This window comes from Lissotriton helveticus, chromosome 1_2 (assembly GCF_964261635.1).
Source record: "Lissotriton helveticus chromosome 1_2, aLisHel1.1, whole genome shotgun sequence".
Classification (NCBI taxonomy): Eukaryota; Metazoa; Chordata; class Amphibia; order Caudata; family Salamandridae; genus Lissotriton; species Lissotriton helveticus.
The window spans coordinates 404,828,576-404,898,025 of NC_136058.1; the positions used below are offsets into that span (position 1 = coordinate 404,828,576).

General features: G+C 54.8%; 1 protein-coding gene across 1 annotated transcript; it reads left to right on the forward strand.

Moving 5' to 3' along the window:
* Positions 1-446: 446 nt before the first annotated feature.
* On the forward strand, positions 447-27,737 carry LOC144807970 (uncharacterized). Its single transcript, XM_078673556.1, has 2 exons — positions 447-579; positions 24,661-27,737. The coding sequence occupies exon 2, from the start codon at positions 25,367-25,369 to the stop codon at positions 26,273-26,275; it is 909 nt and encodes a 302-aa protein (XP_078529682.1). The 5' UTR covers positions 447-579; positions 24,661-25,366; the 3' UTR covers positions 26,276-27,737.
* Positions 27,738-69,450: the final 41,713 nt, after the last annotated feature.

The following is a 69,450-nucleotide window of genomic DNA, read 5'->3' on the forward strand; positions in this document are numbered from 1 at the left end:
GATATATTAACTGAAATACGGACTATCACTTCCAGGTGTCACCTTTCTGTAAATACTCTTCAGTCCTTTACATCAGTGTTTGCAAGATGCTCATCTGAAGTGAAGCTATAAATACTTTTTTACAGCAGCTGCCAAGTGTGAGACCCTGTACTTGAACTGTCTGACCCTTAAAAACATTCACGTCTGTGACATCTGAAATCCCAGGTCTTTACAGGTATAAATGCTTGTTTGTGTGAAATGAATTCACTGCTGGAGCCTGGAGGTGGCGGTTCCGTCTGCAGCCACCAGAGGGCGGTCCTCACCTGCTGATGAAACCCACTGAGCTGCACATTGTATGCAAGGGAGAAGGGTTTCCTTTTCCGGGTCAGCGGCGGCAGAGACAGCACCAGCAGCGGTGGTGACATCACTTCCTCCTTCTCCTGGTGTGTCCAGCCTGCTGCAGAGGAGGAAGGAGCCTGTCTGGTGGACAGTTACCTCCATCTTCAGACCCTCACAGACCCCAGATCTGCCCCTGACCCCCCCCAGACCCCAGATCTGCCCCCCAGGAGGAGGAGAGCGCCCGGACAGGTTTCTGATCAGGTAGGAGGGCTGCTAACTCACTTGGCTGCAATTTATTAATCCATGGATCAGATCCCTTCCCCCACCCCCCCTCCTGTGAGTGAGTGATGCAGAGGAGGAGAGGCCTGTCCAGGGGTGCAGAGGAGGTGAGGCCTGTCCAAGGGTGCAGAGGAGGTTATGCCTGTCCTGAGGGGTGCAAAGGAGATGCCTGTCCAGGGGAGCAGAGGAGGTGAGGCCTGTCCAGGGGTGCAGAGGAGGAGAGGCCTGTCCAGGGGTGCAGAGGAGGCGAGGCCTGTCCAGGGGTGCAGAGGAGGTGAGGCCTGTCCAGGGGTGCAGAGGAGGTGAGGCCTGTCCATGGGGCAGAGGAGGTGAGGCCTGTCCAGGGAGGCAGAGGAGGTGAGGCCTTCCAGGGGGGTACAGAGGAGGTGAGGCTTGTCCAAAGGGTGCAAAGGAGGTGAGGCATGTCCTTTTCAGGGGGGGTTGCAAAGAAGGTGACGCCTGTCAAGAGGTGCAGAGGAGGAGAGGCCTGTCCAGGGGTGTAGAGGAGGAGAGGCCTGTCCAGAGGTGCAGAGTAGGAGAGGTCTGTCCAGGTGTGCAGGGGAGGTGAAGCCTGTCCAGGGGTGCAGAGGATGTGAGGCCTGTCCTGAGGGGTGCAGAGGAGATGCCAGTCCAGGGGGAGCAGAAGAGGTGATGCCTGTCCTGAGGGATGCAGAGGAGAGGCCTGTCCAGGGGTGCAGAGAAGGTGAGGCCTATCCCGGGGTGTGCAGAGGAGGTTAGGCCTGTCCAGGGGTGCAGAGGAGGTGAGGCATGTCCAGGGGTATAGAGGAGGTGAGGCCTGTCCAGGGGAGCAAAGGAGGTGAGGCCTGTCCAGGGGTGCAGAGGAGGAGAGGCCTGTCCAGAGGTGCAGAGTAGGAGAGGTCTGTCCAGGTGTGCAGGGGAGGTGAAGCCTGTCCAGGGGTGCAGAGGATGTGAGGCCTGTCCTGAGGGGTGCAGAGGAGATGCCAGTCCAGGGGGAGCAGAAGAGGTGATGCCTGTCCTGAGGGATGCAAAGGAGAGGCCTGTCCAGGGGTGCAGAGAAGGTGAGGCCTGTCCCGGGGTGTGCAGAGGAGGTGAGGCCTGTCCAGGGGTGCAGAGGAGGTGAGGCATGTCCAGGGGTATAGAGGAGGTGAGGCCTGTCCAGGGGAGCAAAGGAGGTGAGGTCTGTCCAGGGGTGCAGAGGAGGAGAGGCCTGTCCAGGGGTGCAGAGGAGGCGAGGCCTGTCCAGGGGTGCAGAGGAGGTGAGGCCTGTCCAGGGATGCAGAGGAGGAGAGGCCTGTCCAGGGGTGCAGAGGTAGAGAGGCCTGTCCAGAGGTGCAGAGTAGGAGAGGTCTGTCCAGGTGTGCAGGGGGGGTGAAGCCTGTCCAGGGGTGCAGAGGAGGAGAGGCCTGTCCAGAGGTGCAGAGTAGGAGAGACTTGTCCAGGAGTGCAGAGGAGGTGAGGCCCATCCAGGGGTGCAGAGGAGGAGAGGCCTGTCCAGGGGTGCAGAGGAGGTGAGACCTGTCCAGGGGAGCAGAGGAGGCGAGGCCTGTCCAGGGGTGCCGAGGAGGCGAGGCCTGTCCAGGGGTGCAGAGGAGATGAGACCTGTCCAGGGGAGCAGAGGAGGTGAGGCCTGTCCGGGTATGCAGAGGAGGAGAGGCCTGTCCAGGGGTGCAGAGGAGGTGAGGCCTGTCCAGGGGTGCGGGGAGGTGATGCCTCCCCAGGGGGAGGGAGGAGGTGAGGCCTGTCCATGGGTGCAGAGGAGGTGAGGCCTGTCCTGTCCATGGGGTTAAGAGCAAGTGAGGCCTGTCCAGGGGTGCAGAGTAGGTGAGGCCTGTCCCTGAGTGCAGAGGAGGTGATGCCTGTCCTGAGGGGTGCAGAGGAGATGCCAGTCCAGGGGGAGCAGAAGAGGTGATGCCTATCCTGAGGGATGCAGAGGAGAGGCCTGTCCAGGGGTGCAGAGAAGGTGAGGCCTGTTCCGGGGTGTGCAGAGGAGGTGAGGCTTGTCCATGGGAGCAGAGGAAGAGTGGCCTGTCCAGGGGTGCAGAGGAGGTGAGGCCTGTCCATGTGTGCAGAGGTGATGAGGCCTGCAATGCGGGTGGAGAAGAGTTGAGGCCTGTTCCATGGGGGTGCAGAGGAGGTGAGGCCTGTCCAAGGGTGCAGAGGAGGTTATGCCTGTCCTGAGGGGTGCAAAGGAGATGCCTGTCCAGGGGTATAGAGGAGGTGAGGCCTGTCCAGGGGAGCAGAGGAGGTGAGGCCTGTCCAGGGGTGCAGAGGAGGAGAGGCCTGTCCAGGGGTGCAGAGGAGGCGAGGCCTGTCCAGGGGTGCAGAGGAGGTGAGGCCTGTCCAGGGAGGCAGAGAAGGTGAGGCCTTCCAGGGGGGTACAGAGGAGGTGAGGCTTGTCTAAAGGGTGCAAAGGAGGTGAGGCATGTCCTTTTCAGGGGGGGTTGCAAAGAAGGTGACGCCTGTCAAGAGGTGCAGAGGAGGAGAGGCCTGTCCAGGGGTGCAGAGGAGGAGAGGCCTGTCCAGAGGTGCAGAGTAGGAGAGGTCTGTCCAGGTGTGCAGGGGAGGTGAAGCCTGTCCAGGGGTGCAGAGGATGTGAGGCCTGTCCTGAGGGGTGCAGAGGAGATGCCAGTCCAGGGGGAGCAGAAGAGGTGATGCCTGTCCTGAGGGATGCAGCGGAGAGGCCTGTCCAGGGGTGCAGAGAAGGTGAGGCCTGTCCAGGGGTGCAGAGGAGGTGAGGCATGTCCAGGGGTATAGAGGAGGTGAGGCCTGTCCAGGGGAGCAAAGGAGGTGAGGCCTGTCCAGGGCTGCAGAGGAGGAGAGGCCTGTCCAGGGGTGCAGAGGAGGCGAGGCCTGTCCAGGGGTGCAGAGGAGGTGAGGCCTGTCCAGGGATGCAGAGGAGGTGAGGCCTTCCAGGGGGGTACAGAGGAGGTGAGGCTTGCCCAAAGGGTGCAAAGGAGGTGAGGCATGTCCTTTTCAGGGGGGGTTGCAAAGAAGGTGACGCCTGTCAAGAGGTGCAGAGGAGGAGAGGCCTGTCCAGGGGTGCAGAGGAGGAGAGGCCTGTCCTGAGGGGTGCAGAGGAGATGCCAGTCCAGGGGGAGCAGAAGAGGTGATGCCTGTCCTGAGGGATGCAGAGGAGAGGCCTGTCCAGGGGTGCAGAGAAGGTGAGGCGTGTCCCGGGGTGTGCAGAGGAGGTGAGGCCTGTCCAGGGGTGCAGAGGAGGTGAGGCATGTCCAGGGGTATAGAGGAGGTGAGGCCTGTCCAGGGGTGCAGAGGAGGAGAGGCCTGTCCAGGGGTGCAGAGGAGGCGAGGCATGTCCAGGGGTGCAGAGGAGGTGAGGCCTGTCCAGGGATGCAGAGGAGGAGAGGCCTGTCCAGGGGTGCAGAGGAGGAGAGGCCTGTCCAGAGGTGCAGAGTAGGAGAGGTCTGTCCAGGTGTGCAGGGGGGGTGAAGCCTGTCCAGGGGTACAGAGGAGGTGAGGCCCATCCAGGGGTGCAGAGGAGGAGAGGCCTGTCCAGGGGTGCAGAGGAGGAGAGGTCTGTCTAGAGGTGCAGGGGAGGTGAAGCCTGTCCAGGGGTGCCGAGGAGGGGAGGCCTGTCCTGAGAGGTGCAGGGGAGATGCCTGTCCAGGGGGAGCAGAGGAGGCGAGGCCTGTCCGGGGTGCAGAGGAGGTAAAGCATGTCCTGTCCATGGGGTTAAGTGCAGGTGAGGCCTTTCCAGGAGTGCAGAGGAGGTAGTACCTGTCCTAAGCTGGGGGTGCAGAGGGGGTGAGGCGGGTCCGGGAGGATGCAGAGGAGTGGAGGCGTGTCGTCTGCTGGGATGAAACCTGCCCTGTAGGGGTAGGAGGTGAGGCCTGTCCTGTCTTCCGGGTATGAAGAATGTGGACCGCCTCAGCCACTGCTCTCACCGCCCAGAGATGCTCCTTTCCAGACATATCATTTTATTTTAAGAGCTCATAATTTAAGTTTTCGAAAAGTATCTGAATTACCACAGAGCCGCAGATGGCTCCTGACAAAGGCACACATCTCCTCCATGCATGGAGTTTATTTTTTAAACCACTGTCTTTAGTGAAGTAACCAAGACTACAACCCCCAGAATGCACTTACGTATCACATGAAAGTACAGGCATGAATATTCAGGGGATCACCCTATTGAAATATTTGGTACCACCCGGGGAATCGTGGCAGAGAAGAGTAGAACACTTCATGTGCAAGGACGTTCATTCTCAGCCTCCTTCTGCAGATTGTGAGTCCTGTGAGATCTGGGATAATATGAATCTCTCTCAAGGAGATTTCACACAGTTTTATCTGTTTCAGGGAGAAATATAATGAAAAACAGGGGATGCAAGTCCAGCGCCCCAGTCTCTGGTGTCATTGGATCTCTGGACTGACCCTTCCCTGGTCCTGCAAGAGAGTACAAACCAGGTGTTTAGTCTGGCCTCTCCCAGGGAGCGAGAGCTGGCTCAGTATCCTGGTCCACCAGGTCCGGCTCACGTCCTGGTCCTCACAAGGCCCTGGCTCAAGTCCTGTTCCTCACAAGGCCTCAGCTCACGTCCTAGTCCTCACCAGGCCCTGGCTCACGCCCTGGTCCTCACAAGGCCTCAGCTCACGTCCTAGTCCTCACCAGGCCCTGGCTCATGCCCTGGTCCTCACAAGGCCTCAGCTCACGTCCTAGTCCTCACCAGGCCCTGGCTCACGCCCTGGTCCTCACAAGGCCTCAGCTCACGTCCTAGTCCTCATCAGGCCCTGGCTCACGCCCTGGTCCTCACAAGGCCTCAGCTCACATCCTGGTCCTCTCAAGGCCCTGGCTCACGTCCTGGTCCTCACAAGGCCCCGGTTCATGTCCTGGTCCACCAGACCCCGGCTCACGTCCTGGTCCTCACAAGGTCCACAAGGCCCACACTCACGTCCTGGTCCAAACAAGGCCCGAGCTCACGTCCTGGTCCTCACAAGGTCCACCAGGCCCATGCTCACCTACTGGTCCTCACAAAGCCCTGGCTCACGTCCTGGTCCTCACAAGGCCCTGGCTCATGTCCTGATCCTCATAAGGCCCACGGATTACGTCCTGATCCTCACACGGCCCCGGCTCCTGTCCTGGTCCTCACAATGACCCGGCTCACGTTCTGGTCCACCAGACCCCGGATCACGTCCTGGTCTACCTGGCTCCAGCTCACGTCCTGGTCCTAAAAAAAGGCCCTGGCTCGTGCCCTGGTCCACCATGCTCCAGCTCACATCCTGTTCCACCAGGCCCCGGCTCATGTCCTGGTCCACACAAGCCCCTGGGTCACGACCTGGTCCTCACAAGGCCCTGTCTCTTGTCCTGGTCCACACAAGGCCCCGGCTCACATCCTGGTCCTCACGAGGCTCTGGCTCATGTCCTGGTCCTCACAAGGCCCCAGCTCATGTCCTGGTCTTCACAAGGCCCCAGCTCATGTCCTGGTCTACCAAGCCCCTGCTCACGTGCTGGTCTATACCAGGCCCAGGCTCACGTCCTGGTCCTCACAAGGCCCTGGCTCACGTCCTGGTCCTCACGAGGTCCTGGTTCAAGTCCTGGTCCTCACAAGGCAATGGCTCATGTCCTAGTCCTCACAAGGCACTGGGTCACGTCCTGGTCCTCACAAGGCCCTGGCTCACATCCTGGACCACACAAGGCCCCAGCTCACTTACTGGTCCTCACAAGGACCTGGCTCACATCCTGGCCCACCAGACCCCGGAACACCTGCTAGTCCATACCAGGCCAAGGCTCACATCCTGATCCTCACAAGTTACTGGCTCACGTCCTGTCCACCATGCCCTGGCACATACCCTCATCCTCCCAAGGCCCAGGCTCATGTTCTGGTCCTTACAAGGCCCCAGCCCACGTCCTGTTCCTCACAAGACCCCGGTTCACATCTTGGTCTTCACCTGGCCCTGATCACATCCTCATCTTCACTAGACTCCGGCTCACGTCCTGGTCCCTACCAGGCTCTGACACTCGTCCTGGTCCTCACAATGCCCCGGCTCACGTCCTGGCCCTCACAAGGCCCTGATGACATCCTGGTCCTCACTAGACTCCGGCTCACGTCCTGGTCCTCACCAGGCTCGGGCTCATGTCCTGGTCCTCACAAGCCCCTGACTCACGTCCTGGTCCTCAACAGGCACTGATCACATCCTCTTCCTCACTAGACTCCGACTCACGTCCAGGTACTCACCAGGCCAAGCCTGAGAGGGAGATCGATTGGTTGTTGGCCAATCTTAGGACACCCCCACGCCGCACGGCCACCAGCTGTCGCGTGTGCTCCCCGCCTGCCGCTGCTCTCAGCCTCGCTGAGCCTTCCTTCTCCTGGCCACCCCCCCCGCCGTCGCTCGTGGTTCCCGCATTTACTTGCTGTTCTGTTTTTTCAGTGTAATTGTATTGTAACCATTTTTATTCCCATTTTGCTCCTTTTACTCGTGTTATTGTTATTGTCCCCCCCTGTGCAGTGCCCCCTGCGCCCACCCGCCCCGATCCCCACTTCCCGCCGCCGGGAGTGTGGACACGCCCCCTTTCCTTCTGTACCCTCCCCGCTCCCGCCTCCCAGCTGCTCCTCCTCCCTGCACTTCTCCATAAATGGCGACCGTGCGGCACAGGTGAGTGTGACCTAATCTTAGGACACCCCCGCGCCGCACGGCCACCAGCTGTCGCGTGTGCCCCCCGCCTGCCGCTGCTCTCTGCCTCGCTGAGCCTTCCTTCTCCTGGCCACGCCCCCTGCCGTCGCTCGTGGTTCCCGCATTTCCTTGCTGTTCTGTTTTTTCAGTGTAATTGTATTGTAACCGTTTTTATTCCCATTTTGCTCCTTTTACTCGTGTTATTGTTATTGTCCCCCCCTGTGCAGTGCTCCCTGCGCCCACCCGCCCCGATCCCCACTTCCCGCCGCCGGGAGTGTGGACACGCCCCCTTTCCTTCTGTACCCTCCCCGCTCCCGCCTCCTAGCTGCTCCTCCTCCCTGCACTTGGCCATAATTGGCGACCGCGCTAATCTTAGGACACCCCCGTGCCGCACGGCCACCAGCTGTCACGTGTGCCCCCCGCCTGCCGCTGCTCTCAGCCTCGCTGAGCCTTCCTTCTCCTGGCCACGCCCCCCGCCGTCGCTCGTGGTTCCCACATTTCCTTGCTGTTCTGTTTTTTCAGTGTAATTGTATTGTAACCGTTTTTATTCCCATTTTGCTCCTTTTACTCGTGTTATTGTTATTGTTCCCCCCTGTGCAGTGCCCCCTGCGCCCACCCGCCCCGATCCCCACTTCCCGCCGCTGGGAGTGTGGACACGCCCCCTTTCCTTCTGTACCCTCCCCGCTCCTGTCTCCCAGCTGCTCCTCCTCCTCCCTGCACTTCGCCATAAATGGCGATCGTGCTCACGCGCAGCGTTGACGCGCAGCGGGCGCGCCGATTGTGCACCGAAGGCGCGCCAAAGGTAAGCCCGTCTGCGCCCGTCCGCGCCCGTCCGCGCCTGGACCACGCCCAGTGCCAGGACCCCTGGCTCCCGAAGACACCAGCCCACCCGCCGGACCTACGACGCCACCGAACTCCACGCACTCAACGCCGGTCGAATCCCGGACTGCTATCGAGCCACCCGAGACGCACCCACGGACCCTTCTGCTGCCACTCCTGCAAGTTCACCTGCATCCGGACCTACACTACACCAGCACCGACCAAGCCGAGCACCAGCAGCAACCACCTCAAGTGCATCCTGCTCAACACCCGCTCCATCCACAGACACGCCGTCGAGCTCTGGAACCTGCTCGACGCCACAGCCCCAGACGTCGCCTTCCTCACGGAAACCTGGATGAACGCCTCCTCAGCGCCCGACATCGCCATCGCCATCCCGGACGGCTACAAGATCATCCGGAGGGACCGCGTCAACCAGACAGGAGGAGGCATCGCCATCATCCACAGGAACACCATCCGCATCACGACCAACACCGACGACACCCTCGCACCTGCCGGACACCTGCACTCCCAGATCCACATCAACCCCAAGACCACCCTCAGAGGCACCCTCATCTACAGACCCCCGGGACCACGCACACAATTCAGCGAAGACTTCGCCGACTTCATCAGCCCGCACGCTATCCCCTCCGCTGACTACATCCTCCTCGGGGACCTCAACTTCCACCTGGAGAACAACAACGACTGCAACACCACCACCCTGCTGGACAACCTCGCAAACCTCGGACTCAAGCAGCTGGTGACCACCCCCACCCACTACGCCGGACACACACTCGACCCCGTGTTCTCATCCAGCAAGGACATCACCTTCAGCCACGCCACCAGACTCCACTGGACGGAACACAGCTGCGTCCACTTCAGCATCAGAAGGACCACGATCCACCACCACCAGCAACAGGTTGCACGCAGAAGCTGGAACAAGATCACAGCCGACCAGCTCGCGACTTCCCTGAGCATGAACCCTCCCACCAGCGCAACAAACCCAAGCCAGGCGGCCACCAACCTCGCGAAGTGGATCAGCAACTGCGCAGACGACCTCGCCCCGCTGAAGACCCCGCCTAGCAGACCCGGCAGCAAGAAAGCCCCATGGTTCACCGACAAACTCAAGAGCTCCAAGAAGAACTGCCGAGCCCTCGAGAAAGCCTAGCGCAGAGACCCAACACCGAACAACATGACTGCCCTCAAGCTCGCCACCCGCAAACACCACCAACTGATCCACGCCACCAAGAAAACTGCATTCAAGGAACGACTGGACAACAACGCACACAACAGCAAGGAACTCTTCAACATCGTTAAAGAGCTCTCCAACCCCAACGCTGGAAACAACAACATCACCCCTTCACAAGACCTCTGCAACTCCCTCGCCTCCTACTTCCACAACAAGATCGCAGACATACACAACAGCTTCAGCACTCAACCGACGCACGCCACGACTGAACCACCGCCCCCCACCACCACCCTCCGCGCCTGGACCCCGATCAGCACCAAAGACACCGTCCGCACGATGAACTCCATCCACTCCGGATCTCCGACCGACCCCTGCCCTCACCACGTCTTCAACAAGGCCGACGCTGTCATCGCACCCCACCTGTGGGACATCATCAACACCTCCTTCGACACCGCTACCTTCCCGGAGAGCTGGAAGCACGCCGAACTCAGCGCTCTACTAAAGAAGTAATCAGCCGACCCCACCGACCTCAAGAACTACCGCCCCATCTCGCTGCTCCCGTTTCCTGCAAAAGTCATCGAGAAGACCATCAACAAGCAGCTGGCCGCCTTCCTCGAGACAAACGGATCCCTCGACCTCTCGCAGTCTGGCTTCCGAGCCAACCACAGCACCGAGACCGCCCTGATCGCAGCCACCGATGACATCCGAGCCCTGCTCGACAACGGAGAAACAGCGGCCCTCGTCCTCCTAGACCTCTCCGCGGCCTTCAACACTGTCTGCCACCGTACCCTAGTGCAGCCCCTCAGCAACGCCGGAATCCAGGAGAAGGCTCTAGAAAGGATCATCTCGTTCCTCGCCGGAAGGACACAGAGAGTCCGCCTCCCCCCGTTCAGATCAGAAGCCACCGAAGTCATCTGTGGCGTTCCTCAAGGCTCCTCGCTCAGCCCAACCCTCTTCAACGTCTACATGAGCCCCCTCGCAGCCATCGCACGCCAACACAACCTCAACATCATCTCCTACGCCGACGACACCCAGCTGATCCACTCCCTTACCAACGACCCCGCCACCGCCAGAGCCAACCTACACGAAGGGAGGACAGACGCAGCCAAGTGGATGATGAACAGCCGCCTGAAACTGAACTCGGACAAGACGGAAGTAATCATCCTGGGATCTTCACCCTCCGCCTGGGACGACTCCTGGTGGCCCCCTGCCCTAGGCAGCGCACCCAAACCAACGGACCACGCACGCAACCTGGGCTTCATCCTGGACTCCTCCCTCTCCATGACCAGACAAGTCAACGCCGTCTCCTCGTCGTGCTTCAACATCCTACGCATGCTACGTAAGATCTTCCGGTGGATCCCCACCGAGACCAGGAAGACGGTCACCCAGGCCCTCGTCACCAGCCGTCTGGACTACGGCAACTCCCTCTACGCCGGAACCACCGCCAAACTCCAGAAGAGACTCCAGCGGATTCAGAACGCCTCAGGACGACTCATCCTAGACATCCCCCGTCGCAGCCACATCTTCGGACACCTGAGAGATCTGCACTTGCTCCCGGTCAACAAGAGAATCACCTTCCGTCTCCTCACCCACGCACACAAAGCCCTACACAACCAAGGCCCAGGATACCTAAACAGCCGCCTCAACTTCTAAGCTCCCACTCGCCAGCTTCGATCGACCAACCACGCCCTCGCCGCCGTCCCCCGCATCCGAAGAGCCACCACAGGAGGAAGGTCCTTCTCCTACCTGGCCGCCAAGACTTGGAACTCCCTCCCGACCCACCTCCGCCTGACCCAGGACCACCTTGCCTTCAGGAAGCAGCTCAAGACCTGGCTGTTCGAGCAGTAGCGGACCCTCCCCCCCCTCCCCTAGCGCCTTGAGACCCTCCGGGTGAGTAGTGCGCTATATAAATGCTTTGATTGATTGATTGACAATGCCACCTCAAACAGGAAGCAGACATATGCAAATCAGCTTTATACTTCTTCCAATAGGAGCAGTCCAGCCTGAAGAGCCAATCCAGATCCTTTCTGAACCGGAACACAATCAACCCAAGACCGGTTTCAGCCTATCTGGGCCTTGACTGTAGGATGCGGCTTCATTCCAGTGGTGCAGTGAGCACTGGACCCACATCTGGGCCTCCACTGTAGGGTGCGGCTTCATTCCAGTGGTGCAGCGAGCACAGGACCCACATCTGGGCTCTGACTGTAGGGTGCGACTTGATTCCAGCGGTGCAGTGAGCATGGGACCCACATCTGGGCACACCTGGCGTATTTATGAATAAGAAAAATGATGGGTGGAATGGTTGAGTTCATCTCTGCCACTGGTAATTACTCTGGGACACATCCAAGCCTAACCTTCTTGTTCTTGCCCTCCGTTGCACCCCAGCCTGCAGCCAATCAGAGAGTTTTAGACAACATTACTTCGAGATGTCTGCTCCAGTAGTCACAGCAGTCCTAACTCTAAGGATCGGCCTGTCTCTCTGTTCCTGATGTCACCAAACGTACTGAGGCCGCGGTGATCAAGCAGCTAACCAAATACCTTGAGTCCCACCAACTTCTGCACAAAGTCCATCCAGGGCTCCAAAAGAGCTAAAGCCACGTGGGATATTAGAGACATTATGTATGGGGGTGGGGAGGTGGGGGCTCTGATCTGATTAGATCTATCAGAAGCCTTTGACACCATCTCCCACTCAACATTACTACAGAGATTGCAGATGGTGGGTCTTAGGGGAAAGGGCCTGCTTGGCTTTAATTCTTTTTGAAAGATCTGACCCAAGCGGTGGCATCAGCTAACTTCAGATCAACCCCTAAGACAATTCCCCCTTCCCCCGGCTGGTTTTGAGCCACAATCTTTTCAATCTTTACATGGCCCACTTGGCCAGCCTGATCGAGTCATTCGATATCACCTCTACTCGATGATACACAGATCATTAGATTAAAAGAAAATACACCTGATCGAGTCATTCGATAATCGATATCACATCTACTCGATGATAAACAAATCATTAGATTAGAAGAAAATACGCCTGATGGAGCCATTCAATATCACCTCTAATCAAATGTACACAAATCATTGGTTTAGCATTAAATACAGATAAAATGCTCACTAATTTCAGGAGCTGCCGCCAGGAAGTTAATGATTGGATGAGCTCAAACTCCCTGGCGCTAAACAGTGGAAAAACCAAAATAGTGGTATTTGGCAAAAGGGTAGCGGCCGGTGTCGTTGGGAGCTCTGCCCACCCCATTCCATCAGGTCAGCAAACTGGGAGTTTGGGTGGACTTGCATCTGTTCCTAAAAGGATACATTAAAATCACCTGCTCTACAGGCTTCTGACTGCTGAAAGTTATCAGAAAAATACTTCCATTAATCCCTGCTTTATCTAGGAGGGACCTGGTACTGGTTCTGATTCTATCGAGAATGGATTCCTGCATCACTATACATAGGCATATCTGAATATCGTCTACATAGATTGTTGCTGCTATAAAGACAGCAGCTGGGCTTGTTCTGAGGTTAATAAAATCAAGGTCGATCTCCAACAAACTGGTCAAATTGCAACCGCTTCCTGTCCTGAAAAGATGTCAATATAAAGCACTTTATGTCATAAACGCTGTACAATCAGGGGATTCATTCTTATGTGTCCTTGCCTTTTGCCTGGTATCAGCTGGCCAAGTGGAGAGAACCCATCATGCTTTGCGGCGTAAAGTCTCTAAGTTTATAAAAGTCAGAATAGATGACTACTCTCTGCCTGTGGTGACTGCAGGTACCTGGAATGGAATGCCCTCCCACCTGCCCTGTGCGCCCAAGAAAACATGAGTTCTTTCAGGAAACAAATCAAAACCTTTCTGTTCATGTTCAGGGGCTGTGTGATTTTGATACTTATGTGCTTATACTAGCGCCAGGACACTTCTTTCCCGAACTAGTTATTCAGTGCTATATTAATTTGCTCTCACATCCAGTCATAAGCCATCGATCTCTGGGCAACAGATTGTTGCAGCTATAGACGCCCTAGGAGGAGAAAAGGCTCCGGGATCTGAAGGTCAGGTGTAGAGTTTTACAAAGCTTAGAAATAAATTCCTGCCTGAGGTGATGCGACTCGGCTATCCCTCCTACGAGAGAGAATTGTCTCCCCGTTACAGTTGGGATTTGTCCCACATAAACCCATAGCGGTTCATCTACGGACGGTATTCGCAGTGCTGCATCGGGAAAACACACACATGAAGGCTGATGATGCAGATAAGGGGTTTGACTCCCTGGAACAGTCTTTTATGATCGAGACGTTTAGGCGCCTTGGTATGTCAGGGAGTTTGAGATCACATAGGAAGCTGCTGGAAACACAGCCTATGGCTTGAGTTTACGTAAATGGGCTCAACTCAGACGCCATTCAGATCACCTGGGGCACTGGGCGGGGACGCCCTCTGTCATCCATTCTATATACCAGGAACGAACCCTTAGGTCCGTGAACTCCAGGAGAGGCATACCATAACCATACTTGGCTGACACCTTTTAGACACTGAAACCAAGAAGAAAACACATCTTTATAAATTGAAAGGTTTATAGTCACGGTGGCCAGGCCTGAAGGTGCGTTGAGAGTTGAGAAGGGCAGACAACGGAACTTCAGAGTTCAATTGTTCGAAATCCTTGAAGTTAGAGGTTTTCTGGACAGGTCCACTGTCCTCTGGAGATCTGATCTTTATTGAAGAGTAGAAAATAAAATATCCTCTTGGAATCAAAAGTATCACCAAATAGGTATAGCCACTATTCAATCCACTCTACTCAATCACATCTACACAAGATCCGTTAATCATACATATATACCACCAAGAAAGAAATTCCACATAATAGTTTTAATATAAAAAAAATACAACTAATATTATTTCCTTTGTACGTAAAAAGGAGATTATGTATGTGACTCCCTATAAACAGTTCTAATTTTAATCCCCCCAGTACAAAATATAATTTGGCGCACTAAAACCCTTCAGATAAAAATACATGAGGTACTGGCATCAGTGTGGGTTTAATGTGCTGAGAAGTTTGATACCAAACTTCCCAGGTTTCAGTGTAGCCATTGTGGTGTTGTGGAATTCGTAATGACAAACTCCCCGCACCATATACTCATAATGACAGCACTGTACTTACAATGCCCAAGAATGGACTTGGGCACTGTCCTGTACTCTCACCACTGGTATAGTGCACCCAGCTGGAGGGGTGGCTGATCTAGGCCAGACCAGTGTTTTGTAGGCATGGCACACAGGGATAATATTAGCATTAGATCCTTCTAGTACCTGGCCTGTGTTACTACATTGTTTGCATCAGATTCTCCTAGTGCCCGGAATGATTTATTGCACTGTTTGCATCAGATTCTCCTAATGCCTCGCCTGTGTTATTGCATTGTTTGTGTCAGATTCTCCTAGTGCCTGGCCTATGTTATTGCATTGTTTGCGTCAGATTCTCCTACCGCCTGGCCCGTGTTATTGCATTGTTTTCATTAGATCCTTCTAGTGCCTGGCCCTTGTCATTGCATTGTTTGTGTCAGATTCACCTAGTGCCTGGTCCGTGTTATTGCATTGTTTGTGTCAGATTCTCCTAGTGCCTGGCCTGTGTCATTGCATTGTTTGTGTCAGATTCTCCTAGTGCCTGGCCTATGTTATTGCATTGTTTGTGTCAGATTCTCCTAGTGCCTGGCCTGTGTCATTGCATTGTTTGTGTCAGATTCTCCTAGTGCCTGGCCTATGTTATTGCATTGTTTGTGTCAGATTCTCCTAGTGCCTGGCCCGTGTTATTGCATTGTTTGCATTAGATCCTTCCAGTGTCTTGTCTGTGTTAACAATTACGCCCTTGCTCCTACCCGCAGCATCTCTATTCCCGCTGTGACCCTGTTACCGTCAGCGGCTCACACGCGTGACTCGATTGATTCAGCCCTCTCTTCTTGCGCACATGCCCGTGCCTGGTTGTTCCACTCTCCATCACGGGCTACTCCTCCTTGAATGCTTTGCGCACGCCTACTGTTGACCATACCTACTGCTGCTCCCCCAGGCGACCACCATGCATAGTCTGATCTACTCTCCGGTCCCTGCCTGCTTCCCTTTAGCCCCAACCGCTCCAGCGCTTTTCTCCTTCTGCGCAGTCCTTCCCACCTGAACTGACCACCCACGCCAGGCGCTACCTTAACACCCTACCAGTTTTGCTCGTGCCATTCCGCCTGTTCCGCCCTATCCCCCACTCCCTTTCTCTATCCCCTTCTACAGCTCTGTTCTTCTTCCAACCCAGTCCTGAAGATGATCCCAATTAACGCGGATCGAAACGCCGTCAACCATTCAGCCTAATTATAGTCGCTACCCACAATGTGCCACATGTTACCAACAGCCTAGCTACATCCAAAACAAGCTTTTTTGAATGTATCTGTAGCCACATTGTTTTGTATAAATCACTGTATATATTCGACACTAATCACTATTGCGCCATTTACGCTGATCAATTTGTCACTCGCGTCGCCACCTTGCTCACCATATGCACCTTTCACGCACCAAGTACAATTGGGGTTGTATTACTTGTGTATCTACAGTGCTGCTACCACTGTAAATTACTTTTTTATTCCTAGATAAACACGATGCCTCGAGCACATTCTACATATGCATTGAGTCTCTTTATTTCTTTGCTGATAATGTTTTCTACATATCCTCTCTAATTGTTCTAATACTTATACCAGTTGGGATACTATATGTGTTTTGCTAAGCCCTGTGTTAATACATTATTTGAATCAGATCATTCTAGTGCCTGGCCTGTGTTATTGCATTGTGTCCATCAGATTCTCCTAACGTCTGGCCTGTGTTATTGCATTGTATGCTTCAAATGCTCCAGGTGCCTGGCCGGTGTTATTGCATTGTTTGCATCAGATTCTCCTCATACATGGCTTGTGTTATTGCATTGTTTGCATCAACTCTAGTGCCTGACCTGTGTTATTGCATTGTTTGCATAAGATTCTCCTCTTGCCTGGCCCGTGTTATTGCATTGTTTGCATCAGATTCTCCTACTGCCTGTCCTGTTTTATTGCATTGTTTGCATCAGATTCTCCTACTGCCTGTCCCGTGTTATTGCATTGTTTGCATCAACCCTAGTGCCTGGCCTGTGTTATTGCATTGTTTGCATCAGATTCTCTTAGTGCCTGGCCGGTGTAATTGCATTGTTTACATCAGAGTCTCCTAGTGCCTTGCCTATGTTATTGCATTGTTTGCCTCAGATTCGCCTAGTGCCTGGCCTGTGGTATTGCATTGTTTGCATCAGATTCTCCCAGTGCCTGGCCTGTGTTATTGTAATGTTTGCATCAGATTCTTCTAGAGCCTGACCTGTGTTATTGCCCTGTTTGCATCAGATTTTCCTAGTGCATGGCCCGTGTTATTGCATTGTTTGCATAAGATTCTCCTAGTGCCTAGCCTGTGTTATTGCATTGTTTGCAAAAGATTCTCCTAGTACCTGGCCCGTGTTATTGGATTGTTTGCATCAGATTTTCCTAGTGCCTCGCCTGTGTTATTGCATTGTTTGCATCAGATTCTTCTAGTACCTGGCCTGTGTCATTGCATTGTTTACATCAAATTCTCCTAGAGCCTGGCCCGTGTTATTGCAGTGTTTGCATTAAATCCTTCTAGTGCCTGGCCAGTGTTAATACATTATTTGCATTACATCATTCTAGTGCCTGGCCTGTGTCATTGCCTCGATTGCGTCAAAATCTCCTAGCGCCTGGCCCATGTTATTGCATTGTTTGCATTAGATCCTCCTAGTGCCTGGCCTGTGTTATTGCATTGTTTGCATCAGATTCTCCTAATGCCTCGCCTGTGTTATTGCATTGTTTGCGTCGTATTCTCCTAGTGCCTGGCCAGTGTTATTGCCTTGTTTGCATCAACCCTAGTGCCTGACCTGTGTTATTATGTCGTTTGCTTCAGATTTTATTACTACTTTGCCTGTGTTATTGCATTGTTTGCATCAGATTCTCCTAGAGCCTGGCCCATGTTATTGCATTGTGTGCATCAGATTCTTCTGGTGCCTGGCCTGTGTTATTGCATTGTTTGCATCACGTTTTTCTAGTACGTGGTCTGTGTTATTGCATTGTATGCGCTGCTTTTGTTATGTTATGTTATATTTATTTTTCTATAGCGCACGGCTACTCCAACGGAGTGTCCCGGCACTTTATAGTGGCAGCTCATAAGAACATAACAAACACAGATATATGAAAAAAACAACAGCAAGACAGCACAACTAAGGGGTAAAAAGCCAAGTTTTTAAGCCTTTCCTAAAAGACAACAGATTGGAGGTGCAGCGTAGGGCCAATGGCAGAGTGTTCCAAAGCTGGGGCGCCCTCAGACTAAAAGAGCGCCCCCCAATCCGAGCCTTCCTGATTCGGGGCACCACCGCAAGAGACAAAGAGTTGGAGCGCAATGCTCTAGTAGGACGATAAAACGCAAGCCTATGTTGGAGATATTTAGCTCCCGGACCGAAAAGCGCTTTATGGGCCAGGGTTAGTGCCTTGAAAATTATCTGCTTCCGGATAGGCAGCCAATGGAGTGACTGTAAAAGACCGGACACTCTGGCTTGCCTGCGCAGGCCAAAAATGGCATGCGCGGCGGAATTCTGCACGACCTGTAATCGCTGCACTAGATAATCCGGGAGACCCAGATAAAGCACGTTGGCATAATCCAATCTGGAGCCAATCAAAGCTTGCACCGTTATCTTCCTGTGCTCTTCAGAGAGCAGAGGAAGGAACTTCCGGAGCATCCTAAGGATGCCAAAGCAAGTGCCCGTGAGGCCAAGAATCTGAGATCTCTTCGCCAGATTGTTGTCGATCTTAACTCCCAGGTTTTTTGCCACCTGGGATGCCCGGGCTGGGGGGAACATATCTGTCGGCCACCATGCCTGCCAAGCAGGGTCCGCGGCACAGCCAAAAAACAGCACCTCTGACTTGTCAGAGTTACATTTAAGGCTGCTTCGCTGAAACCAGTTGAACACCGCCCGAGACACTCCTGAATGCTCTCTCCATCAAAGTCCTCACCTTTCCTACAAGTGAAGATAAGCTGGGTGTCATCGGCGTAAGAAACAATCTGGGCCCCATGAGACTCCGCCAGTGCCGCCAAGGGGGTCATAAAGATGTTAAAAAGAGTCGGGCTCAACACAGAACCCTGTGGAACCCCGACTCCCAGTGGCGGCATCTCAGCAGAGCCCGGGGGGACCCAGACCGTTTGTCGACGGCCAGCTAAGAAAGATGTAAACCAGCTGAACACCGTCCCCCTCAGACCGATTTTATAGAGTCTGGCGAGGAGCTCCTCATGAGGGACGGTGTCAAAAGCCGCCGACAAATCAAGCATGACAAGCATGGCTTTGCCTCCAGAATCTAGAACCTCCCTAATAGCCTCAAACACTTCTAAAAGTGCCGTCTCGGTACTCAAATTGGGCCGAAAGCCAGATTGGGAAGGGGGGAGCAGATCATTAGTCTCCAGAAAAACGGAGAGCACGCTATGAACGTGCTTTTCCGTAATTTTTGCCAGTGCTGGAAGAAGCGATATAGGCCTATAGTTAACCGGCGCCTCAGGGTCTAAACCCGGCTTTTTGAGGAGGGGGATCACCATTGCCCGCTTCCAGGCCTGCGGGACCATCCCCTCCCTTAAAGAGTGGTTCAGAAGTGGATTAATCAATGGGTTTACCACATCCGCCATCCTCGCCAGAAATTTGGCCGGGCAGGGGTCTAGCGGTGACCCTGATTTAAGATTGACTAAGAGCGCCAATGATGTAGAAAGAGAAATAGGCGGAAAGACAGACAGGGCACAATCAGGAGTTTTGGTATGTTATTCTTTGAATAGTCGTACCTTTTTTTCCAATCAAGTGCATCTGACTGCAAGGACACTGCACTCATCTTGCAGTAGCAATTGACTTCCTATTTATGTAGCAACATACATCACATGTCTGCCAGAGATGTTGTAGGGTCAGAAACAGTACATAGGTAAGTAGTTATGATGCAAAACAAACTGTTGATTTAAACGAAGAAGCTGCTGTGATAGACGGCAAAACATCCATGCTGAAACAACAGCAGTAGGACAATGGTACATGGAATGATATTGGTAGATTTATTTACACTTCTCTGCAGTGCATGTCACTTATTGTTCTTTTCTTCCACTCTCATGAGATGGTTTTACAAGGCAACTCTGAACTCACTGAGTGTGGAGCTTCCACGAATCCCAGAGACAGGCCGTTCCAAAGACGGTAACAGAGAAGATTGAGAGATCTGATTCTTCATGCTAGCAGGTGGACTGGTGATCCCTGAGGGGGTGTAGTTCGCTCGGGTGTTGTGACGGCTGTCCAGGGGATGTAATAAAATGTCAGCAATTTGTGGGGGCCCTCTTTTGGGTGAGAACCACACAGCTTCATGCAATACGGACTTAAGGGTTTGTGTCTGGTCTGGATGAGTTACATTCTGATAGCAAAATGGAGGCCCTTTTTTTTCATTCATCAAGCTTTATGCGAATTGTATAAACAAGTTCATAAAAGCGTACAATATAAAAGACAGAACAATAAAAACCATTTCATATGTTAAAAACAAGTCTATAAAAAAAGTCAGTTCGGAAACGGGTCACGAGCATGCGAATGTAGGGAGAAGGCTCTAATATTAAATATCTTTGTATCCCTTCATACTTAGTGATCAGTTGGTGTTCTACAACCATACTCTTGCCCGTTTCAAAGGGGATTGATGTTACCAAGGTTTAACATCTTCAGTAACGACAGACAGAGAAAGTCTTGAGGTTCTTGAAAAGCTTTCTGCACTTTGCTGGCGCAGGCAGGATGTTTAGTCTCTATTTGGCATTTGCCAGGGGATGTTCAGATTCAGTGGTTGAATTAAACTTTGGAACAGCACTTGTAGCAATGACTCTTGGAGTCTTGTAGTGTGTGCTGGATGCGGTAGAACTGTCTCAATGCTCTACGGAGCTCAGAAAATCCAGACTCTCCTTCATCTCAGGGCTCGAGCTCTGTGGCTTGACCAGTTAAACTCCAATAAAGAAGATGACCTAGACCAGTTCTACCTCTCCCGACATTTGAATTCATCATTGAGGAAAGAAGCCCTTGTCTGGAAAGAAGATCTATACAAGGCGCCGCTGACAGAAGTTCTGCCTGGAAGGAAGATCCGCACAAGGCGCTGCTGACAGATGTCCTGCCTGGCTGTGACCTCAAAGCAGTGAGAGACCCACAAACCACAAGATCCTTCAAGCCCAGCTAGCCACACTGGACACAATGTACACCAACTGATTTAGTTTTCAGCAAATGGTTTATTCCATCACAAATGTGACACGTATCTTGCCCGACCCATTAAAAATGCATTAAATACTGTGCCAATTATAATAAGGCAGACAGGATATCTGTCACATTTGGATTAGGCCTTGGTGTAGTTTGTAGAGTTTTACTCAGCGGAACTCCACGAAGTGCCAGAAAAACTCTGCCGTACTCTGCGGATTTCCGCAAGTGGCAGAGTTTAAGTTGCGCTGCTTGCACTGATTTTTAGTGCCAGGAGTTTGTCCCGCACTGTAAAATCAGCACTAACTGCACTACTCGTCGCGCCAGAGGGCGCTGCTGCTTCCTGCCGCTTCATTAACAAGAATGGCAGATTTCTACACGGATGTATGACATTACAACGCATGCTTTTACCACGCATGCCTTTACAACGCAGTTTTTACAACGCATGCCTTTGCAACGCATAGTGCTTTGGGGCGCTGGATAGTGAATAGTTTAATTTACTATTCCAACTCCAGTCCCCGTGGATAGTAGGGAAGGTGTTGGATAGTAAATTAAACCTATTCCCTATCCTAAAGCGCCCCCCAGCGCAATGCGTTGTAATGGTTTGCGTTGTAAAAGTTGCGTCGTAAAGGCACTGCGTGGTAAAAGTTGCGTTGTAAAGGATGTTTCCCTTCTACACTCGAGTGGTCGCGACCTGCTGCAACCTCCAGCAATGAGAACTCTTGCCAGGAGGAGGTCTAGCGCGTTATATTTTCTCACAAGCGCTCACCACCTTACAGATGGCGAAGCGCTTGAGAAAAAAAAACTCAGTTCTACATCACTTCATGGAGTTTTTTGGAACGAGCTCTGCCGGCAGAGCGGAATTCCTCACCCACCCCTGGTTTTGAGGCAATAATCTGTTGGACAAACTCCTAACTAGGCCCTATGTCTGCCATACGTGTTGTAGAAGTAGTGAGATCCATGCCATTGTGACTATCAGGCCATTATCTGACTTCTGATGAACCCCACAGAGTGAGTGTGCAGCCAAAAGGCAGTAGAGGGGCAGAAGGACAGGAAATTAGGTAAACTTGAATATGAGAAATATGGAAAGGTAGAAATGCCGCATTAACTGACACCTCCTCCCACTCTGCCAAATGCCTACCCAGTCACAAAGTGGCATCCTGGGCCCCAAACGGACAACATCAGGCCAGAAACCATGTAATGGTGGAAAAGAAGGAAAAAAGAGTAATATGCACACATCTGCTGCAGGGGTATGTCAGGTAAATTATTGGTTGTGATTAACCCTGGTCGTAGTTTGTGTAGTAGCACTACGCGTAGCTACGCGAAGTGCACTTCCCACTACCCGAGCTACACGTAGCTACGCAAACTGTGTAGTGCACTGCGAAAAATGCTCTTTGCACTGATTGCACAGTGCTGGATGCTTTCCCGCACTGTGCAATCAGTGCAAACCGCATCTTGTACAGTGCAAGCGGTCGTTTTCTGGCGCTCAAGTAGATTTCTACTCGAGCGTGAGCTTTTTCAACGCAGACTGGTAGTTTCTCATCGCAAGCGGTCGTGAGCATACGTGACCACTCGTATGTCAATAAAGATCCAGAGGAAGGGTTTTTGGTAATCAGGGAAAGATCCTATGCGATCTGCCCTATATACGCACAAATTCTAAAATTAAAGTATAATCTGTATAGTGCAGCTAGGAGAGGGGATGAGCCCTGTAACCCCCAATTGTGTGTGGGTAAAAACTCTCACTAAACACGCAAAACGGAAACCTAGGCACACATAAATAGTAAATGTACACAGTGTGTATAAGTAAGTGCTACAGTATAAAATCCATAAAACGGAAAGGAAAATGTCTTCAGAGATGTTGAGTAATGTTCAGCCTTTTAATTTTTTCTTAAGATTTAGTGATCAGTGGAAGAACCAGCCGACTCGTGTTTCGTCGCATGTGGAAATTACTTCTGCAACTTCCTCAGGGCTGAATACAGATGACGAGTATCCGGATTGTTGCTCAGCCGGTGATAATTCCAACCCGGCTGGGCAAAAACCAGTCAGGGTGAGTCTGTTTGTTTTTGACGTATCAAGTCTGCGGTAATGGTGAGAATCACGCATACATTGGGTGAATTGTGACAGTGTTTTTCAAAGGATTGGAAATCGTCACACCAGGTCACGGTGGACCAGCGTGAGGCATTTTTAGTTTGCGTAGCGGGATGCCGTAAGGGGGTTGAAAAGTCTGGAACATATAATTCCAATGTTGTAGTAGATCTCAAGGCGGGTGCGCCTAGTGAGCCCTTCCGGCGGATCACTGTGTTCCGGGTTGTGGACTGGTTTTTGCCCAGCCGGGTTGGAATTATCACCAGCTGAACGACAATCCTGATACTCGTCATCTGTATTCAGCTGACTATTTACTCAACATCTCTAAAGACATTTTCCTTTCCGTTTTATGGATTTTGTACTGTAGCACTTACTTATACATACTGTGTAAATGTACTATTTATGTGTGCCTAGATTTCCGTCTCGCCGGGATGTCATTTTTGCTCGCTCGCGGTCGCAAACTTGACGTCGAGGACCGCGAGCAAGCTAAAAATGACTGCTGCACTACACTAACTAGCGCAAACTTCGCAAACTACACGAGCGTAGCGAAGTACTTTGCCCAGGGTTAGTTGTGATGGATTCTCTATAAGTACTAAATGACTGATATCGTTGAATATTAAATTATATGAACCAACGTTTGTTTGCCTTATCTGCACGTTTATTGTAAAGGACGGGCCTTACAGTGAACCCCTCATTCTGTTTTACAAAAAGCCCTAGAAGGAGCTGCATCTTACCGAACTTTATCTACTTTAGGAAGAACTAAAGACTTGCTTTTTAAAGTTGTCTTTCAGGGCCAGAACCGTGCACTGTAAGCTGCACTAGTTTCAGGGAGATGGACAGATGTTATGGCGATAGGAAACCCCCCTCAACTCACAATAATGTTCCAATCTTCCAGGTACAAAGAAACCAGAAATGCTTGAATGAAGGGAGCTGTTGAAAGTGTCAAAGGTGACTTATGAACAGCGAGGTAAAGACAGGAGTTGGCATTTGAGATGATCTTAAGTGAATAGGAAAGGAACGAGAAGAAGTGTGTGAATGGATTTACTTTTGTTGTATACTTCGTAAAGAGTTACTGGAAATTTTGCAGCCCAGCCTGATCCAGCTCTTTTTCTAAACTCTATTGTTGTTTAAATGAAATCTTGACCATATGCGTCTATCTTAAGCTATACCTCTAGCACTTGGCTGCTCCGCGAGAGCCCTTACTTTTCTAAGTTACTCTGTGAACACTGGTAAATCACCTCCTTTTCTTACATTAATAAGATGTCACGAGATCAACAGAAATGTTTTAGTGAAATATCTGTGTATAATGTAATATTCCTAGCTAAGTTTCAAAGGCTGTAAAGAAGAAGGGGGAGATTTACTATAATGTTGCACCGTGTTTGTGTCACAAAAGTGGCACAAAACAGTGCAGAATCTTATTTTCCTAATTTACTTTCCAGCGCGAAACTTGTTTAGCGCTTGAAATATAGTATAGTAATGTGACACTGCGCATAGCACTGTTTCCATGACTTTTCGCCATAGTGGCCTGCCAAGAGTAGTGCATGGGAGTTCCCGTGCAACCACACAAGGTTTCTCATGCTAAACCCAAGTTACCAAATACAGGGTTTAGCGTGAGAAAACTGGAACCTATTAAACTAGGCGCAAGGAAAGAGAAATGCTTTCATTTTGCCTTCCTTTTCTGACTTTGCATGCGTGCCTCACTGTGCATCAGGCGTACAAAGTAGGAAAAGCTTTCACTCGTGACTAGCATAGTATTTTGTTCAGGAAGGGTATCTTTCCTGTACAAAATCTATGCTGGACTCACACACACGCACTCACCCTAGCGCTCTGGTGCTAAGGTGTGTGCATGGCACAGGGCCACTGTAATCAGTGCCGGCGCAATGGAAGGGAAGGAGAGAACTATATCTTCGAAAATATGATGCTCTCCTATTCCCTTTCTGTCGTGCATCGCAGCCTCACCAAGGGGGGGGGGGGGGCAGCACTGGATTGTGTGGAGATTTGGTAGTTCTCCCCCGAAATGTCTTTTACAACAGTTAAACCTTGTGAATTCTCATTCCATTATGTTTCAATTTAGTAATTTGAAATATTTTTACATCCAACAGAAAAAAAGCCGTGAATGTATGAAATGACCATCAATAATGAAGCGAATGCTGTAAATCTTCAATAATAGTAGAAATAATGAGCTCCAATACTGAGGACAACATCAGCGCAGTCGGCGACAGAGTAACCTGCACATAAACTGACAGATTCCGGATAAAGCATCAAGAACAGTTCAGTGATTGGAAGAGGCTGAGCTGTACACCTCCACGCCACAAGATGAAGAAATTACATTAGGAAAATTAAGACAACAACAACAACAAAAAGGTCTCCTGTATAAACAAGTGTCCAACACCATCTTTGATCATGGGATTGGTATGATGTGATTACCGCAGTGCTCTGTTTTCTAATATGATGACAAGCCATCATTCCGTGCTTTAGGTGAATTGTAAACTCTATCTGGCCAAACCACAGTCACCAGAGAAAATCACAACAGAGCGGAGCCAGACAACTGACACGGAAAAGGAAAGAGGAGTTCAGCTATCTACAATACAACGGACTGTCCCAATTTGCACCGGCCACAAGGAAGATACATCTTTACCCGCAGGCGTGCATAGCCATAATCGAATCTAAAGGCACAATCTCCTACAAAGACACCTTCTACGTATTAGGAGTGTGACAATTGCATTTTATTGTTAAAACAGAAATCAAAAATGTAAAAAACTGTACTCATATAAGGTGTGTGAGAAAAACACAAGTGCTTTATCAGCCATGTTGGCCCATCAAGAAATGCAGTCATGGGATGTAGACAAATATATACCCGACCCACAGACACTAACCAAGAAAGAAGAATCATACACATGCAGCAAGAGCGTTAGTTTGACATCACCTCTCAAGTTTCATCAGCAAACATACACAGGACAAAAACCATTCAAGTGCAGTGAATGTGTCAAGAGCTTTAGTAGGTTATCAGAACTACAAAGACACCAGCGAACACACACAGGGGAAAAGCCATTCAAGTGCAGTGAATGTGTCAAGAGCTTTAGTCAGTTATCAAACCTCCGAAGTCATCAGCGAACACACACAGGAGAAAAACCATTCAAGTGCAGTGAGTGTGTAAAGAGCTTTAGTCAGTTATCAAGCCTTCAAACACATCAGCGAATACACACAGGGAAAAAACCATTCAAGTGCAGTGAATGTGAAAAGTGCTTTAGTCAGTTATCACACCTTCAAAAACATAATCAAACACACACAGGGGAAAAACCATTCAACTGCAGTGAATGTGTGAAAAGCTTTAGTCAGTTATCAGACCTAAAACGACATCAGCGAACACACACGGGGGAAAAACCCTATCATTGTAGTGAATGTGACAGTAGTTTTTGCATCTCTTCTGCATTAAGGAATCATCAGCTAACTCACACAGGAGAAAAACCATTCAAGTGCAATGAATGTGAGAAGAGCTTTGGTCGATTATCACAGCTACAAAGTCATCAGCGAACACACACGGGGGAAAAACCCTATCATTGTGATGAGTGTGACAGTAGTTTTCGCGGCTATTCAGCATTAAGGTATCATCAGCGAACTCACACAGGAGAAAAAAAAACATTTAAATGCAGTGAATGTGTGAAGAGCTTTAGTCGATTAGAAAACCTACAAACACATCAGCGAACACACAGTTAATGTGAGAGGAATGAATTACGGAAAAATTACATTTCAAATTCTCTGGGTCATTGAAATACCAGATGATAGAAGGCCCAACTAGCAGTAACGAAGAAAAACAGGTAACAGTATTTGCAGAATTATAAAATTGTTTTTTTCCAGTGATTGTTCACTTCGGTACACATAGCAAAGCGGCACATTGCCCAGGATACACGGTGAGAGAGAAGCACAATGTGGGTTAAAAGAAAAGAAACAATCTTGATTTTTAGTTGGTAAAGGAGAGATACAAAGAAAAACATGCAATCGCACCTGAACACACTACCAGTAAAAGCAACACTGAACAATACTGGTACTAACAACAATATTTTCAGCTAACTTGTCGGATTGGTGATAAAACCTATAAACCAAACACACCCAGAGTGGACATGTTGTCAGGGCTCTGGAGATGGGAAACTTCATTGGAAAAATGTATGTATTACTATTAACAAATTCCACTGCAGTATATGGAATGAACTAAAGCGAAACACAGGTGTTCAAGAAATAACCTATTTTTAGATATAAAAGAGCATATATCTAGTTTTTAAGTAACGTTTGCTTCATCTTTTACACACTGTTATTGGTTGATGGATCAGCTCGTGCCTCGGGCCTTATAACTAAGTGTGGCCCACGGCTCCTCTCCGAATTGCCTCTCCCTATTCATTTTGTGACTTGCCAAACTCTACTTTTTACCAGAATTGAGCCACTGTAAGCAGCAGACTCTGTTTGAATAATGTGGTGAAATAACGAAATCCCACATCAAAAGCCTATATGTGCCAGGACAATCTGTTGCACTCCGGGCAACTCGTCTTCCACACTGATTGTTCCTTGATCTCAAATGTTCTGAAGGATTTTTCGTATGAATGCCAGAAGTGGCGGTGACATTCATGAAGCTAAAGCTAACAGGAGTGTGTGGGAGACAGAGAGGGGGAGAGATAAAGAGAGCGAGAGAAACAAAGAAAGGGGAAGAAAAAGAAAGAGAACTGGAGGGGGGAATGGCAGGTGATTTGTATTCACCTAAAAATAGAGAAGCAGCCAAATACATGTCAATGTGTGACATCACCAGAGAACCGGCTGAATACCTGTGAATTTATATATTTATTTTGAATACCTATAGACCCATGTCATGCCAATAAAAGGGGCACAATTAAGGAAAATAGTGAATGATCCCATTATCATATGCAAATCACAATGACGTCATATGTAGTGAGGTCACAAAAAGTAATGTCAGGCCCTTATAATAATTTTCACATGAAAGGTTGATGGCATATTTTAAAAACTAGAAACATAAAATAATGTAAAAATCCGTTTTTGGTTTCAGTTATTATACATCATGTGTTTTTCCCACTAGAAGTTTTTAACTAAACTCGGAAATGAATGAAAGTGTAAATATTTTTAAACAGATATGTAGAACTTGGAAATTACATGTTTAAACAGTTTTCAACAAATAAATAAAATGTGCTTTTAATTTGCGTTTGTTTCCTGACGTTGTTCTTTATCCAGCCCCTAAGTCCCAAAGTGTTTCACATTTACAGTGTATTAAGCAAAAGAAGGGCTAATTTGTCAAGTTCTCTGTTCCTCTCTTGCGCCACTCACACAAATAAATAAAGGGGACGCTGCTAGTGGGACTGGTAGTTACAAACACTCTGAGGCCTGTGTCTGCAGATGCAAGAAACAAAGTAACAATTCCCAGTCACAGGCTAAGGAGCTAGGTGGAACTGAGTCCCTCTTCTAGATAACAGTGGGGGGACCACATCAAACTGTGTCGACCCTCGACTTGTGCTGTGCTGATAAAGCAATAGTGAATTTTAGTAATTTAAGATGAATTGAAATGAGAGAAAGAGAAGAAGAGAGCAAGGTGCTGGATATATTGAAGAAAATGAAGAAGAGACCTAAGACTTAACCCTGGTCTGTGAACATTTAATTTTTAACTAAACAAGTTGTACTGTGAGTTGTGAATAGGCTGTCACCCCCCTTTGTATGTAAATGGGCTTCTGTAACCAGACACCCCAGTCTCCCATCTCTTCTAGCGTGGATGATAATGTGAGTCTGTAAGGTAATCGCAAAGAAGGGCTGTATTGAGAAATAATCGGCTCCCTGGTCTCACAGCTGTGGTTATGAAGTTGTTATTAGTTTTTTTTTATTTACTTTAGTATGCGTAATTCTCCAGGTTACTTTTTCTCAGTATATTGCTTTATATTGCTCTTTGAGCTCCATCAGTTAAATGTGAGGTTTGATGTAGGATTTGTTGTTAGTTTCCCTAGACCATGTCGAAATCCCTTTGTCCTCGATTTGTCGGCATGTGTTTTGTCCACACAGTGGTCTAGGATGGGCCTTCTCAAAGTAGAAGGCACTGTAATAGGAATAATAATTAAGACATATATGAAATTGTATGTAAACAAATATTTGCCTTTCAGTTATCAGGCACCACCAGACTCACATCTACACATGTAATTAAGCACCAGACTAAAGTGACTCCTCCCCGTTTAAATATGTGCCATCAGTAATTGGGCTGATGGTTCCGCGAATGCGCACAGCAAATAAAGTTTCTGGGATTGCACGCATTGGCCTAAATTTTAATTGCTGAAGTTTCACGCAGTTTCGCTGATGCGCACAGCTTATAAGGTTTGTGGATATTGCGCACTGTAAGCAGATCACTGAAGTTCACCCTTAAGTAGTAACTAACATAGTACGTACATTATGCAAAATGCCACTGCCCCTTCTCCAGGAGTTCCTCCTCTCTCGTGGCTGAAGTGGAAGAAGGTTTTCACACATTATGCTTGTGTCTGTGGCACTTCCTTAAGCACAGAGAGGAAAGCCTCATTTTTAATCCATTGTTTGGGCTCTGAGGGACAAGAATTCTTTGAACATCTTCCTGAACTTTCTGATAGTTACTCTGCCACTCTTAATGAATACGAAATCTGCATAAAAAAGTTGGACTTACATTTCCGACTCCAAAGTGAGTACTGTCCTTGAATGATATCACTTCGGGAGATGGATGCAACGGTAGTATGAGTGGGTCGAACAGTACATAACTACCTTGCACAACTTGGCTTCCACTTGCATTTTTCATGCAGCTTTAGAGGAGCGCTTAAGAGATCTGGAGTTAGTTAAGTCTCAGGTTGATGATAGCGGGCGTTGGGTCATAGCAGAAATCAAGTGTCGGGAGACAAAACATACACTAGTCAGCTACTTTGGACCTAATTAGGATGATATTACTCCCCTGATTAACCTTTGTCTTGCATTAGCCGACTATGGTTCTTCTCTGATTTTGGGTGGAGATTTTTATGTTCTTCTAAATAATAAACTAAACAGGTCTTCCCCCAGAATGCAGGTAGCAGTCCCGCATGTTAAAGCCCATCTTCTGACCATAATGAAGAAGTTTAACCTCTGTGATGTATGGCGGAAAAAAATGGGTGAGAGAAGGGAATACTCCTTTTACAGCAAGAAGAATGCTCACTATTCCAGAATAGCCCATACGTTTATGGAGTATTCTGATCTTATATAAATTTGCTCAATAGATATCTACCCATACATATATCTGACCATGGTGCCATACTCTTGAAACTAGACCTCCCCTCAGAGTCATCTTCAAGGAGGTGGACTTTAAATAGAAGATTTCTCTTGCAACCCTCAACTCCCGGTTTTCTGAAGTTAGAAACTTCCTGCTTCTTCCGGGAGAATCTGTGGTCCGCCAGCGTACACGTAGTCAGGGACACCTTTAAGACCTGGTTGAGAGGGACACGAAAAGGAGGGGTTGTGGGTTGGGACAGGGCTGAGAGGAAAGAACTAGCCGACCTAGAAGCACAGATAGCAGGGGCGTAGTTCGATTTAAAGATTAGTGGTTCTCTTGGGATGGACAATAACAACCTAATAAAGAGAATTGAAGACCTGCGGCTGAAATTCAGAATTATGTCCTCCAAAAATGGGAGGCAAGCAAAATGAGGGACTTTGAGCAGCGGGAGAAGTGTGGTAAACTTCTTGAAATGAAGAGTAGGGTTGACAGATCTAATAATTATATCACCAAGATTAGAGTCGGCACTCAAGTTGTAGAGGATAGAGGTAGTATAGAACAAGCCTTTGCACAATATTTTCAGAATCTCTACCAAGAGGATCTTCAGGTAGCAGAGGAACATATTGATGAGTGGCTTAAAGAGAAACAACCGTTAACAAAAGAGGGAGGGAGAGGGAATAGTGGATTCTGTCTCCCCTAGCAATTATCATAAACAAAATGGAATCCACTAGGTGGACGGCGGTTGTTACCACAATGGTGGGGAGCAACCAGTGTTGTTAAAATACCCCTCACACACCAACAGGCCCCTTGGTGTCATGCTTCATCATCGGGGTCTTCGCAAACCTCTGCGGGATGCGGCGTGCTACGACTTCACGACTACGCAGGAGCACTTTTCGAGTGAACTATGTGTTTGGTGTGTGTGAGTACAAGACTGTGAGTGGTGAGGTGAAAGTGAAAAATTAAAAAATACCTGGCACGTGAGTAGCGACATTTTTTTTTTATTTAGTCTCCGGCTGGTATTATTAAAAAGAGTGCTAGAGTGGTTGTGGTTTACATGTGTGTAGATTTTAAAGTGTGCTCTACAAAAATAAGATAAGGTGAAAATGTACCTACGCGGTCTTGACTCGTCGGAGCCGCGTGGAGGGGTAGCAAGCCAGACAGTCCTGGGAATAACCGTTGCCATACCGGGTAGAACGGACCCCCCAACACGCTGTGGCTCATGAGGCCATTTGACCTCTTTTCATAAGTGTCTTGAATCGCCAATTGGGCGCAACGGACCTTACATACAACATAGATAGGTACATTTTCACCTTATCTTATTTTTGTAGAGCACACTTTAAAATCTACACACATGTGAGTAAGGTGGGGATAAGTAGTGCATATTCCCGTCCTGAAGAAGGAGTTCTTTAACTCCGAAACATGTCGACGCACTAATTTGGTTGGGTTACCCTAATCAGTAAACCACAACCACTCTAGCACTCTTTTTATTAATACCAGCCGGAGACTAAATAAAAAAAAAAATTCGGTACTCACGTGCCAGGTATTTTTTAATTTTTCACTTTCACCTCACCACTCACAGTCTTGTACTCACACACACCAAACACATAGTTCACTCGAAAAGTGCTCCTGCGTAGTCGTGAAGTCGTAGCACGCCGCATCCCGCAGAGGTTTGCGAAGACCCCGATGATGAAGCATGACACCAAGGGGCCTGTTGGTGTGTGAGGGGTATTTTAACAACACTGGTTGCTCCCCACCATTGTGGTAACAACCGCCGTCCACCTAGTGGATTCCATCTTGTTTATGTTAAAGAGAAACAACTCCCTCCGTCATCTGAGCTTAGCCAGGGAATCCTCACATGAGAAATAATAGGGCCTGAGATATTAGCGATCATAGATGCAGCGAAGAAAGGGAAAGCGGCAGGTCCCGACGCTATCCCGATAGAGGTCTATTCGATTATAAGGGAGGAAGTTATCCCGGTCTGGCTGAAATTGTACAATGCCATCTTAGTTGGTATATCCCCCCTGCCTGATTCCTGGAGGGACGCAGTTATTGCATTGAGTTTAAAACCAGTGAAGGACCCAACTCAATGCCAGTCATACCAGCCAATTTCTTTACTAAATGCCGACTATAAAGTCTTTGCCGGAATTTTGAACAGTCGGCCTAGTAAGATCGTGGGGTCAATATTCCATATGGACCAAAAAGTTTTTTTACCGGGGCGACAGATGTCTGACCTGGTACATTCCTTGATCGGGTTGGTTGACTTATCTTCACCACAGGATCTCCCTCTTTCAATGATTACTGTTGATGCAGCCAAGGCCTTGGACCGGGTGAACTGGCACTTTCTGGATAGAGTCCTAAAGATTGTTGGTTTTGCCGACAGATTCAGGGAAGTGCTAAAAAAAAAATATTAATCCCCCCGGGCTCAGATTTTGGTTAATGGTAATCTCTCCCCTGTAGTTAAGATACGGCGCGGCACTAGGCATGGCTGCCCGCTCTCCCCCATTTTGTTTGATTTACATATAGAACCACTAGCCCAGATTATAAGATTAAATCACAAGATCGTCCCTTTTCAAACAAATGGGTATATACGAAAATTAGCATTGTACGCGGACAATTTGATTCTGCTATCAACAAATGTTAGAGTCACACTTCCAGAGCTTTTAGTTGAAGCCCAAACTTTTGGGAGTTTATCGGGCTACGAGATACATAATGAGAAAACTGAGATCATGGCCTGGAATATTGCCGATCAAGAGGGGAATTTTTCCAAAGAACTTAGATACCTTGGAGTTATAATAACTCAGGATCCCGCCCAAATCCCTAAAACTAACTTAGATAGAGTTTCAAGGAGGTTGGTGCTCTATTAAAAAGATGGCAGAACATTCCACTCTCACTTTATGGGCGGGTTAATCTGATCAAGATGTTTGTTCTTCCAAAGTATACTTACCTTTTTAATAATATCCCCTTAGAATTTACAAAAACTGATATCCAGGGCAAGATATCCTCCTTTATCTGGGCAAGCAAAGCGATTTGGTTATCCTGTAAAAAACGTAGACGCAAATTTCAGCGAAGGGGAATGGGCCTACCAGATCTTCAGTTGTTCTGTTGGGCCTACCAATTAAAGAACTCTTGGATGTTATTGACTCTTTGATAGGCCGCATGTTCAAAGCTATGCTTGTAGGGGTAGGGGAGCTAGGTTTCATGTATAAATTCAGCTTTCCTAAATTCTTCAAAAAATTTTGTTTAAAGACCCTACGTATGGCGGCTAAATTGTGGTCTGACTGCCGAGATTGCTTAGGACTTTCCGATTATAGTGATTGTGCTCCAGCCTGGGTCTCTCCCGGTACGCCGGAGTGTCTTTAAAAAAAAAAAAGAAATTATTTGTCAAGTTGCACAAAGAACACATAACTCTGCACACCAGAGTCTACTGCAGTATCACATCACATAGTTAAATGGCATCAATTGACCTTTTTGTGACGAAAACAAAACAAGCAATACCATGAGTATTACATCCCCCTGAACCCCAACTGTTCCCCCTCCCACCTCCCAGGTTGAGCCACCACCACCGAGACCCATGCACACCGAGCACACACACTCCCCCGACCACCCTCCCCTCCCCCTGAGCCAGACCCATCCCCCCCATCCACTCCCTCGATCCACCGTAACATCGTCTATTTCAATCGGCGGCTCCAGCCACAGGCCCCTATAGTCAGCCCACCTCTTCCAAATTTTATAATGCTTACGTGGGCATCCCCACGCCACAAAGATCGGCCGCTCCAGCCCCATGTTGAAGTTCAAACTGTTTTTCCAGGCAGCCACAGGAGGCGCTTGTGCATCTTTTCACATCTGGGCAATGTCACGTTTCGCCAATGTGAGGCCCAGCTGGAGCAGGTGCCGTTTATAAATGCTACCCCCTATCCCCTCCATCATATGTAATAGAGCAAGCTGAGGCATACGTGGGAGCGACCACCCCAGAACTTCAGAAAGGCAAGCAAAGATATTTCTCCAGAACCGGTCTAATGATAGGCATTGCCAGACAGTATGTAAAAAGGTACCCTCAGCCCCGCGACACCAAAGGCACTCTGGGGACGCAACCAACACCGCCCGCCACAACCGCACCCGAGTAAAGTAGACACAGTGAAGATATTTAAATTGGATGAGGTAGAGACGAACCGCTATATCCGCCCCTCGTGGTGCGGCAAGGGCTTCCCTCCAGTCTTCTTCCTCCATAGTCGCCACATCTCCCTCCCATGCCTCCCACAGTTTCCCCAGTTGAGTCACGCTGTGAGTGACCAAGGTCTGGTAAATTCTTGCTATCTTTTTGGTTTCTAGGTCACCCACGAAAACTTTCACTTCCAGTGGACTAAACTCAGGAATTGAGTCGAGGCCCTCTAGGCTGGGGGCGAGCGCGGCCGGAGCTGGAGGTACTGGAAGAATTGCGACTAAGGCATGCCGAATGCCACCTGAAGGTCATGAAACGACCTGAGGGAACCATCACACACAACATCCCCCAGGGTGGAGACGCCAATGGTGTCCCAGCCCCGGAAACCCTTTTAGAGCCGCCAAGGCAGGCAGGCATCCATGGTGCCATAGGGGAGTCTTCTCCGTGAGAGTGTTCTACCACCCCATTTGGCTCAGGGCTTGTCGCCAAATTTGGAATACTACTTTTGTCGCCAGCGGCAATGCGCCACGCAGCTCAGTGGAATAGAGAATTGTATGGCGAGTGGAATGCCCCATCAGGTGTCGCTCCACAGCGTAGGCCGTGTCTCCTCTGTCCCTGTACCACCACTCATTGAGGACCAACAGGTGGCAGGCTTGATAGTAGGAAAGGATATCCAAAGTCACTAGCCCTCCACAGTATGTAGAGAGGATGCACGTCCGCAATGCAACACGCACCGCTCCCCCCAACAGAGGAACTGCCCCAAATCAGAGTTGACCAGTCGGAACCATTTGGACGTGATCGGGTACGGGTGATTCTGCAGTTGATAGAGCAGGCGTGGGAGTGCGACCATTTTGATTATGGCCGATCGGCCATAGATCATCAGTGGCATGCAGGACCAAATTTTGAGATCCACCTGAACGCGCTCCCAGACTGGCACCACATTCTGCTCCCAGGATACCGCTGGTACATCAGAGAGGAAAACGCCCAGGTATCTGATGCCTCCTACCACCACCTGCAGCGTGGACGCCCAGGCACCCACCCCATCTCACGCTCCCAGTACCCATAGCGTAGATTTACGAGGGTTCATGTAGAGCCCAGAAGTCTCCCCAAGGATTTGTATTATCTCCAGAATCCGCGGCCCGACTTATTCAAGGCCGTTAAAAAGAAGAGGACGTCATCCGCATAGAGCGCGATCGTAACCGAATGACCCGCCGCCCACTCAAATCCCTTCAGTTGTGCATCAATGCGCACCCAGGCCGCGAGCGGTTCCATAGCCACGGCGAATAAATAGGGCAACAGGGGACACCCCTGCCTGGTGCCACAGTGGATGGAGAGCCCAGATGACACTGCACCCGCCACGCGGACCGACGCCGTCAAGTCAGTGTACAGCAGCCACACATATGGAGTCCCACAGGGTTCCTCGCTTAGCCCAACTCGATTTAATGTGTATGTTGTCCCTCTGGCTCTTCTGATTAGATCCTTTGGCTTTCGGCTAACCTCATACGCCGGCGATACACAAATTGTGTTATCTATTAAAAAAGGCAATGAGGCAGAGACCAGCTTAAAATGTCACAACTGCATGCAGGCAGTTGCTGCCTGGATGGCGTCAAACTGCCTGAAACTTAACGCAGGGAAAACTGAGGTTATCCTCTTTGGAAACACAGCACACTTGTGGACACCTGATCGGTGGCCAGACACAATGGGCGCACTTCCCACGCCGGTCGGCAGGGCGAAAAATCTCGGAGTGATTGTGGACTCTAAACTGACATACTGTGATCAGGTCAGTAAGGTTGTCTCTCCTGCTTTTTCATCTTGCGTATTTTGCGCAAAATAAAATACCTTCTTCCAGCTGAAAGCATGAACACAGGCATCACAGTGCTCATTTTATCACGTCTGGACTACTGCAACGGCCTCTTCATTAAAAACCCAGAAGAGACAGCTGGCCAGGCACCAGACCGTGCAGAATGCGGCAGCCAGACTTCTATTGGGGACTCCTAAGTTTGCTTCAGTTAGGGCAGGACTTAAAGCTCTCCACTGGCTCCCTATAAAATCTCAGATCCAGTTCAAGGCAATGTGCTTAGTTTTTAATGCTCTTAACCCCTTCCATGCTCATGACGAGCTCAGCTCGTCATGGCATATACCTCTCAATCAATCAATCAATCAAGGAATTTGTAGAGCGCGCTACTCACCCATTAGGGTCTCAAGGCGCTGGGGGTGGGGGTGGATGCTACTGCTCGAACAGCCAGGTCTTGAGTTGTTTCCTGAAGGCGAGGTGGTCCTGTGTCAGCCGGAGGTGGATGGGGAGGGAGTTCCAGGTCTTGGCTGCCAGGTAGGAGAAGGATCTTCCTCCGGCGGTGGCTTTGCGGATGCGTGGGACGGTGGCTAGGGCGAGGCTGGCGGAGCGGAACTGGCGGGTTGGTGTGTGGAAGGCGAGGCGGTTGTTGAGGTACATGGGGCCCGCATCGTGGAGAGCCTTGTGTGCGTGGGTGAGGAGTCGGAATGTGATTCTCTTGCTGACGGGGAGCCAGTGCAGATTCTTCAGATGGGCGGAGATGTGGCTGTGGCAGGGGATGTCCAGGATGAGTCTTGCCGAGGCGTTCTGTATGCGCTGTAGTCGTTTCTGGAGCTTGACTGTGGTTCCGGCGTAGAGGTTGTATCCGTAGACTAGGCGGCTGGTGACGAAGGCCTGGGTAACCGTCTTCCTGGTTGCGGTGGGGATCCATCGGAAGATTTTTCGGAGCATGCGCAGGGTGTTGAAGCAGAACGAAGAGACGGCGTTGACTTGCTTGGTCATCGTGAGGGAGGAGTCCAGGATGAATCCCAGGTTGCGAGCGTGGTCTGTGGGTTTGGAGGCGGTGCCCAGGGCAGGTGGCCACCAGGAGTCGTTCCAGGCCAAGGGGGACGGTCCCAGGATGAGGACTTCCGTCTTGTCTGAGTTCAGTTTCAGGCGGCTGAGCTTCATCCATTCTGTGACGTCCTTCATTCCTTCCTGGAGGCTGGCTCTGGCGGTGTCCGGGTTGTTGGTGAGGGAGAGGATCAGTTGTGTGTCGTCGGCGTAGGAGATGATGTTGAGGTTGTGTTTGCGTGCGATGGCTGCGAGGGGGCTCATGTAGACGTTGAAGAGGGTGGGGCTGAGCGAGGATTCTTGTGGGACGCCATAGATGACTTTGGTAGCCGTGGACCGGAACGGCGGGAGGCGGACTCTCTGGGTTCTGCCGGCGAGGAACGAGATGATCCAATCCAAGGCCGCGCCTCGGATGCCGGTGTCGCTGAGGCGTCGTATCAGGGTGTGGTGGCATACCGTGTCGAAGGCTGCTGAGAAATCCAGGAGGATGAGTGCGGTGGTTTCCCCGTTGTCAAGCATCAACCTGATGTCGTCGATAGCTGCGATGAGGGCGGTCTCGGTGCTGTGGTTTGCTCGGAAACCAGACTGTGACGGGTCGAGGGATCCGTTAGTCTTGAGGAAAGCGGAGAGTTGTTGGTTGACGGTCTTCTTGATAGCTTTGGCGGGAAACGGGAGGGGCAAGATGGATCGGAAGTTCTTGAGGTCCGAGGGGTCCACGGTGGGTTTTTTCAGGAGGGCGCTGAGTTCGGCATGCTTCCAGCTTTCCACGAAGGTGGCTGATGCGAAGGAGCTGTTGATGATGTCGCGGAGTTGGGGTGCGATGATGGAGTCGGCTTTGTTGAAGATGCGGTGTGGGCAAGGGTCGGTGGGGGAGCCGGAGTGGATGGTGTTCATCGTGCGGGCAGTGTCATTGGTGCTGGCTGGGTTCTAGGTGCAGAGGGTGGCGGTTGGGTGCGCTGGTTCGTTGGTTGGGTAGTTGGTCTGTGCGCCGAAGCTGTCGTGTATGACGGCGATCTTGCGGTGAAAGAATGAGGCGAGTGAGTCGCAGAGGTCTTGCAAGGGTGTGATGTTGTTGTTGCAGGCGCTGGGGTTGGAGAGCTCTTTAACGATGCTGAAGAGTTCCTTGATGTTGTGGGTGTTGTTGTCCAGGCGCTGTTTGTAGGCGGTTCTCTTGGTGGTACAGATCAGTTGGTGGTGCTTGCAGGTGGCGTTCTTGAGGGCTGTCATGTTCTCTGTTGTCTGGTTCTGGCGCCAGGTTTTCTCCAGGGAGCGGCAGGTTTTCTTTGAGTTTCTGAGGTCGTCCGTGAACCATGGGGCTTTCTTGCTGTGGGGTCCGCTGGGTGGTTTCTTCAGTGGTGCGAGTTCGTCTGCGCAGTCTGCGAGCCATTGTGCAAGGTTGCGGGCTGCTTCGTTGGGGTCCGTCGTGGTGCTGGGGGGGTTCTGGCTGAGGGAGGGAGTGAGCTGGTCAGCGGTGATTTTGCTCCAGCTTCTGCGGGGGGCCTGTTGCGGGTGGTGGTGGGTCGTGGTTTTCTTGAAGGAGAAGTGGACGCAGCTGTGGTCAGTCCAGTGGAGTCCGGTGGAGTGGCTGAAGGAGATGTGCTTGCATGAGGAGAAGACGGGGTCAAGCGTGTGGCCGGCGTAGTGGGTGGGGGTGTTCACCAGGTGCTCATCATGACCACACCCGTTTTCGTTGCTGTCCAGCACAGCAGGGGAAACTACCAAGAAGCGATGTGGTTAATGGCCTTGGCCCTGACTTCCTTAAGCATTCCATTCAATGGTATGTCACCGGAAGAGCTCTGCGCTCCATGCAGGCGAAACAAGTCGTACTCCCCCGCTTCAATAAGCAGAAATGGGGCGGTAGGAGTTTCCGACATTGCGCTGCCAAAGCCTGGAACTGCCTTCCTTTCTCCCTAAGGAACTCGACAGAGTTGGTGTCGTTCAGGAAAGGATTAAAAACCGCCTACGGGGGTTGCCACAGCTTCTCTAGTAGGTAGTGCATAGCGCCAGGACACCTCAGGGTAGCAGAGCGCTCTAGAAGTCCCATTAACATTAACATTAACATATGACAAAAACCGGGAGCCAAGATTAAGCCGACGAAGCAGGGCGAACAGATAGACCCAGCTCAGGGAGTCGAACGCTCTGTCCATATCTGCCACTAGGAGCAACGCTTGTACCTCTATTTGCCGGACAGCTGCTAGGGCCACGTGGGCCTGCTGTATATTATGTCTCATCACCCTTTGGGGCATAAACCGGGCCCGATCCAGATGAAGCAACTCAGGGATAAACGGCAGAAGGCGGTTAGCCAGGGCCTTGGCCAGAACCTTCGCCTCCACATTAAGGAGAGAAATGGGGCGGTAGGAGGCATGTTGCCCCGGAGGCCGGCCCGGCTTATGAAATACCACCACTTCTGCATGGTGCCAGTCTGGAGGGAGACAGCCAATCTCCCTAGCCTCCTCCACCGCCGCCTGATAGTAAGAGGCCAACTGTAGACTATAGCGATGATGAAACTCGGCGGGAAACACGTTAGGGCCTGGGGTCTTCCCTGCATTGAGCTCTCCCAGGGCCGTACTCAACTCCTCCACTGATAAAAATGCCCTGGCAGAGCCGATGTAGCATTTTACTCGACTTGTCGCCCCATTGGCAGATTCTGCTCCGTGTCGCCAGCCAGACCTGGTGGGCCTCGTCTAACAGTAGAGAGACGTACGACTGCTGAGCGTGTAACAGCTGACACACCACCAGACCCCCGCTCGCCCCTTGACTGTGATGCTCAAGAGACACCACCTCGGCCTCTGCCTTGACCAGCTCCTCCCGACGTTTTCGACGAGCCGCTGTACACCACACTATGTCCACCTCACGAAGGCTGGGCTTCAGTGCCTCCCAGAGCGTTACTGCGCTAGAGACCGATCTGTCATTGGCATGAAAATAGTCTGTGATCGCCTCTCGCATATGTCTCACATAGTCGGCATTCTGTAAATGCCACACCGACAAATGCCAGCGGAAGTGCTGTCGCCCCCTCCCCAGCTGCAGCTCCACAAATACCGGAGAGTGGTCCGACAGCCCCCTGGGGAGAATCCTGGCAGCTGTCACCATCGTCACCCTCGCCCTGGGGACAAAAACATAGTTAAGCCTCGAGAATGATTTGTGCACTGCCGATAGAAAGGTGTACTCCCTCTTGTCACTGTGTACATGTCGACAAGTGTTCACCCAATCCAGCCCAGCAACCAGGGAATGTAATTTTATGGGGTGCGTTCTGCCCGACCCCCCTCCCACACTACTCCTATCCCTGCCCATATCCATTACATCGTTCCAATCCCCTCCCACTACCGAGGCCATGTCTGGGATGTCCGCCCAAAGAGAAGTCAACCATTCAACCAAGGACCACTGTAGTGGGGGAGTGGCTTACACACAACCCAGCACAATGGGATCCTCCCCAATTGTGCCCTGAAGGAATACATATCGCCCCTGCGGGTCCAACCACTGTTGTGAGTGCACATATGTAAAGATAGTTTATAAAGCGCACATCTGTCCCAGCAACGGGGCGTCCCGGCGCTGAGAAACAATAACACAAATACTGCATGAAAATCCCAGCACATTTTAAAGACAGGGGACAGGGGCACCAAAGGAACATAGGAAAGAAGAGCTTATAGTGAGAACAGAAAGGTTTTTATCCCTTTCCGGAACATCAGATAATTATCCATGCTCCGGATATGAGAAGGAAGGCCTTTTCAGAGCTTGGAAGCCAGTACCCGAAATGACCGACCACCAGCACGCACCCTCTGCACGTGTGGTATTGAAGCCAGGTTTTTACCAGCAAAGCGCAGAGAACGCCGGACAATGTAAAGCGAAAGCAGACCCGACACTATACCAGAGGAGGGGGATTTCAAGATCTTGAATGCAAAACAAAGGGATTTAAACTCCACCCGTCTCATCACTGGTAGCCAATGTAGCTGCCGAATGATATTAGAGGTGGAACAACGACAAGGCAAGCAGCGTTCTTACAGCGACATTCTGCCAAAAGGACTTCCTTCAAGGAACACATTGATAATAACGCACACAACAGCAAAGAGCTCTTCAACATCATGAAGGAACTCTCCAACCCCAGCTCCAACTCCAATGACATACTGCCATCGCAAGACCTCTGTGACTCCCTAGCCACCTTCTTCCATCGCTAGATCGCAGACATCCATGACAGCTTCAACAACCAGAACACCACGGCACCCAGCGACGCCTCAGACCCCACGACCACCACCCACAGCGACCCCCCTTCTTGTCTGGACTAACATCAACGACGACCACACCATCATGAGCACCATCCACTCTGGCTCACCATCAGACCCCTGCCCGCACCACATCTTCAGCAAAGCAAGCTCCACCATCGCACCCCATCTCTGCAAGATCATCAACAACTCCTTCGAGACCGCCACCTTCCCGGAGAGCTGGAAGCACACAGAGATCAACGCCCTACTCAAGAAACCCAAGGCGAACCCTAAAGACCTCAAGTACTTCCGGCCCATCTCCCTACTTCCGTTCCCGGCGAAAGTCATCAAGAAGATTGTCAACAAGCAACTGACCCTCTTCCTCAAGGAGAACAACATCCTGGACCCATCCCAATCCGGATTGTGCAGCAACCACAGCACCGAAACTGTCCTAATCGCCGCCACCAATGACATTAGGAAGCTGCTGGCCCTCATCCTCCTGGACCTTTTGGCCACCATCTGCCACCACATCCTATGCACACGCCTCCACAACACAGGGATCCGCGACAAAGCCCTGACCTGGACCACCTCCTTCCTCACTGCCAGAACCCAGAGTGTCAGCCTCCCTCCGTTCCGATCTAAAGCCACCAAGATCATCTGCGGCATACCCCAAGGATAATCCCTCACCCCGACACTCTTCAATGTCTACATGGCACCGCTCACCCACATAGCCCGATCGCATGACCTCAACATCATCTCATATGCCGACGACACCCAGCTGATCCTCTCCTTCACCAAGGCCCCCACCACCGCCAAAACCAACCTCCACGAAGGAATGAAGGCCATCGTCGAATGGATGAAGAACAGCTGCTGAAACTAAACTCGGACAAGACGGCTGCACCTCGTCTGCCTAGGACGACTCATGATGGCCGGCCACACTGGGAGCTGCACCGACTCCCCCCAAACACGCACGCAATCTGGTGTCCATCCTGGACTCATAGCTGTCCATGACCCAGCAAGTCAACCCTGTATCCTCCTCCTGATTCAACACCTTCTGCATGCTCCGCAAGATCTACAGATGGATCCCCACCAAAACCAGAAGGACAGTCACCCAGGCCCTCGTCACCAGCAGGCAGGACTACGCCAACGCCCTCTACGCAGGCACCTCGGCCAAACTCCAGAAGTGACTACAACGCATACAGAATGCCTCTGCACGCCTCATCCTCGACATCCCTCACCACTGCACATCACATCCCACCTGAGAGACCTGCACTGGCTCCCCATCAACAAGAGTATCACTTTCAAGCTCCTCACTCACACTCTCAAAGCACTTCACAACCCCAGACCAGCATACCTCAACAACCGTCCCTGTGTGGGTGAAATACCCACTCCGTCCTCAGACCCCATCCACTGAATGAGAGGCCCCTGTGTAGGTGAAATACCCCTTCCATCCTCAGACCCCATACATTGAGTGAGAAACCCCTGTGTGAGTGAAATACCCCCTCCATCAGACCCCATCCACTGAGTGAGAGACCCCTGTGTGGGTGAAATACTCCCTCCGTCCTCAGACCCCATCCACTGAGTGAGAGACCCCTGGGTGGGTAAAATACCCCCTCCATCCTCAGACCCCATCCACTGAGAGACCCCTTTGTGGGTAAAATACCCCCTCCATCAGACCCCATCCACTGAGTCAGAGACCCCTGTGTGGGTGAAATACCCCCTCCATCCTCAGACCCATCCACTGAGTGTGAGACCCCTGTGTGAGTGAAATACCCCCTCCATCCTCAGACCCCATCCACTGAGTGAGAGACCCCTGTGTGGATGAAATATCCCTCCATCCTCAGACCCCATCCACTGAGTGAGAGACTCCTGTGTGGGTGAAATATCCCTCCATCCTCAGACCCCATCCACTGAGTGTGAGACCCCTGTGTGAGTGAAATACCCCCTCAATCCTCAGACACATCCACTGAGTGAGAGACTCCTGTGTGGGTGAAATATCCCTCCATCCTCAGACCCCATCCACTGAGTGTGAGACCCCTGTGTGAGTGAAATACCCCCTCCATCCTCAGACCCCATCCACTGAGTGAGAGACCCCTGTGTGGTTGAAATAATCCCTCTGACCTCAAAACCCATCCACTGAGTGAGAGACCCGTGTGTGGGTGAAATACCCCCTCCATCAGACCCCATCCACTGAGTGAGAGACCCCTGTGTGGGTGAAATACCCCCTCCTTCCTCAGACCCCATCCACTGAGTGTGAGACCCCTGTGTGAGTGAAATACCCCCTCCATCCTCAGAACCCATCCACTGAGTGAGAGACCCTTGTGTGGGTGAAATACACCCTCCGTCCTCAGACCCCATTCACTGAGTGAGAGACCCCTGTGTGGGTGAAATACCCCCTCCGTCCATCAGAACACATCCACTGACTGAGAGACCCCTGTGTGGTTGAAATAACCCCTCTGTCCATCATACCCCATCCACTGAGTGAGAGACCCCTGTGTGGGAGAAAAACCCCATCCATCCAACAGACCCCATCCACTGAGTGAGAGACCGTTGTGTGGGTGAAATACCCCCTCCATCCTCAGACCCCATCCACTGAGTGAGAGACCCCTGTGTGGGTGAAATACCCCCTCCGTCAGACCCCATCCACTGAGTGAGAGACCCCTGTGTGGGTAAAATACCCCCTCCGTCCATCATACCCCCTCCACTGAGTGAGAGACCACTGTGTGGGAGAAAACCCCCTCCGTCCTCAGACCCCATCCACTGAGTGAGAGACCCCTGTGTTGGTGAAATACCCCTTCCATCCTCAGACCCCATCCTCTGAGTGAGAGACCCTTGTGTGGGTGAAATACCCCCCATCCTCAGACCCCATCCACTGAGTGAGAGACCCCTGTGTGGGTGAAATACCCCCTCCATCCTCAGATCCCATCCACTGAGTGAGAGACCCTTGTGTGGGTGAAATACCCCCTCCATCCTCAGACCCCTTCCACTGAGTGAGAGACCCCTGTGTGGGTGAAATACCCCCTCCGTCCATCATACCCTATCCACTGAGTGAGAGACCCCTGTGTGGGAGAAAACCCCCTCCGTCCTCAGACCCCATCCACTGAGTGAGAGACCCCTGTGTGGGTGAAATACCCCCTCCGTCCTCAGACCCCATCCACTGAGTGAGAGACCCCTGTGTGGGTGAAATACCCCCTCCATCCTCAGACCCCATCCTCTGAGTGAGAGACCCTTGTGTGGGTGAAATACCCCCCATCCTCAGACCCCATCCACTGAGTGAGAGACCCCTGTGTGGGTGAAATACCCCCTCCATCCTCAGATCCCATCCACTGAGTGAGAGACCCCTGTGTGGGTGAAATACCCCCTCCATCCATCATACCCTATCCACTGAGTGAGAGACCCCTGTGTGGGAGAAAACCCCCCTCCATTCTCAGACCCATCCACTGAGTGAGAGACCCCTGTGTGGGTGAAATATCCCCTCCATCCTCATACCCCATCCACTGAGTGAGAGACCCCTGTGTGGGTGAAATACCCCCTCCGTCCTCAGTGCCCATCCACTGAGTGAGAGACCCCTGTCTGGGTGAAATACCGCCTCTGTCCTCAGACCCCATCCACTGAGTTAGAGACCCCTGTGTGGGTGAAATACCCCATCCATCAGACCCCATCCACTGAGTGAGAGACCCCTGTGTGGGTCACACCTGATGGTTCTGTCTCATATCTTTATTGTGACTACAACCTGCTTCTTTCCTTGTTTTATGAGTGAGCCCCTGAAGGGGGAGGTGGACAAGAAAGCAGCAGAGAAATGCAAACCCTGATGTGGTGCAAAGTTGCGGGAGAGTGTTGATTTTCGGAGGTAGTCATTGCGGCCAGATCCAGCCCGTACAATTGCTGCTCCTCGAGAGGTATCAGTTTTATTCAAAGTGTACTTTACATTTTATAAAAAAGCGCTAGCGCGCTGCCAGTGCTGCCGTTCCTAATGCTTTCAGTGCCAGTTTGTGACTTGAGTTGTTTGTACTAAATAGTTAAAGGTTGTGCTGCTTATTCACAGGGAAACCCTCTTCTATGCAGTCCCGGCTATGTTTTTGCCTACTGGAGTGGCATCGTTCAATAAGAATGGAAAATATCTTCAATTTGTAGCGTTCCTTAAAAAGTAAACATTTCTTTCATTGCAAATTGTCCTTGATTTATGTGTGTTACGACGTTCCCGTTGTGCACTCTCTGTCATCATGAAACTAGCGTGTGTGGAGGAGATTTTTTTTTTTACAAGACATGCGAAAACATTGTAGGTGTCTTATTCCATTGTTGTAAAGACAGAGGCCTCATTTGTCACAATTGTCTAAGCTATTCAGCTAAGTTGCGCCAATGTAGCTTTGTTTTTAGACTGAATTAATCTATTTAGTAAACCGGTTCTCTTGGTTTCTTCTAGCGAACTTAATTCAGCGCAGCTCACGTGCTCAATATCTATGTTGTAGCTCTCCGTGACAGCAACTTCTGAAAACAAATGTGTGCAGGGCCCTTCTGTTCATCTGGGCAGTGTGCGGGCTCTGCATTCACATCATAATGTTATGCAATTATTTCATAACCTGTTGCATAAGCCTGATTGGGAATTGTTTAGCAGTGATACGAGTGTATTTAATACCGAACCTCTCTTGTTTTGCACATACTTCGGTTCTTAGCTACATGACTGCGTTTTTGTCAAAACAATTGCATTTTATTTTCCATGGGCTGTTTCTTTAGTACATTGTGGCGTCTCGAGGTCACCTAAAAGCGATCATGGGAGTTCTGTACTTCGTTTTCATGTTACACCTGACCTAGCGCTGTCATCCGTACTGGAGTGTGCACGTGCCCTATTCTCCACATGCGGCCTAAGCAAAATAATGCTTGTAAGACCTGAACTCTTCTGTTTTTATAAACGCCAAAACAAAAACCCTTTTTGAAAAGCAGTATGAAGATGGAAAATGGAGAAATGGTCCCTTAAATAAAACATGCTTGGACGAGTTACAGTTCACATTTAATGGTTCTGAAAATGATTTCTTAATTACCATGATTGATCATCTGTGTGCAATTTATATCCCATGAAGTTTTAAAACATATGCTTACAAAACGCCCTGGTGTAGCCACGCTCAGGGCGGAGCATAAGGGAAGGGGAAAAAATAATAAAATATTGAGAAATGACAAGACACAACACAAATGTAACAAACCAAGTGATAGAACAGTGAATATCACCCTGTGACTGGGAATGGTGATACGACAAAGTGCAGTTAATGGGAAAGTGCTTTAAAACTGGTTTGTGGATACCAATGAAACCTTTATTTATAGGTTCCACAACCAGGATTAACCACTTCCATGCGGCTGCGATTCAGCGCCTGTGCGGCAGAATCGCGAGTGGGCGGGTTTATGATGGCCCCCAGCCGTCATCAGCACACGAGCCCCGTAGTGTATGACGGCTGGGGGTCGTCATCAGCATGGAAGGGGTTAAAAAGAATGAGGATGGGTTGTGCTAGAAGAGAAGACTAGGTTCTCAAAATATTATTAGTTTTTCCCCTTCCCTTATGCTCCGCCCTGAGTGTGGCTACACCAGGGCGTTTTGTAAGCAGACCCGATGATGAAGCATGTCACACACTTTTGTGTGTGGGTGAGGGCAGTTTTCAAAACAGATTTATTTTTTCTGTCTCGTGTTATTACACGTGTACTCTAATCTCTCCACCCCTTCTTGTGTGTATACTTTGCCTTAGGGGGTTCGGAGTGGTGGAGTTGTATAATTTCTTTGACCCTCTCCCCTTCTTTGTGAATAGTGAGTTTTAAAACATATGCCTTTTGTAGCAGGCCCCCTTCCAGTAACATTCATCTTAGAAAGGGACTGTAGGTTAGTAAGTTTGCAATTCAGGGGCTATGTAGAAGCTTGAACGTCTTTCCAAAGCTTATTACTGTTTTAAATGGCGTAGCAATTTCTGATATTTCGCTTTTTCCATGGACTTATGTGTTTGGTTTTATTTCAGGGGGAAAATGTCTCTGTCACTGAGAGCTGCAGTCATGCTTCTGTCTCCGGTTAGTGCCCTTCCTTCCATTTCTGCTGCTTTGCTGCAGTTTTAAGACCTTGTTAGAGTTTCTTGTTGCTCAAATGGGGGTAATTTCTGATATTTATCTGTTTCCCTAATCTTCATTACTTGATTTTGCCCGCTGCAAGTCAGTGTCACTCATAGTCATTGAAATGTTACTCATAATTTCACTGAAATTATGAAAATGTCACACATAGCAGTCTGAAACCTTGGCAGCTATGGTTTGGGGATTCACGGCCCTGTAAAATATAAAAAATCACCGCCAGGAACAGGAACATTAGAAACGCTGCTCAGCCTCATTGCAGCAGCTGTGTCTACATTGCACACATTGAATGAAATACAAGTCGTCATTTAAATTCACTCATGAATGTCATGTCTGTTCAGTTGCAGGCGCCAATGCTTGATTCCTATACAAGACCCTGTCATGGACTGTGAATGTCCACACCTCTGTGACTTTTAAAAACCCAGGTCTTTACAGTCACCAAAGCTTGTTTCCCTGCTGGAGCCTGGTGGCGGCGGTTCCGTCAGCGGCCACCAGAGGGCGCTCCTCGCCTGCCAATAAAACCCACTGAGCTGCACATTGGATGAAAGGGAGAAGGGTTTCCTCTTCAGCGGTCAGCGGCGGCAGAGACAGCACCAGCAGCGGTGGTGACATCACTTCCTGTCACTCCATTTGTGTGCAGCCTGCTGCAGAGGAGGAAGGAGCCCTGTCTGTCTGTGCAGCGACTTTCATCTGCAGACCCTCAGAGACCCCCCTCGGACCCCAGATCTGACCCCCCCCCCCCCCCCTCCAGGAGGAGAGAGCCTGGACAGGTTTCTGCTCAGGTAGGAGAGCTGCCAACTCACTTGGCTGCAATTTATGAATCCATGGATCAGATTCCCCCCCCCCCCCTGGCATTCAGGAGAGCTCAGCTCTTCCTGCTGCTGAGGCTGAGTGGGGAGCGGAGGAGGAGAGGCCTGTCCAGGGGAGAGAGGGGGGGGGGGTGCAGAGGAGGAGAGGCCTGTCCAGAGGAGGGGCAGAGGAGGAGAGGCCTGTCCAGGGGTGCAGAGGAGGAGAGGCCTGTCCAGAGGAGGGGCAGAGGAGAAGAGACCTGTCCAAGGGTATAGAGGAGGAGAGGCCTGTCCAGAGGAGGGGCAGAGGAGGAGAGGCCTGTCCAGAGGAGGGGCAGAGGAGGAGAGGCCTGTCCAGAGGAGGGGCAGAGGAGGAGAGGCCTGTCCAGAGGAGGGGCAGAGGAGGAGAGGCCTGTCCAGGGGTGCAGAGGAGGAGAGGCCTGTCCAAGGGTGCAGAGGAGGGGAGGCCTGTCCAGAGGAGGGGCAGAGGAGGAGAGGCCTGTCCAGGGGTGCAGAGGAGGAGAGGCCTGTCCAAGGGTGCAGAGGAGGAGAGGCCTGTCCAGAGGAGGGGCAGAGGAGGAGAGGCCTGTCCAGGGGTGCAGAGGAGGAGAGGCCTGTCCAGAGGAGGGGCAGAGGAGAAGAGACCTGTCCAAGGGTATAGAGGAGGAGAGGCCTGTCCAGAGGAGGGGCAGAGGAGGAGAGGCCTGTCCAGAGGAGGGGCAGAGGAGGAGAGGCCTGTCCAGAGGAGGGGCAGAGGAGGAGAGGCCTGTCCAGAGGAGGGGCAGAGGAGGAGAGGCCTGTCCAGGGGTGCAGAGGAGGAGAGGCCTGTCCAAGGGTGCAGAGGAGGAGAGGCCTGTCCAGGAGTGCAGAGGAGGTGAGTCCTGTCCTGGGGTGCAGAGGAGGAGAGGCCTGTCCAGAGGAGGGGCAGAGGAGGAGAGGCCTGTCCAGAGGAGGGGCAGAGGAGGAGAGGCCTGTCCAGGGGTGCAGAGGAGGAGAGGCCTGTCCAGAGGAGGGGCAGAGGAGAAGAGGCCTGTCCAGAGGAGGGGCAGAGGAGGAGAGGCCTGTCCAGGGGTGCAGATGAGGAGAGGCCTGTCCAAGGGTGCAGAGGAGGAGAGGCCTGTCCAGAGGAGGGGCAGAGGAGGAGAGGCCTGTCCAGGGGTGCAGAGGAGGAGAGGCCTGTCCAGAGGAGGGGCAGAGGAGAAGAGACCTGTCCAAGGGTATAGAGGAGGAGAGGCCTGTCCAGAGGAGGGGCAGAGGAGGAGAGGCCTGTCCAGAGGAGGGGCAGAGGAGGAGAGGCCTGTCCAGAGGAGGGGCAGAGGAGGAGAGGCCTGTCCAGAGGAGGGGCAGAGGAGGAGAGGCCTGTCCAGAGGAGGGGCAGAGGAGAAGAGACCTGTCCAAGGGTATAGAGGAGGAGAGGCCTGTCCAGAGGAGGGGCAGAGGAGGAGAGGCCTGTCCAGAGGAGGGGCAGAGGAAGAGAGGCCTGTCCAAAGGAGGGGCAGAGGAGGAGAGGCCTGTCCAGGGGTGCAGAGGAGGAGAGGCCTGTCCAAGGGTGCAGAGGAGGAGAGGCCTGTCCAGAGGAGGGGCAGAGGAGGAGAGGCCTGTCCAGGGGTGCAGAGGAGGAGAGGCCTGTCCAGAGGAGGGGCAGAGGAGAAGAGACCTGTCCAAGGGTATAGAGGAGGAGAGGCCTGTCCAGAGGAGGGGCAGAGGAGGAGAGGCCTGTCCAGAGGAGGGGCAGAGGAGGAGAGGCCTGTCCAGGGGTGCAGAGGAGGAGAGGCCTGTCCAAGGGTGCAGAGGAGGAGAGGCCTGTCCAGAGGAGGGGCAGAGGAGGAGAGGCCTGTCCAGGGGTGCAGAGGAGGAGAGGCCTGTCCAGAGGAGGGGCAGAGGAGAAGAGACCTGTCCAAGGGTATAGAGGAGGAGAGGCCTGTCCAGAGGAGGGGCAGAGGAGGAGAGGCCTGTCCAGAGGAGGGGCAGAGGAGGAGAGGCCTGTCCAAGGGTATAGAGGAGGAGAGGCCTGTCCAGAGGAGGGGCAGAGGAGGAGAGGCCTGTCCAGAGGAGGGGCAGAGGAGGAGAGGCCTGTCCAGAGGAGGGGCAGAGGAGGAGAGGCCTGTCCAGGGCTGCAGAGGAGGAGAGGCCTGTCCAAGGGTGCAGAGGAGGAGAGGCCTGTCCAGAGGAGGGGCAGAGGAGGAGAGGCCTGTCCAGGGGTGCAGAGGAGGAGAGGCCTGTCCAGAGGAGGGGCAGAGGAGAAGAGACCTGTCCAAGGGTATAGAGGAGGAGAGGCCTGTCCAGAGGAGGGGCAGAGGAGGAGAGGCCTGTCCAGAGGAGGGGCAGAGGAGGAGAGGGCTGTCCAGGGGTGCAGAGGAGGTGAAGCCTGTCCAATGGTGCAAAGTAGGTGAGGCCTGTCCAGAGGAGGGGCAGAGGAGAAGAGACCTGTCCAAGGGTATAGAGGAGGAGAGGCCTGTCCAGAGGAGGGGCAGAGGAGGAGAGGCCTGTCCAGAGGAGGGGCAGAGGAGGAGAGGCCTGTCCAGGGGTGCAGAGGAGGAGAGGCCTGTCCAAGGGTGCAGAGGAGGAGAGGCCTGTCCAGAGGAGGGGCAGAGGAGGAGAGGCCTGTCCAGGGGTGCAGAGGAGGAGAGGCCTGTCCAGAGGAGGGGCAGAGGAGAAGAGACCTGTCCAAGGGTATAGAGGAGGAGAGGCCTGTCCAGAGGAGGGGCAGAGGAGGAGAGGCCTGTCCAGAGGAGGGGCAGAGGAGGAGAGGCCTGTCCAGGGGTGCAGAGGAGGAGAGGCCTGTCCAAGGGTGCAGAGGAGGAGAGGCCTGTCCAGAGGAGGGGCAGAGGAGGAGAGGCCTGTCCAGGGGTGCAGAGGAGGAGAGGCCTGTCCAGAGGAGGGGCAGAGGAGAAGAGACCTGTCCAAGGGTATAGAGGAGGAGAGGCCTGTCCAGAGGAGGGGCAGAGGAGGAGAGGCCTGTCCAGAGAAGGGGCAGAGGAGGAGAGGCCTGTCCAGGGGTGCAGAGGAGGTGAAGCCTGTCCAATGGTGCAAAGTAGGTGAGGCCTGTCCAGGGGTGCAGAGGAGGAGAGGCCTGTCCAAGGGTGCAGAGGAGGAGAGGCCTGTCCAGAGGAGGGGCAGAGGAGGAGAGGCCTTTCCAGAGGAGGGGCAGAGGAGGAGAGGCCTGTCCAGAGGAGGGGCAGAGGAGGAGAGGCCTGTCCAGGGGTGCAGAGGAGGAGAGGCCTGTCCAGAGGAGGGGCAGAGGAGGTGAGGCCTGTCCAGGGTTGCAGATGAGGAGAGGCCTGTCCAGAGGAGGGGCAGAGGAGGAGAGGCCTGTCCAGGGGTGCAGAGGAGGAGAGGCCTGTCCAGAGGAGGGGCAGAGGAGAAGAGACCTGTCCAAGGGTATAGAGGAGGAGAGGCCTGTCCAGAGGAGGGGCAGAGGAGGAGAGGCCTGTCCAGAGGAGGGGCAGAGGAGGAGAGGCCTGTCCAGAGGAGGGGCAGAGGAGAAGAGACCTGTCCAAGGGTATAGAGGAGGAGAGGCCTGTCCAGAGGAGGGGCAGAGGAGGAGAGGCCTGTCCAGAGGAGGGGCAGAGGAGGAGAGGCCTGTCCAGGGGTGCAGAGGAGGAGAGGCCTGTCCAAGGGTGCAGAGGAGGAGAGGCCTGTCCAGAGGAGGGGCAGAGGAGGAGAGGCCTGTCCAGGGGTGCAGAGGAGGAGAGGCCTGTCCAGAGGAGGGGCAGAGGAGAAGAGACCTGTCCAAGGGTATAGAGGAGGAGAGGCCTGTCCAGAGGAGGGGCAGAGGAGGAGAGGCCTGTCCAGAGGAGGGGCAGAGGAAGAGAGGCCTGTCCAAAGGAGGGGCAGAGGAGGAGAGGCCTGTCCAGGGGTGCAGAGGAGGAGAGGCCTGTCCAAGGGTGCAGAGGAGGAGAGGCCTGTCCAGAGGAGGGGCAGAGGAGGAGAGGCCTGTCCAGGGGTGCAGAGGAGGAGAGGCCTGTCCAGAGGAGGGGCAGAGGAGAAGAGACCTGTCCAAGGGTATAGAGGAGGAGAGGCCTGTCCAGAGGAGGGGCAGAGGAGGAGAGGCCTGTCCAGAGGAGGGGCAGAGGAGGAGAGGCCTGTCCAGGGGTGCAGAGGAGGAGAGGCCTGTCCAAGGGTGCAGAGGAGGAGAGGCCTGTCCAGAGGAGGGGCAGAGGAGGAGAGGCCTGTCCAGGGGTGCAGAGGAGGAGAGGCCTGTCCAGAGGAGGGGCAGAGGAGAAGAGACCTGTCCAAGGGTATAGAGGAGGAGAGGCCTGTCCAGAGGAGGGGCAGAGGAGGAGAGGCCTGTCCAGAGGAGGGGCAGAGGAGGAGAGGCCTGTCCAAGGGTATAGAGGAGGAGAGGCCTGTCCAGAGGAGGGGCAGAGGAGGAGAGGCCTGTCCAGAGGAGGGGCAGAGGAGGAGAGGCCTGTCCAGAGGAGGGGCAGAGGAGGAGAGGCCTGTCCAGGGCTGCAGAGGAGGAGAGGCCTGTCCAAGGGTGCAGAGGAGGAGAGGCCTGTCCAGAGGAGGGGCAGAGGAGGAGAGGCCTGTCCAGGGGTGCAGAGGAGGAGAGGCCTGTCCAGAGGAGGGGCAGAGGAGAAGAGACCTGTCCAAGGGTATAGAGGAGGAGAGGCCTGTCCAGAGGAGGGGCAGAGGAGGAGAGGCCTGTCCAGAGGAGGGGCAGAGGAGGAGAGGCCTGTCCAGGGGTGCAGAGGAGGTGAAGCCTGTCCAATGGTGCAAAGTAGGTGAGGCCTGTCCAGAGGAGGGGCAGAGGAGAAGAGACCTGTCCAAGGGTATAGAGGAGGAGAGGCCTGTCCAGAGGAGGGGCAGAGGAGGAGAGGCCTGTCCAGAGGAGGGGCAGAGGAGGAGAGGCCTGTCCAGGGGTGCAGAGGAGGAGAGGCCTGTCCAAGGGTGCAGAGGAGGAGAGGCCTGTCCAGAGGAGGGGCAGAGGAGGAGAGGCCTGTCCAGGGGTGCAGAGGAGGAGAGGCCTGTCCAGAGGAGGGGCAGAGGAGAAGAGACCTGTCCAAGGGTATAGAGGAGGAGAGGCCTGTCCAGAGGAGGGGCAGAGGAGGAGAGGCCTGTCCAGAGGAGGGGCAGAGGAGGAGAGGCCTGTCCAGGGGTGCAGAGGAGGAGAGGCCTGTCCAAGGGTGCAGAGGAGGAGAGGCCTGTCCAGAGGAGGGGCAGAGGAGGAGAGGCCTGTCCAGGGGTGCAGAGGAGGAGAGGCCTGTCCAGAGGAGGGGCAGAGGAGAAGAGACCTGTCCAAGGGTATAGAGGAGGAGAGGCCTGTCCAGAGGAGGGGCAGAGGAGGAGAGGCCTGTCCAGAGAAGGGGCAGAGGAGGAGAGGCCTGTCCAGGGGTGCAGAGGAGGTGAAGCCTGTCCAATGGTGCAAAGTAGGTGAGGCCTGTCCAGGGGTGCAGAGGAGGAGAGGCCTGTCCAAGGGTGCAGAGGAGGAGAGGCCTGTCCAGAGGAGGGGCAGAGGAGGAGAGGCCTTTCCAGAGGAGGGGCAGAGGAGGAGAGGCCTGTCCAGAGGAGGGGCAGAGGAGGAGAGGCCTGTCCAGGGGTGCAGAGGAGGAGAGGCCTGTCCAGAGGAGGGGCAGAGGAGGTGAGGCCTGTCCAGGGTTGCAGATGAGGAGAGGCCTGTCCAGAGGAGGGGCAGAGGAGGAGAGGCCTGTCCAGGGGTGCAGAGGAGGAGAGGCCTGTCCAGAGGAGGGGCAGAGGAGAAGAGACCTGTCCAAGGGTATAGAGGAGGAGAGGCCTGTCCAGAGGAGGGGCAGAGGAGGAGAGGCCTGTCCAGAGGAGGGGCAGAGGAGGAGAGGCCTGTCCAGAGGAGGGGCAGAGGAGAAGAGACCTGTCCAAGGGTATAGAGGAGGAGAGGCCTGTCCAGAGGAGGGGCAGAGGAGGAGAGGCCTGTCCAGAGGAGGGGCAGAGGAGGAGAGGCCTGTCCAGGGGTGCAGAGGAGGAGAGGCCTGTCCAAGGGTGCAGAGGAGGAGAGGCCTGTCCAGAGGAGGGGCAGAGGAGGAGAGGCCTGTCCAGGGGTGCAGAGGAGGAGAGGCCTGTCCAGAGGAGGGGCAGAGGAGAAGAGACCTGTCCAAGGGTATAGAGGAGGAGAGGCCTGTCCAGAGGAGGGGCAGAGGAGGAGAGGCCTGTCCAGAGGAGGGGCAGAGGAGGAGAGGCCTGTCCAGGGGTGCAGAGGAGGAGAGGCCTGTCCAAGGGTGCAGAGGAGGAGAGGCCTGTCCAGAGGAGGGGCAGAGGAGGAGAGGCCTGTCCAGGGGTGCAGAGGAGGAGAGGCCTGTCCAGAGGAGGGGCAGAGGAGAAGAGACCTGTCCAAGGGTATAGAGGAGGAGAGGCCTGTCCAGAGGAGGGGCAGAGGAGGAGAGGCCTGTCCAGGGGTGCAGAGGAGGTGAAGCCTGTCCAATGGTGCAAAGTAGGTGAGGCCTGTCCAGGGGTGCAGAGGAGGAGAGGCCTGTCCAAGGGTGCAGAGGAGGAGAGGCCTGTCCAGAGGAGGGGCAGAGGAGGAGAGGCCTTTCCAGAGGGTGCAGAGGAGGCGTGGCCTGTCCAGAGGAGGGGCAGAGGAGGAAAGGCCTGTCCAGAGGAGGGGCAGAGGAGGAGAGGCCTGTCCAGAGGAGGGGCAGAGGAGGAGAGGCCTGTCCAGAGTATGGGCAGAGGAGGAGAGACCTGTCCAGAGGAGGGGCAGAGGAGGAGAGGCCTGTTCAGGGGTGCAGAGGAGGAGAGACCTGTCCAAAGGAGGGGCAGAGGAGGAGAGACCTGTCCAAGGGTATAGAGGAGGAGAGGCCTGTCCAGGGGTGCAGCGGAGGAGAGACCTGTCCAAGGGTGCAGAGGAGGAGAGGCCTGTCCAGAGGAGGGGCAGAGGAGGAGAGGCCTGTCCAGGGGTGCAGAGGAGGAGAGGCCTGTCCAGAGGAGGGGCAGAGGAGAAGAGACCTGTCCAAGGGTATAGAGGAGGAGAGGCCTGTCCAGAGGAGGGGCAGAGGAGGAGAGGCCTGTCCAGAGGAGGGGCAGAGGAGGAGAGGCCTGTCCAGGGGTGCAGAGGAGGAGAGGCCTGTCCAAGGGTGCAGAGGAGGAGAGGCCTGTCCAGAGGAGGGGCAGAGGAGGAGAGGCCTGTCCAGGGGTGCAGAGGAGGAGAGGCCTGTCCAGAGGAGGGGCAGAGGAGAAGAGACCTGTCCAAGGGTATAGAGGAGGAGAGGCCTGTCCAGAGGAGGGGCAGAGGAGGAGAGGCCTGTCCAGAGGAGGGGCAGAGGAGGAGAGGCCTGTCCAAGGGTATAGAGGAGGAGAGGCCTGTCCAGAGGAGGGGCAGAGGAGGAGAGGCCTGTCCAGAGGAGGGGCAGAGGAGGAGAGGCCTGTCCAGAGGAGGGGCAGAGAAGGAGAGAGCTGTCCAGGGGTGCAGAGGAGGAGAGGCCTGTCCAAGGGTGCAGAGGAGGAGAGGCCTGTCCAGAGGAGGGGCAGAGGAGGAGAGGCCTGTCCAGGGGTGCAGAGGAGGAGAGGCCTGTCCAGAGGAGGGGCAGAGGAGAAGAGACCTGTCCAAGGGTATAGAGGAGGAGAGGCCTGTCCAGAGGAGGGGCAGAGGAGGAGAGGCCTGTCCAGGGGTGCAGAGGAGGTGAAGCCTGTCCAATGGTGCAAAGTAGGTGAGGCCTGTCCAGGGGTGCAGAGGAGGAGAGGCCTGTCCAAGGGTGCAGAGGAGGAGAGGCCTGTCCAGAGGAGGGGCAGAGGAGGAGAGGCCTTTCCAGAGGGTGCAGAGGAGGCGTGGCCTGTCCAGAGGAGGGGCAGAGGAGGAAAGGCCTGTCCAGAGGAGGGGCAGAGGAGGAGAGGCCTGTCCAGAGGAGGGGCAGAGGAGGAGAGGCCTGTCCAGAGTATGGGCAGAGGAGGAGAGACCTGTCCAGAGGAGGGGCAGAGGAGGAGAGGCCTGTCCAGGGGTGCAGAGGAGGAGAGACCTGTCCAAAGGAGGGGCAGAGGAGGAGAGACCTGTCCAAGGGTATAGAGGAGGAGAGGCCTGTCCAGGGGTGCAGCGGAGGAGAGACCTGTCCAAGGGTATAGAGGAGGAGAGGCCTGTCCAGGAGTGCAGAGGAGGAGATGCCTGTCCAGGGGTGCAGAGGATGCGAGGCTTGTCCAGGGGAGGAGGGGAGGTGAGTCCTGTCCAGGGGTGCAGAGGAGGTGAGGCCTGTCCAGGAGTGCAGAGGAAGAGAGACCTGTCCAGAGGAGGGGCAGAGGAGGAGAGACCTGTCCAAGGGTATCGAGGAGGAGAGGCCTGTCCAGGGGTGCAGCGGAGGAAAGACCTGTCCAAGGGTATAGAGGAGGAGAGGCCTGTCCAGGAGTGCAGAGGAGGAGAGGCCTGTCCAGGGGTGCAGAGGAGGTGAGGCCTGTCCAGGGGGAGGAGCGGAGGTGAGGCCTGTCGAGGGGTGCCGAGCAGGTGAGGCTTGTCCAGGGTTGCAGAGGAGGTGAGGTCTGTCCAGGGGTGCAGAGGAGGTGAGGCCTGTCCAGGGGTGCAGAGGAGGAGAGGCCTGTCCAGGGGGCAGAGGAGGTGAGGCCTGTCCAGGGGTGCAGTGGAGGTGAGGCTTGGCCAGGGGGAGGAGAGGAGGTGAGTCCTGTCCAAGGGTGCAGAGGAGGTGAGGCCTGTCCAGGGGTGCAGAGGAGGTGAGGCTTGTCCAGGGGGAGGAGAGGAGGTGAGGCCTGTTGAGGGGTGCCGAGCAGGTGAGGCTTGTCCAGGGTTGCAGAGGAGGTGAGGTCTGTCCAGGGGTGCAGAGGAGGTGAGGCCTGTCCAGGGGTGCAGAGGAGGTGAGGTCTGTCCAGGTGTGCAGAGGAGGTGAGGCCTGTCCAGTGGTGCAGAGGAGGTGAGGCCTGTCCAAAGGTGTAGAGGAGGTGAGGCCTGTCCAGCGGTGCAAAGGAGGAGAGGCCTGTCCAGGGGTGCAGAGGAGGAGAGGCCTGTCCAGGGGTGCAGAGGAGGTGAGGCCTGTCCAGGGGTGCAGAGGAGATGAGGTCTGTCCAGAGGTGCAGAGGAGGTGAGGCCTGTCCAGGGGTGCAGAGGAGGAAAGGCCTGTCCAGAGGTCAGAGGAGGAGAGGCCTGTCCAGGGGTGCAGAGGAGGAGAGACAGAGGAGGAGAGGCCTGTCCAGGGGTGGAGAGGAGGAGAGGCCTGTTCAGGGGTACAGAGGAGCCGAGGCCTGTCCAGGGGTGCAGAGGAGGTGAGGCCTGTCCAGGGGTGCAAAGGAGGCGAGGTCTGTCCAGGAGTGCGAAGGAAGAGAGGCCTGTCCAGGGGTGCAGAGGAGGTGAGGCCTGTCCAGGGGTGCAAAGGAGGTGAAACCTGTCCAGGGCTGCAGAGCAGGAGAGGCCTGTCCAGGGGTCAGAGGAGGAGAGGCCTATACAGGGGTGCAGAGGAGGAGAGGCCTGTTCAAAGGTGCAGATATGGGGAGGCCTGTCCAGGAGTGCAGAGGAAGAGAGGCCTGTCCAGGGGTGCAGAGGAGGTGAGGCCTGTCTAGAGAACTGTCCAGGGGTGCAGAGGAGGAGAGGCCTGTCCAGGGGTTCAGAGGAGGTGAGGCCTGTCCAGGGGTGCAGAGGAGGCGAGGCCTGTCCGTGGAAGCAGTGTCTCTCTGGGGCCTGTGCATAGCGCCCCGAGGCTCAGAGTGGAGTCAGAGGCGCTGTATGGGGTGGAATGAACTCTGGGCTCCTCTGTCATTAATGAGAATCCTTCATCGAGAGGCCTGTCCAAGGGTGCAGAGGAGGTGAGACCTGTCCAGGGTTCAGAGGAGGGGAGGCTGTCCAGGGGGCAGAGGAGGAGAGGCCTGTCCAGGGGTGCAGAGGATGCGAGGCTTGTCCAGGGGGAGGAGAGAAAGTGAGTCCTGTCCAGGGGGGCAGAGGAGGTGAGGCCTGTTCAGGGGTGCAGAAGAGGTGAGGCTTGTCCAGGGGTGCAGAGAAGGAGAGGCCTGTCCAGAGGAGGAGAGGAGGTGAGGCTGTCCAGGGGGCAGAGGAGGAGAGGCCTGTCCAGGGGTGCAGAGGATGCGAGGCTTGTCCAGGGGAGGAGAGGAGGTGAGTCCTGTCCAGGGGTGCAGAGGAGGTGAGGCCTGTCCAGGGGTGCAGAGGAGGAGAGACCTGTCCAGAGGAGGGGCAGAGGAGGAGAGGCCTGTCCAGAGGAGCAGAGGAGGAGAGGCCTGTCGAGAGGAGGGGCAGAGGAGGAGAGACCTGTCCAAGGGTATAGAGGAGGAGAGGCCTGTCCAGGGGTGCAGCTGAGGAGAGACCTGTCCAAGGGTATAGAGGAGGAGAGGCCTGTCCAGGGGGCAGAGGAGGAGAGGCCTGTCCAGGGGTGCAGAGGATGCGAGGCTTGTCCAGGGGAGGAGAGGAGGTGAGTCCTGTCCAGGGGTGCAGAGGAGGTGAGGCCTGTCCAGGGGTGCAGAGGAGGTGAGGCTTGTCCAGGGGGAGAAGAGGAGGTGAGGCCTGTCGAGGGGTGCCGAGCAGGTGAGGCTTGTCCAGGGTTGCAGAGGAGGTGAGGTCTGTCCAGGGGTGCAGAGGAGGTGAGGCCTGTCCAGGGGTGCAGAGGAGGAGAGGCCTGTCCAGGGGTGCAGAAGAGGTGAGGTCTGTCCAGGTGTGTAGAGGAGGTGAGGCCAGTCCAGGGGTGCAGAGGAGGGGAGGCCTGTCCAGTGGTGCAGAGGAGGTGAGGCATGTCCAGAGGGGTGCAGAGGAGGTGAGTCCTGTCCAGGGGTGCAGAGGAGGTGAGGCCTGTCCAGGGGTGCAGAGGAGGTGAGGCCTGTCCAAAGGTGCAGAGGAGGTGAGGCCTGTCCATCGGTGCAAAGGAGGAGAGGCCTGTCCAGGGGTGCAGAGGAGGAGAGGCCTGTCCAGGGGTGCAGAGGAGAGGCCTGTCTAGGGGTGCAGAGGAGGAGAGGCCTGTCCAGGGGTGCAGAGGAGGAGAGGCCTGTCCATGGGTGCAGAGGAGATGAGGTCTGTCCAGAGGTGCAGAGGAGGCGAGGCCTGTCCAGGGGTGCAGAGGAGGAAAGGCCTGTCCAGGGGTCAGAGGAGGAGAGGCCTGTCCAGGGGTGCAGAGGAGGAGAGGCAGAGGAGGAGAGGCCTGTCCAGGGGTGCAGAGGAGGAGAGGCCTGTCCAGGGGTGAAGAGGAGGAGAGGCCTGTTCAGGGGTACAGAGGAGCTGAGGCCTGTCCAGGGGTGCAGAAGAGGTGAGGCCTGTCCAGGGGTGCAAAGGAGGCGAGGTCTGTCCAGGGGTGCGAAGGAAGAGAGGCCTGTCCAGGGGTGCAGAGGAGGTGAGGCCTGTCCAGTGGTGCAAAGGAGGTGAAACCTGTCTAGGGCTGCAGAGCAGGAGAGGCCTGTCCAGGGGTCAGAGGAGGAGAGGCCTATACAGGGGTGCAGAGGAGGAGAGGCCTGTTCAAAGGTGCAGATATGGGGAGGCCTGTCCAGGAGTGCAGAGGAAGAGAGGCCTGTCCAGGGGTGCAGAGGAGGTGAGGCCTGTCTAGAGAACTGTCCAGGGGTGCAGAGGAGGAGAGGCCTGTCCAGGGGTTCAGAGGAGGTGAGGCCTGTCCAGGGGTGCAGAGGAGGCGAGGCCTGTCCGTGGAAGCAGTGTTTCTCTGGGGCCTGTGCATAGCGCCCCGAGGCTCAGAGTGGAGTCAGAGGCGCTTTATGGGGTGGAATGAACTCTGGGCTCCTCTGTCATTAATGAGAATCCTTCATCGAGAGGCCTGTCCAAGGGTGCAGAGGAGGTGAGACCTGTCCAGGGTTCAGAGGAGGTGAGGCTGTCCAGGGGGCAGAGGAGGAGAGGCCTGTCCAGGGGTGCAGAGGATGCGAGGCTCGTCCAGGGGGAGGAGAGAAAGTGAGTCCTGTCCAGGGGTGCAGAGGAGGTGAGGCCTGTCCAGGGGTGCAGAGGAGGTGAGGCTTGTCCAGGGGTAGGAGAGGAGGTGAGGCCTGTCGAGGGGTGCCGAGCAGGTGAGGCTTGTCCAGGGGTGCAGAGGAGGAGAGGCCTGTCCAGAGGAGCAGAGGAGGTGAGGCTGTCCAGGGGGCAGAGGAGGCGAGGCCTGTCCAGGGGTGCAGAGGATGCGAGGCTTGTCCAGGGGAGGAGAGGAGGTGAGTCCTGTCCAGGGGTGCAGAGGAGGTGAGGCCTGTCCAGGGGTGCAGAGGAGGTGAGGCTTGTCCAGGGGGAGGAGAGGAGGTGAGGCCTGTCGAGGGGTGCCTAGCAGGTAAGGCTTGTCCAGGGTTGCAGAGGAGGTGAGGTCTGTCCAGGGGTGCAGAGGAGGTGAGGCCTGTCCAGGGGTGCAGAGGAGGAGAGGCCTGTTCAGGGGTACAGAGGAGCCGAGGCCTGTCCAGGGGTGCAGAGGAGGTGAGGCCTGTCCAGGGGTGCAAAGGAGGCGAGGTCTGTCCAGGGGTGCGAAGGAAGAGAGGCCTGTCCAGGGGTGCAGAGGAGGTGAGGCCTGTCCAGGGGTACAGAGGAGGAGAGGCCTGTCCAGGGGTGCAGAGGAGGAGAGGCCTGTCCAGTGGTGCAAAGGAGGTGAAACCTGTCCAGGGCTGCAGAGCAGGAGAGGCCTGTCCAGGGGTCAGAGGAAGAGAGGCCTATACAGGGGTGCAGAGGAGGAGAGGCCTGTTCAAAGGTGCAGATATGGGGAGGCCTGTCCAGGAGTGCAGAGGAAGAGAGGCCTGTCCAGGGGTGCAGAGGAGGTGAGGCCTGTCTAGAGAACTGTCCAGGGGTGCAGAGGAGGAGAGGCCTGTCCAGGGGTTCAGAGGAGGTGAGGCCTGTCCAGGGGTGCAGAGGAGGCGAGGCCTGTCCGTGGAAGCAGTGTCTCTCTGGGGCCTGTGCATAGCGCCCCGAGGCTCAGAGTGGAGTCAGAGGCGCTGTATGGGGTGGAATGAACTCTGGGCTCCTCTGTCATTAATGAGAATCCTTCATCGAGAGGCCTGTCCAAGGGTGCAGAGGAGGTGAGACCTGTCCAGGGTTCAGAGGAGGTGAGGCTGTCCAGGGGGCAGAGGAGGAGAGGCCTGTCCAGGGGTGCAGAGGATGCGAGGCTTGTCCAGGGGGAGGAGAGAAAGTGAGTCCTGTCCAGGGGTGCAGAGGAGGTGAGGCCTGTTCAGGGGTGCAGAAGAGGTGAGGCTTGTCCAGGGGGAGGAGAGGAGGTGAGGCCTGTCGAGGGGTGCCGAGCAGGTGAGGCTTGTCCAGGGGTGCAGAGGAGGAGAGGCCTGTCCAGAGGAGGAGAGGAGGTGAGGCTGTCCAGGGGGCAGAGGAGGAGAGGCCTGTCCAGGGGTGCAGAGGATGCGAGGCTTGTCCAGGGGAGGAGAGGAGGTGAGTCCTGTCCAGGGGTGCAGAGGAGGTGAGGCCTGTCCAGGGGTGCAGAGGAGGAGAGACCTGTCCAGAGGAGGGGCAGAGGAGGAGAGGCCTGTCCAGAGGAGCAGAGGAGGAGAGGCCTGTCGAGAGGAGGGGCAGAGGAGGAGAGACCTGTCCAAGGGTATAGAGGAGGAGAGGCCTGTCCAGGGGTGCAGCTGAGGAGAGACCTGTCCAAGGGTATAGAGGAGGAGAGGCCTGTCCAGGGGGCAGAGGAGGAGAGGCCTGTCCAGGGGTGCAGAGGATGCGAGGCTTGTCCAGGGGAGGAGAGGAGGTGAGTCCTGTCCAGGGGTGCAGAGGAGGTGAGGCCTGTCCAGGGGTGCAGAGGAGGTGAGGCTTGTCCAGGGGGAGAAGAGGAGGTGAGGCCTGTCGAGGGGTGCCGAGCAGGTGAGGCTTGTCCATGGTTGCAGAGGAGGTGAGGTCTGTCCAGGGGTGCAGAGGAGGTGAGGCCTGTCCAGGGGTGCAGAGGAGGAGAGGCCTGTCCAGGGGTGCAGAGGAGGTGAGGTCTGTCCAGGTGTGTAGAGGAGGTGAGGCCTGTCCAGGGGTGCAGAGGAGGGGAGGCCTGTCCAGTGGTGCAGAGGAGGTGAGGCATGTCCAGAGGGGTGCAGAGGAGGTGAGTCCTGTCCAGGGGTGCAGAGGAGGTGAGGCCTGTCCAGGGGTGCAGAGGAGGTGAGGCCTGTCCAAAGGTGCAGAGGAGGTGAGGCCTGTCCAGCGGTGCAAAGGAGGAGAGGCCTGTCCAGGGGTGCAGAGGAGGAGAGACCTGTCCAGAGGAGGGGCAGAGGAGGAGAGGCCTGTCCAGAGGAGCAGAGGAGGAGAGGCCTGTCGAGAGGAGGGGCAGAGGAGGAGAGACCTGTCCAAGGGTATAGAGGAGGAGAGGCCTGTCCAGGGGTGCAGCTGAGGAGAGACCTGTCCAAGGGTATAGAGGAGGAGAGGCCTGTCCAGGGGGCAGAGGAGGAGAGGCCTGTCCAGGGGTGCAGAGGATGCGAGGCTTGTCCAGGGGAGGATAGGAGGTGAGGCCTGTCCAGGGGTGCAGAGGAGGAGAGGCCTGTCCAGGGGTGCAGAGGAGGAGAGGCCTGTCCATGGGTGCAGAGGAGATGAGGTCTGTCCAGAGGTGCAGAGGAGGCGAGGCCTGTCCAGGGGTGCAGAGGAGGAAAGGCCTGTCCAGGGGTCAGAGGAGGAGAGGCCTGTCCAGGGGTGCAGAGGAGGAGAGGCAGAGGAGGAGAGGCCTGTCCAGGGGTGCAGAGGAGGAGAGGCCTGTCCAGGGGTGCAGAGGAGGAGAGGCCTGTTCAGGGGGAAAGAGGAGCTGAGGCCTGTCCAGGGGTGCAGAGGAGGTGAGGCCTGTCCAGGGGTGCAAAGGAGGCGAGGTCTGTCCAGGGGTGCGAAGGAAGAGAGGCCTGTCCAGGGGTGCAGAGGAGGTGAGGCCTGTCCAGTGGTGCAAAGGAGGTGAAACCTGTCTAGGGCTGCAGAGCAGGAGAGGCCTGTCCAGGGGTCAGAGGAGGAGAGGCCTCTTCAGGGGTGCAGAGGAGGAGAGGCCTGTTCAAAGGTGCAGATATGGGGAGGCCTGTCCAGGAGTGCAGAGGAAGAGAGGCCTGTCCAGGGGTGCAGAGGAGGTGAGGCCTGTCTAGAGAACTGTCCAGGGGTGCAGAGGAGGAGAGGCCTGTCCAGGGGTTCAGAGGAGGTGAGGCCTGTCCAGGGGTGCAGAGGAGGCGAGGCCTGTCCGTGGAAGCAGTGTCTCTCTGGGGCCTGTGCATAGCGCCCCGAGGCTCAGAGTGGAGTCAGAGGCGCTGTATGGGGTGGAATGAACTCTGGGCTCCTCTGTCATTAATGAGAATCCTTCATCGAGAGGCCTGTCCAAGGGTGCAGAGGAGGTGAGACCTGTCCAGGGTTCAGAGGAGGTGAGGCTGTCCAGGGGGCAGAGGAGGAGAGGCCTGTCCAGGGGTGCAGAGGATGCGAGGCTCGTCCAGGGGGAGGAGAGAAAGTGAGTCCTGTCCAGGGGTGCAGAGGAGGTGAGGCCTGTCCAGGGGTGCAGAGGAGGTGAGGCTTGTCCAGGGGGAGGAGAGGAGGTGAGGCCTGTCCAGGGGTGCCGAGCAGGTGAGGCTTGTCCAGGGGTGCAGAGGAGGAGAGGCCTGTCCAGAGGAGCAGAGGAGGTGAGGCTGTCCAGGGGGCAGAGGAGGCGAGGCCTGTCCAGGGGTGCAGAGGATGCGAGGCTTGTCCAGGGGAGGAGAGGAGGTGAGTCCTGTCCAGGGGTGCAGAGGAGGTGAGGCCTGTCCAGGGGTGCAGAGGAGGTGAGGCTTGTCCAGGGGGAGGAGAGGAGGTGAGGCCTGTCGAGGGGTGCCGAGCAGGTAAGGCTTGTCCAGGGTTGCAGAGGAGGTGAGGTCTGTCCAGGGGTGCAGAGGAGGTGAGGCCTGTCCAGGGGTGCAGAGGAGGAGAGGCCTGTCCAGGGGTGCAGAGGAGGTGAGGTCTGTCCAGGTGTGCAGAGGAGGTGAGGCCTGTCCAGGGGTGCAGAGGAGGAGAGGCCTGTCCAGGGGTGCAGAGGAGGAGAGGCCTGTCCAGGAGTGCAGAGGAGGTGAGGCCTGTCCAGGGGTGCAGAGGAGGAGAGGCCTGTCCAGGAGTGCAGAGGAGGTGAGGCCTGTCCAGAGGGGTTCAGAGGAGGTGAGGCCTGTCCAGGGGTGCAGAGGAGGGGAGGCCTGTCCAGTGGTGCAGAGGAGGTGAGGCCTGTCCAGGGGTGCAGAGGAGGTGAGGCCTGTCCAGGGGTGCAGAGGAGGTGAGGCCTGTCCAGGGGTGCAGAGGAGGTGAGGCCTGTCCAGGGGTGCAGAGGAGATGAGGTCTGTCCAGGGGTGCAGAGGAGGTGACGCCTGTCTAGTGGTGCAGAGGAGGTGAGGTTGTCCAGGGTTGCAGAGGAGGCGAGGCTTGTCCAGGGGGAGGAGAGGAGGTGACGCCTGTCCAGTGGTGCAGAGGAGGGGAGGCCTGTCCAGGTGTGCAGAGGAGGTGAGGCCTGTCCAGGGGTGCAGAGGAGGTGAGGTCTGTCCAAGGGTGCAGAGGAGGAGAGGCCTGTCCATGGGTGCAGAGGAGGTGAGGCCTGTCCAGGGGTGCAGAGGAGGTGAGGTCTGTCCAGGGGTACAGAGGAGTAGAGGCCTGTCCAGGGGTGCAGAGGAGGAGAGGCCTGTCCAGGGGTACCGAGGAGGTGAGGCTTGTCCAGGGGGAGGAGAGGAGGTGAGGGCTGTCGAGGGGTGCCGAGGAGGTGAGGCTTGTCCAGGGTTGCAGAGGAGGTGAGGTCTGTCCAGGGGTGCAGAGGAGGTGAGGCCTGTCCAGGGGTGCAGAGGAGGAGAGGCCTGTCCAGAGGAGTGCAGAGGAGGCGAGGCCAGTCCAGGGGTGCAGAGGAGGTGAGGCCTGTCCAGGGGTATAGAGGAGGAGAGGCCTGTCCATGGGTGCAGAGGAGATGAGGTCTGTCCAGGGGTGCAGAGGAGCTGAGGCCGGTCCAGGGTTGCAGAGGAGGAGAGGCCTGTCCAGGGGTGCAGAGGAGGAGAGGCCTGTCCAGGGGTGCAGAGGAGGAGAGGCCTGTCCAGGGGTGCAGAGGAGGAGAGGCCTGTCCAGGGGGCAGAGGAGGTGAGGCCTGTCCAGGGGTGCAGAGGAGGTGAGGCCTGTCCAGGGGTGCAGAGGAGGAGAGGCCTGTCCAGGGGTGCAGAGGAGGTGAGGCCTGTCCAGGGGTGCAGAGGAGGAGAGGCCTGTCCAGGGGTGCAGAGGAGGAGAGGCCTGTCCAGGGGGCAGAGGAGGTGAGGCCTGTCCAGGGGTGCAGAGGAGGTGAGGCCTGTCCAGGGGTGCAGAGGAGGAGAGGCCTGTCCAGGGGTGCAGAGGAGGAGAGGCCTGTCCAGGGGGCAGAGGAGGTGAGGCCAGTCCAGGGGTGCAGAGGAGATGAGGTCTGTCCAGGGGTGCAGAGGAGCTGAGGCCGGTCCAGGGTTGCAGAGGAGGCAAGGCCTGTCCAGGGGTGCAGCGGAGGTGAGGCCTGTCCAGTGGTGCAGAGGAGGTGAGGCCTGTCCAGGGGTGCAGAGGAGGAGAGGCCTGTCCAGGGGTGCAGAGGAGGAAAGGCCTGTCCAGGGGTCAGAGGAGGAGAGGCCTGTCCTGGGGTGCAGAGGAGGAGAGGCAGAGGAGGAGAGGCCTGTCCAGGGGTGCAGAGGAGGAGAGGCCTGTCCAGGGGTGCAGAGGAGGAGAGGCCTGTTCAGGGGTACAGAGGAGCTGCAGCCTGTCCAGGGGTGCAGAGGAGCTGAGGCCTGTCCAGGGGTGCAAAGGAGGCGAGGTCAGTCCAGGGGTGCGAAGGAATAGAGGCCTGTCCAGGGGTGCAGAGGAGGTGAGGCCTGTCCAGGCGTGCTAAGGAGGTGAAACCTGTCCAGGGCTGCAGAGCAGGAGAGGCCTGTCCAGGGGTCAGAGGAGGAGAGGCCTATACAGGGGTGCAGAGGAGGAGAGGCCTGTTCAAAGGTGCAGATATGGGGAGGCCTGTCCAGGAGTGCAGAGGAAGAGAGGCCTGTCCAGGGGTGCAGAGGAGGTGAGGCCTGTCTAGAGAACTGTCCAGGGGTGCAGAGGAGGAGAGGCCTGTCCAGGGGTTCAGAGGAGGTGAGGCCTGTCGAGGGGTGCAGAGGAGGCGAGGCCTGTCCGTGGAAGCAGTGTCTCTCTGGGGCCAGTGCATAGCGCCCCGAGGCTCAGAGTGGAGTCAGAGGCGCTGTATGGGGTGGAATGAACTCTGGGCTCCTCTGTCATTAATGAGAATCCTTCATCGAGAGGCCTGTCCAAGGGTGCAGAGGAAGTGAGACCTGTCCAGGGTTCAGAGGAGGTGAGGCTGTCCAGGGGGCAGAGGAGGAGAGGCCTGTCCAGGGGTGCAGAGGATGCGAGGCTTGTCCAGGGGGAGGAGAGAAAGTGAGTCCTGTCCAGGGGTGCAGAGGAGGTGAGGCCTGTCCAGGGGTGCAGAGGAGGTGAGGCTTGTCCAGGGGGAGGAGAGGAGGTGAGGCCTGTCGATGGGTGCCGAGCAGGAGAGGCTTGTCCAGTGTTGCAGAGGAGGTGAGGTCTGTCCAGGGGTGCAGAGGAGGTGAGGCCTGTCCAGGGGAGCAGAGGAGGAGAGGCCTGTCCAGGGGTGCAGAGGAGGTGAGGTCTGTCCAGGTGTGCAGAGGAGGTGAGGCCTGTCCAGGGGTGCAGAGGAGGGGAGGCCTGTCCAGTGGTGCAGAGGAGGTGAGGCCTGTCCAGAGGGGTTCAGAGGAGGTGAGGCCTGTCCAGGGGTGCAGAGGAGGTGAGGCCTGTCCAGGGGTGCAGAGGAGGTGAAGCCTATCCAGGGGTATAGAGGAGGGGAGGCCTGACCAGGGGTGCAGAGGAGATGAGGTCTGTCCAGGGGTGCAGAGGAGGTGACGCCTGTCTAGTGGTGCAGAGGAGGTGAGGTTGTCCAGGGGTGCAGAGGAGGCGAGGCTTGTCCAGGGGGAGGAGAGGAGGTGACGCCTGTCCAGTGGTGCAGAGGAGGGGAGGCCTGTCCAGGTGTGCAGAGGAGGTGAGGCCTGTCCAGGGGTGCAGAGCAGGAGAGGCCTGTCCAGGGGTCAGAGGAAGTGAGGCCTGTACAGAGGGCAGAGGGGGTGAGGCCTGTCCAGGGGTGCAGATGAGGTGAGGCCTGTCCAGGGGTGCAGAGGAGGAGAGGTCTGTCCAAGGGTGCAGAGGAGGAGAGGCCTGTCCATGGGTGCAGAGGAGGTGAGGCCTGTCCAGGGGTGCAGAGGAGGTGAGGTCTGTCCAGGGGTACAGAGGAGTAGAGGCCTGTCCAGGGGTGCAGAGGAGGAGAGGCCTGTCCAGGGGTACCGAGGAGGTGAGGCTTGTCCAGAGGGAGGAGAGGAGGTGAGGCCTGTCGAGGGGTGCTGAGGAGGTGAGGTCTGTCCAGGGGTGCAGAGGAGGTGAGGCCTGTCCAGGGGTGCAGAGGAGGAGAGGCCTGTCCAGAGGAGTGCAGAGGAGGCGAGGCCAGTCCAGGGGTGCAGAGGAGGTGAGGCCTGTCCAGGGGTATAGAGGAGGTGAGGCCTGTCCAGGGGTGCAAAGGAGGCGAGGTCTGTCCAGGGGTGCGAAGGAAGAGAAGCCTGTCCAGGGGTGCAGAGGAGGTGAGGCCTGTCCAGTGGTGCAAAGGAGGTGAAACCTGTCTAGGGCTGCAGAGCAGGAGAGGCCTGTCCAGGGGTCAGAGGAGGAGAGGCCTATACTGGGGTGCAGAGGAGGAGAGGCCTATTCAAAGGTGCAGATATGGGGAGGCCTGTCCAGGAGTGCAGAGGAAGAGAGGCCTGTCCAGGGGTGCAGAGGAGGTGAGGCCTGTCTAGAGAACTGTCCAGGGGTGCAGAGGAGGAGAGGCCTGTCCAGGGGTTCAGAGGAGGTGAGGCCTGTCCAGGGGTGCAGAGGAGGCGAGGCCTGTCCGTGGAAGCAGTGTCTCTCTGGGGCCTGTGCATAGCGCCCCGAGGCTCAGAGTGGAGTCAGAGGCGCTGTATGGGGTGGAATGAACTCTGGGCTCCTCTGTCATTAATGAGAATCCTTCATCGAGAGGCCTGTCCAAGGGTGCAGAGGAGGTGAGACCTGTCCAGGGTTCAGAGGAGGTGAGGCTGTCCAGGGGGCAGAGGAGGAGAGGCCTGTCCAGGGGTGCAGAGGATGCGAGGCTCGTCCAGGGGGAGGAGAGAAAGTGAGTCCTGTCCAGGGGTGCAGAGGAGGTGAGGCCTGTCCAGGGGTGCAGAGGAGGTGAGGCTTGTCCAGGGGGAGGAGAGGAGGTGAGGCCTGTCGAGGGGTGCCGAGCAGGTGAGGCTTGTCCAGGGGTGCAGATGAGGAGAGGCCTGTCCAGAGGAGCAGAGGAGGTGAGGCTGTCCAGGGGGCAGAGGAGGCGAGGCCTGTCCAGGGGTGCAGAGGATGCGAGGCTTGTCCAGGGGAGGAGAGGAGGTGAGTCCTGTCCAGGGGTGCAGAGGAGGTGAGGCCTGTCCAGGGGTGCAGAGGAGGTGAGGCTTGTCCAGGGGGAGGAGAGGAGGTGAGGCCTGTCGAGGGGTGCCGAGCAGGTAAGGCTTGTCCAGGGTTGCAGAGGAGGTGAGGTCTGTCCAGGGGTGCAGAGGAGGTGAGGCTTGTCCAGGGGGAGGAGAGGAGGTGAGGCCTGTCGAGGGGTGCCGAGCAGGTAAGGCTTGTCCAGGGTTGCAGAGGAGGTGAGGTCTGTCCAGGGTTGCAGAGGAGGTGAGGTCTGTCCAGGGGTGCCGAGCAGGTGAGGCTTGTCCAGTGTTGCAGAGGAGGTGAGGTCTGTCCAGGGGTGCAGAGGAGGTGAGGCCTGTCCAGGGGAGCAGAGGAGGAGAGGCCTGTCCAGGGGTGCAGAGGAGGTGATGTCTGTCCAGGTGTGCAGAGGAGGTGAGGCCTGTCCAGCGGTGCAGAGGAGGGGAGGCCTGTCCAGTGGTGCAGAGGAGGTGAGGCATGTCCAGAGGGGTGCAGAGAAGGTGAGGCCTGTCCAGGGGTGCAGAGGAGGTGAGGCCTGTCCAGGGGTGCAGAGGAGGTGAAGCCTATCCAGGGGTATAGAGGAGGGGAGGCCTGACCAGGGGTGCAGAGGAGGCGAGGCAAGTCCAGTGGTGCAGAGGAGGAGAGGCCTTTCCAGGGGTGCAGAGGAGGTGAGGCCTGTCATGGGGTGCAGAGGAGGAGAGGCCTGTCCAGGGGTGCAGAGGAGGAGAGGCCTGTCCAGGGGGCAGAGGAGGTGAGGCCTGTCCAGGGGTGCAGAGGAGGTGAGGTCTGTCCAAGGGTGCAGAGGAGGTGAGGCCTGTCCATGGGTGCAGAGGAGATGAGGTCTGTCCAGGGGTGCAGAGGAGCTGAGGCCGGTCCAGGGTTGCAGAGGAGGTGAGGTCTGTCCAGGGGTGCAGCGGAGGTGAGGCCTGTCCAGTGGTGCAGAGGAGGTGAGGCCTGTCCAGGGGTGCAGAGGAGGAGAGGCCTGTCCAGGGGTGCAGAGGAGGAAAGGCCTGTCCAGGGGTCAGAGGAGGAGAGGCCTGTCCAGGGGTGCAGAGGAGGAGAGGCAGAGGAGGAGAGGCCTGTCCAGGGGTGCAGAGGAGGAGAGGCCTGTCCAGGGGTGCAGAGGAGGAGAGGCCTGTTCAGGGGTACAGAGGAGCTGCAGCCTGTCCAGGGGTGCAGAGGAGGTGAGGCCTGTCCAGGGGTGCAAAGGAGGCGAGGTCAGTCCAGGGGTGCGAAGGAATAGAGGCCTGTCCAGGGGTGCAGAGGAGGTGAGGCCTGTCCAGGGGTGCAAAGGAG

Bases quoted from the DNA above. Each gene is read 5' to 3' on its own strand.
- LOC144807970 (XM_078673556.1), top strand. From the start codon at position 25,367: ATGTTGGCCCATCAAGAAATGCAGTCATGGGATGTAGACAAATATATA.